At 45.0% G+C, this 72089-nt stretch overlaps 1 protein-coding gene across 1 annotated transcript; it reads left to right on the top strand.

The window, feature by feature from the left end:
- The first annotated feature begins 12666 nt into the window (after positions 1-12666).
- On the top strand, positions 12667-41706 carry LOC120985854 (glycine amidinotransferase, mitochondrial). The gene is made up of 9 exons (XM_040414046.1): positions 12667-12813; positions 18117-18320; positions 23185-23380; positions 29732-29922; positions 32205-32342; positions 32808-32972; positions 37228-37291; positions 39613-39729; positions 41135-41706. Exons 1-9 carry the CDS (start codon positions 12745-12747, stop codon positions 41245-41247), a joined length of 1257 nt encoding a protein of 418 aa, XP_040269980.1. The 5' UTR covers positions 12667-12744; the 3' UTR covers positions 41248-41706.
- Positions 41707-72089: the final 30383 nt, after the last annotated feature.

The following is a 72089-nucleotide window of genomic DNA, read 5'->3' on the forward strand; positions in this document are numbered from 1 at the left end:
GCATGCTTGACATTTTCAAAACATGCTACAGAAACCGTGTGACAACCAGATTGAAGACGTACTCCATGCAGGGTGCATAGGTCAGACCTCCCTGATGCAGCACCAACAGAATGTTCTTCCCATTAACGGTGAACCTGGTTCCTATCTCCAGTTGGCGAGGAGACAGCCAGGATTTGATTTCTTGGTTGACGACGTGGAGCAGTTCCACCCTGGTGTGACTCAGTTTGCCCAGTCTGACCAGGCTGCATAGATGGTATGCTAGAGGACCACTCTAAACTTATATTATTTGATGATAGCTTGCCACTACTATATATGACACCCTGTGACTGTGCCACTCTAAACTTTGCCTACAGTGGAGGCTGAGAATAAGGTGGAGGATAAGAAGGCAGAGGAGAACAACTACATTAGTGCCACGGTTTTCCCAGGCCACTTTATGGTGATGCTCCATGTGTTGACGCAGGACCGCGGTACCAACATTAACACCCTGCTTTTCCTTCTGCCCACATATCCTGCATACCGCCATGCTAACGTCTTAAAGCAACTAGATGAAAAATTTCTACACTGCTAAGTATGCCATTTTACCTCCCACTTCTCCATGCTGACTGCTTGCTGCTGCCTTTATGAGACTGTGCACCGCTAGTTGTTTCCTGGCAGGTCGGCTCCTGAGTAGCAGACGGTCTAACCCAGGTGAGTTTGGCTCCATATCTCCCACTGCTTTCACCCTGCTGGCTCATCAGCACACTGCCACCCTGCTGCTGTCTCGTCGGCCTGCTGCCACCATCAACCCCTGATGATGATGATGCCTCCTCTTCACCCGGCTCCCATATGCAATCAGCTACATCATCATCCACTACTGTCTGTTCGTCATGTATGTCACCCTCACTAGTCTCATGGCCATGTCCCTGACCGCTTGCAACATGTGTTCCCACCCAATTGTCATCATCACTAGTTGCACGCCTAAGGGAGGATGCAGTGGACCTCTCCTCCAAGTCTGTGCTGGCCTGTAACTGCTGACTATCTTCACTAAGCAGAGCTGGCAGCATGCATTACTTCCCAAGCAGAAGGAGCAGCAAAAAAAGAGGCAGTTGCAGGACAGGTGAGGGCACAGAGGTTGTTCCTGGGCCATGCCAACTAAGTGTGGTGACAGAGGAACCCACTGATTCCTGGCTGTGTGAATCTGTTGTCACCTGAGATGATGTTAAAGAGCAAGTCAACCATTCCAGTACAGCTGGATTTTTGGTCAAAACATGATTGCTGGATGAGAGTAGCAGCTCTGGCCTGTTGCTGCTGCTACCACCAACCCTCCTCCTGCTGCTGCTTGCGCCAGCTACAGCAACATTTTTGCCACTGCCTGTTCCTTAAGAGCGCCCAGGCAACTGTCTGTTGGCCATAGTGTACAGTAACTCAGTCAGTAATGTAACTAATTGTGAATGGCGCAGCAGCTGAACTAGATAAACGTGCCTATATAGTAGACTACCTGTTGACACTGATTCTGATGCACAGTAAGTCTATGAATAAAAGAACAGATTAAGTATGAATGGCGCAGCAGGTGAACTAGATAAGCACGCCTATATATATTAGAATGCCTGTGTACGCTGAGTCTATGTATAACAGAACAGATTAAGTATTAATGGCGCAGCACAGATTAAGTATGAATAGCGAAACAAGTGTACTAAATAAATGCGCCTATATATTAGACCGCCTGTTGCCAATAAGTCTGACGCACAGTAAGTCTATGTATAACAAAACAGATTGAGGGGCACATTTATTAAGACCGGCGTTTTAATAAAAAAATATGTTTTTTAATTTAATAAAGCCCCGCACTGGCAGTGGATCCGCCGAAGTTATGAAGAGGCGTCGACCTCTACTTAACTTTAGTGGATCCACCGATGCTTCTACTATACATGTAAGACAGCTTCTCTGCTGTTTTACATTTAGACCTTTTTCTACGCCTGAAACAGGCATAGAAAATGGTAAATAAGACAGGCCCTGCCCACGTCAGGCCCACTTTTTTTAGACCGGGCGTGAACAGGTAAAAGTCGCAGATTGCAACGCAAATCAGCGCCACAATCTGCACCAGAAATACACCTTATATAGGCATATTTCTGCTTAATAAATGACCCAAGTCTTAACGCAGCAAGTGGACTAGATAAACGTGCCTATAAATTAGAACGTCTGTTGACAATAAGTCTGAAAAACACTAAAAAGGCACATTTATTAAGACCGGCGTTTTAGATGCCGGTCTTAATAAAGCCCCTGTGCTGGCGGTGGTTCTGCCAAAGTTAAGAAGAGGCGCAGGCCTCTCCATTACTTTGGCGCATCCAGCGCCAGTTCTAAATGTAAGACCGCTTCCGAGATGTAAGTATTAATGGTGCAGCAAGTGTACTAGATAAACACGCCTATATATTAGAACGCCTGTTCATGCTGAGTCTGAAGCACAGTAAGTCTATGTATAACGGAACAGATTAAGTATGAATGGTGCAGCAGGCGAACTAGATAAACACCTCTATATATTAAACCGCTTGTTGACACTGAGTCTGATGCACAGTAAGTCTATGTATAAAAGAATAGATTAAAGGGGTTTTGCAACTTCAGCAAAAATAATTTATTATGCAGAGAAAGTTTCAATGGTTACGACCACCCTGCAGTCCAGCAGCATGGCTGTGCTTGTACATTATAGAAAAAAGCAGCAGCCTATGTGAGCTCCCACGGTCCCGGCCACCAGAGAGGCTGGCATTTTTTCTTACAGTGTGCAAGCACGACCACCACTGATGGATTGCAGGGTGGTTGTAACTATGGAAATGAGCAGTGTATAATATGATGGAAAAATGAATCCAGCCAGCAAAGGAGACAATATGGATAGTAACAATACATTAGTAAGTGCCTTGTATTAACTTTCTCTACATGATAAATGGATGCGGACAGCACACATATAACATTCGCCCCATAGAAATTAATGGGTCCGCATTTGATCCGTAAAAAATGCAAACCGAAAACAGGTTTGTGTGCATGAGGCCTAAGTGTGTATACATGTGAACATAGCTCTTAGTCACTGATAGCTGACCGGGGGCGCTCTTAACCACCTCCGGACCGCTGTACGCAGATTCGCGTTCCGGAGGTGGCAGCCCTGCGCTCAGCGACGCATATACGCGTCATCTCGCGTGAGCCGGGATTTCCTGTGAACGCGCGCACACAGGCGCGCGCGCTCACAGGAACGGAAGGTAAGAGAGTTGATCTCCAGCCTGCCAGCGGCGATCGTTCGCTGGCAGGCTGGAGATGTGTTTTTTTTAACCCCTAACAGGTATATTAGACGCTGTTTTGATAACAGCGTCTAATATACCTGCTACCTGGTCCTCTGGTGGTCCCCTTTGTTTGGATCGACCACCAGAGGACACAGGTAGCTCAGTAAAGTCCCACCAAGCACCACTACACTACACTACACCCCCCCCCCGTCACTTATTAACCCCTTATTAGTCCCTGATCACCCCATATAGACTCCCTGATCACCCCCCTGTCATTGATTACACCCCTGTCATTGATCAACCCCCTGTAAAGCTCCATTCAGATGTCCGCATGAATTTTACGGATGCACTGATAGATGGATCGGATCCGCAAAACGCATCCGGACGTCTGAATGAAGCCTTACAGGGGCATGATCAATGACTGTGGTTATCACCCCATATAGACTCCCTGATCACCCCCCTGTCATTGATTACCCCCCTGTCATTGATCAACCCCCTGTAAAGCTCCATTCAGATGTCCGCATGATTTTTACGGATCCACTGATAGATGGATCGGATCCGCAAAACGCATCCGGACGTCTGAATGAAGCCTTACAGGGGCGTGATCAATGACTGTGGTTATCACCCCATATAGACTCCCTGATCACCCCCCTGTCATTGATTACACCCCCTGTCATTGATCACCCCCCCTGTCATTGATTACCCCCCCTGTAAAGCTCCATTCAGATGTCCGCATGATTTTTACGGATGCACTGATAGATGGATCGGATCCGCAAAACGCATACGGACTTCTGAATGAAGCCTTACAGGGGCATGATCAATGACTGTGGTGATCACCCCATATAGACTCCCTGATCACCCCCCTGTCATTGATTACACCCCTGTCATTGATCAACCCCCTGTAAAGCTCCATTTAGATGTCCGCATGATTTTTACGGATGCACTGATAGATGGATCGGATCCGCAAAACGCATCCGGACGTCTGAATGAAGCCTTACAGGGGCATGATCAATGACTGTGGTCATCACCCCATATAGACTCCCTGATCACCCCCCTGTCATTGATCACCCCCCCTGTCATTGATTACCCCCCTGTAAAGCTCCATTCAGATGTCCGCATGATTTTTACGGATGCACTGATAGATGGATCGGATCCGCAAAACGCATACGGACGTCTGAATGAAGCCTTACACGGGCGTGATCAATGACTGTGGTTATCACCCCATATAGACTCCCTGATCACCCCCCTGTCATTGATCACCCCCCTGTCATTGATCACTCCCCCTGTCATTGATCACCCCCCCTGTCATTGATCACCCCCCTGTAAGGCTCCATTCAGACATTTTTTTGGCCCAAGTTAGCGGAATTTTTTTTTTTTTTCTTACAAAGTCTCATATTCCACTAACTTGTGTCAAAAAATAAAATCTCACATGAACTCACCATACCCCTCACCGAATCCAAATGCGTAAAATTTTTTAGACATTTATATTCCAGACTTCTTCTCACGCTTTAGGGCCCCTAGAATGCCAGGGCAGTATAAATACCCCACATGTGACCCCATTTCGGAAAGAAGACACCCCCAGGTATTCCGTGAGGGGCATATTGAGTCCATGAAAGATTGAAATTTTTGTCCCAAGTTAGCGGAACGGGAGACTTTGTGAGAAGAAAATAAAAAATATCAATTTCCGCTAACTTGTGCCAAAAAAAAAAAATTCTATGAACTCGCCATGCCCCTCATTGAATACCTTGGGGTGTCTTCTTTCCAAAATGGGGTCACATGTGGGGTATTTATACTGCCCTGGCATTCTAGGGGCCCCAAAGCGTGAGAAGAAGTCTGGTATCCAAATGTCTAAAAATGCCCTCCTAAAAGGAATTTGGGCCCCTTTGCGCATCTAGGCTGCAAAAAAGTGTCACACATCTGGTATCGCCGTACTCAGGGGAAGTTGGGGAATGTGTTTTGGGGTGTCATTTTACATATACCCATGCTGGGTGAGATAAATATCTTGGTCAAATGCCAACTTTGTATAAAAAAATGGGAAAAGTTGTCTTTTGCCAAGATATTTCTCTCACCCAGCATGGGTATATGTAAAAAGACACCCGAAAACACATTCCCCAACGTCTCCTGAATACGGCGATACCACATGTGTGACACTTTTTTGCAGCCTAGGTGGGCAAAGGGGTCCATATTCCAAAGAGCACCTTTCGGATTTCACTGGTCATTTACCTACTTACCACACATTAGGGCCCCTGGAAAATGCCAGGGCAGTATAACTACCCCACAAGTGACCCCATTTTGGAAAGAAGACACCCCAAGGTATTCCGTGAGGGGCATGGCGAGTTCCTAGAATTTTTAATTTTTTGTCACAAGTTAGTGGAAAATGATGATTATTTTATTTATTTTTTTTCATACAAAGTCTCATATTCCACTAACTTGTGACAAAAAATAAAAACTTCCATGAACTCACTATGCCCATCAGCGAATACCTTGGGGTCTCTTCTTTCCAAAATGGGGTCACTTGTGGGGTAGTTATACTGCCCTGGAATTCTAGGGGCCCAAATGTGTGGTAAGGAGTTTGAAATCAAATTCTGTAAAAAATGACGAGTGAAATCCGAAAGGTGCTCTTTGGAATATGGGCCCCTTTGCCCACCTAGGCTGCAAAAAAGTGTCACACATCTGGTATCTCCGTATTCAGTAGAATTTGGGGAATGTGTTTTGGGGTGTCATTTTACATATACCCATGCTGGGTGAGAGAAATATCTTGGCAAAAGACAACTTTTCCCATTTTTTTTATACAAAGTTGGCATTTGACCAAGATATTTATCTCACCCAGCATGGGTATATGTAAAATGACACCTCAAAACACATTCCCCAACTTCTACTGAATACGGAGATACCAGATGTGTGACACTTTTTTGCAGCCTAGGTGGGCAAAGGGGCCCATATTCCAAAGAGCACCTTTCGGATGTCACTCGTAATTTTTTACAGAATTTGATTTCAAACTCCTTACCACACATTTGGGCCCCTAGAATGCCAGGGCAGTATAACTACCCCACAAGTGACCCCATTTTGGAAAGAAGAGACCCCAAGGTATTCGCTGATGGGCATAGTGAGTTCATGGAAGTTTTTATTTTTTGTCACAAGTTAGTGGAATATGAGACTTTGTATGAAAAAAAAAATAAAAAATCTGCATTTTCCACTAACTTGTGACAAAAAATAAAAAATTCTAGGAACTCACTATGCCCATCAGCGAATACCTTGGGGTGTCTTCTTTCCAAAATGGGGTCACTTGTGGGGTAGTTATACTGCCCTGGCATTCTAGGGGCCCAAATGTGTGGTAAGGAGTTTGAAATCAAATTCTGTAAAAAATGACCTGTGAAATCCGAAAGGTGCTCTTTGGAATATGGGCCCCTTTGCCCACCTAGGCTGCAAAAAAGTGTCACACATCTGGTATCTCCGTACTCAGGAGAAGGTGGGGAATGTGTTTTGGGGTGTCTTTTTACATATACCCATGCTGGGTGAGATAAATATCTTGGTCAAATTTTTACAGAATTTGATTTCAAACTCCTTACCACACATTTGGGCCCCTAGAATGCCAGGGCAGTATAACTACCCCACAAGTGACCCCATTTTGGAAAGAAGAGACCCCAAGGTATTTCGTGATGGGCATAGTGAGTTCATAGAACTTTTTATTTTTTGTCACAAGTTAGTGGAATATGAGACTTTGTAAGAAAAAAAAAAAAAAAAAAAAAATCATCATTTTCCGCTAACTTGTAACAAAAAATAAAAAGTTCTATGAACTCACTATGCCCATCACCGAATACCTTAGGGTGTGTACTTTCCGAAATGGGGTCATTTGTGGGGTGTTTGTACTGTCTGGGCATTGTAGAACCTCAGGAAACATGACAGGTGCTCAGAAAGTCAGAGCTGCTTCAAAAAGCGGAAATTCACATTTTTGTACCATAGTTTGTAAACGCTATAACTTTTACCCAAACCATTTTTTTTTTACCCAAACATTTTTTTTTTTATCAAAGACATGTAGAACAATAAATTTAGAGCAAAATTTCTATATGGATGTCGTTTTTTTTGCAAAATTTTACAACTGAAAGTGAAAAATGTCATTTTTTTGCAAAAAAATCGTTAAATTTCGATTAATAACAAAAAAAGTAAAAATGTCAGCAGCAATGAAATACCACCAAATGAAAGCTCTATTAGTGAGAAGAAAAGGAGGTAAAATTCATTTGGGTGGTAAGTTGCATGACCGAGCAATAAATGGTGAAAGTAGTGTAGGTCAGAAGTGTAAAAAGTGGCCTGGTCTTTCAGGGTGTTTAAGCACTGGGGGCTGAAGTGGTTAAAGGGCTGTCACCACTTCAACAAGTGGCATTTATCATGTAGAGAAATTTTATACAAGGCACTTAATGCATGTAATGTATTGTGATTGTCCATATTGTTTCTATATTCCAGGACGGATTCGGCACATAACTGAGCTCAACTGAGCCTACGGACCCCTTAGACTATAATGTGGGCCGTTAGGTTTCCGCTCAGAGGAAGATTTTTGAAGCGGAGACAAAAGTCCTGCGTGCACAACTTCTGAGCGGAGAAGGGAAAGGCTGAATGCTGATGTGAACTCAGCCTAAGAAAAAATGCCAGCCTCTCTGGTGGCCGGGACCGTGGGAGCTCACGTAGGCTGGTACTTTTTTATATAGTCTATATGCACAGCCATGCTGCTGGACTGCAGGGTGGTCGTAACCATGGAAACTGTCTCTGCATAATAAATGCTATTTGCTGAAGTGGCAAAACCCCTTTATGTATAAATGGCACAGCGGTTGAAGTAGATAAACTTGCCTATTTATTGGACCGCCTGTTGAAAATGAGTCTGATGCACAGTAAGTCTATGTATGCTCTCGCTACAGTGTCTAAAAACTCTCCTAACAATCTCCCTACACTGTCCGTGCACTCTCCCTAACCAATATTCTACTATTAAAAGCTTTCTAAAACACTGTGCCTAGCGCTTGCCACGTCTCTCCCTATGCTCAGTTCACAGTGAAATGGCGGTGACCATGCAGGATGAGGCTTTTTTCGGGCTGTGACATCACAGGGGATGGCTATCTGCTAAATGGCTGGCTGAACAGCATTATGAGTAATATCATGTTCCTGGGCTTCTTACTTTCACTTGTAACACGTGTAGCCACCATTTTAGGGAAAAAAACGATACCGTTCGTTCGATTCGTTACCTCGAATCGCAAGGAAATTCGAATTTAATGCAAATCAATTTTTTTCTGAATTTTGGATTGAAGACAATTGGTTTAACTTCGATTCTCTCAATGCTAGTCATCCATATGAGATGAGCAGGGGTCTGACACAGGTAAACAATGAAAGCGGCCTTCTCTTCAAACCAGCTGATCGGCGGGGGTGCCGGGTGTTGGACTCCTGCCAATCTGATAATGATGACCTAATGATGACCTATCCTGAGGATAGGTCATCAATATTAAAATGCCGGAAAAACCCCTTTAAAAAATTGCTTTACGGTAGCCCCTTGGGCGATAGACACAATGGACAGGAGGGGATCTCATTAACTGTTATTCCACCAACTGCAAGGACCTCCTGCCTCCTTGATTGCAGTGACAATCATCACCCATCCTCAAGCTGTGACCTGAAAAACAAAAACAACCTTCCCACCAAACAATCAATAAGCACAAACAAAGGGGAGGATGGGTGCCAGCTGTCCCACACTAGAGCTACGTTCCCTTGAAAATTCTGCAGCACTTCTGCGTGGTACTACCACTACATTTTTGAAAGTTTGGGCAGCTTGGGACTCTAGTAAACATTAGATATCTGTATGACTGTAGAGAGACTATTATAGTTTTTTTCTCCTCCTTTTAAAGCCCTTGTTGAGTTATGTCCTTTTTTATGTGTCCAATTGTACTGGACCATTGTGTTTGTAGTTTATTTTCTGTACTGTACATGATAAAACTTAATAAAAATCTAAGTTGGAACAAAAATAACATGACCAAAATATGTTAAACATAAAAATCATTTTCTGTTGACACATTGGGCCAGATTTATCATTAGCTCAGGTCACAATAATGGAGTGAAAAAGTCCCAAAAAAAGTCCCAAACGCTAAAACTGCGCACAAATTTGCGACTTTTTTCTGCTCTGCACTATGCTCGCCAGTTTTCTGAAAGTGGGCGTGTTTTCTTATGTAAATTAATCTCTAGACAGATTTACTATTAGGACTATTTAAAAAGTCGCAAAAAAGTCGCAATTTCCCTTCAGTGAGGACCATGCTTATCTTATGAGACTTTTTAATAGAACATGCGACTTTTTCATAAAGATGGGCGACTTTTGTAAAGCTGCTTACTGACGGATTAACTGCTACCGTCAAACCACATTTATTACAGTCTTAAAGGGCCGATCATAAATCCGACTTGGCTAAAACTGACTTTAGCCATACTGTATGTTAAAGTGGAGTGAGCTGTCAGTCATGATAAATCTGGCCCATTCCCTTTAAAAGTGAATCTGCTGAAAGAAAGTATTTGGCATTGAGAGACCATTCATATGGGAATGAACTTTTCACAGGAGTCACCTTTGCATATTTGTACCTTTACCCAATCCTTTCTTATCTATTTGCTTTGTCTATTGACTCAGACTGCTATTGTGGTCTCTCTTATTTTTTTTTCCTGTCCCTTCAGTTTTGCTGTTTCTGTCCTTTTGATCCTGTTTTTGCAGAATAATGAAGAGATAAAACAGACACTTACTATGCAAATCTACCTGATACAAATCATTTATCTGGTAACTACAAAAAGGTCCCTTTTACACGGGCCAATGATCGGCTGCATGAGCGGTTATAAACATGGCAGCAATCACCTGACCTGATAATTCCAACCAAAATGAATGTTCGTCAGTTTCCAATGACTGAACATAATTGTTTGAAAAGAAGTCAGTTATGTTTAATATTTTCAACAGATAGTCGGATGAAAGATTTTTCATTCAAAGAAAATTGTGAACGAAAGATCTCTCTTAAAAAGAACGTTCCCAGAAAGACCTTTTATCCATCTCCAGGTTTCATTGAATGTATATGGGCAATTTCAACAACTGTAATGGACAATATGGACTAAAATGTGTATAGATGTTTCTGCGAAAGGAAAGTTCACCAGATGCTTGTCTGTTCAACTGCTGTTCAATCATCAACCAACTTCTATTTAATGTGTATGATCACCTTAGAAAGGCCCAACACACCCAAGAATGGCAGGGCTTGCTGACAGTGTATGGGGAGCTCCTGACTCTCCCTTGACAGATGATGTCCTTTTGTTCTCCCAGTAGATAAGCTGGCGCCAGATGTATATGGCAGCATCTTTCTCTTCTGTCCCCAAGAGCCGCTCTGAACGTGGATGTGTATGGGGGTGTCGGGAGGGAGCTGGGAGAGCTGAACGATCCTTTGTCTGAAGGCTATTGATCATGTATGGCCAGCTTAAAGGTTATTCTAATGTTTGCTCATCCCTCTTTCAGTTTACTTCTGCCGAAGTAAAGGTCCTTTAAACTTGTTATATTGTCAGTCGTTTAGAGTGCATTGGCCTGTGTAAAAGCACTATTTACATGGGCCTACTGTATGGGAAATGAATGACTGTTCGTATAATTGTTTATCCCCTGTACAGTTTGCATATTGTTAGCTGCACATCCTCTGTTCTTCACAGCAGCAGATGTTCCCTCAGCAGCTGGTTATGTTTTCAGTTTGTCCAGTGTTTGTACATAGCCTGCAGATGTTCCCTCAGCAGCTAGTTATGTCTTCAGTGTGTCCAGTGTTTGTACACAGCCTGCAGATGTTCCATCAGCAGCTGGTTATGTCTTCAGTGTGTCCAGTGTTTGTACATAGCCTGCAGATGTTCCCTCAGCAGCTGGTTATGTCTTGAGTGTGTCCAGTGTTTGTACACAGCCTGCAGATGTTCCATCATCAGCTGGTTATGTCTTCAGTGTGTCCAGTGTTTGTACACAGCCTGCAGATGTTCACTCAGCAGCTGGTTATGTCTTCAGTGTGTCCAGTGTTTGTACACAGCCTGCAGATGTTCCATCATCAGCTGGTTATGTCTTCAGTGTGTCCAGTGTTTGTACACAGCCTGCAGATGTTCCCTCAGCAGTTGGTTATGTCTTCAGTGTGTCCAGTGTTTGTACACAGCCTGCAGATGTTCCATCAGCAGCTGGTTATGTCTTCAGTGTGTCTAGTGTTTGTACATAGCCTGCAGATGTTCCCTCAGCAGCTGGTTATGTCTTGAGTGTGTCCAGTGTTTGTACACAGCCTGCAGATGTTCCCTCAGCAGCTGGTTATGTCTTCAGTGTGTCCAGTGTTTGTACACAGCCTGCAGATGTTCACTCAGCAGCTGGTTATGTCTTCAGTGTGTCCAGTGTTTGTACACAGCCTGCAGATGTTCCATCATCAGCTGGTTATGTCTTCAGTGTGTCCAGTGTTTGTACACAGCCTGCAGATGTTCCCTCAGCAGCTGGTTATGTCTTCAGTGTGTCCAGTGTTTGCTACACAGCCTGCAGATGTTCCCTCAGCAGCTGGTTATGTCTTCAGTGTGTCCAGTGTTTGTACACAGCCTGCAGATGTTCCCTCAGCAGCTGGTTATGTCTTCAGTGTGTCCAGTGTTTGTACACAGCCTGCAGATGTTCCCTCAGCAGCTGGTTATATCTTCAGTGTGTCCAGTGTTTGTACACAACCTGCAGATGTTCCCTCAGCAGCTGGTTATGTCTTCAGTGTGTCCAGTGTTTGTACACAGCCTGCAGATGTTCCATCAGCAGCTGGTTATGTCTTCAGTGTGTCCAGTGTTTGTACACAGCCTGCAGATGTTCCCTCAGCAGCTGGTTATGTCTTCAGTGTGTCCAGTGTTTGTACACAGCCTGCAGATGTTCCCTCAGCAGCTGGTTATATCTTCAGTGTGTCCAGTGTTTGTACACAACCTGCAGATGTTCCCTCAGCAGCTGGTTATGTCTTCAGTGTGTCCAGTGTTTGTACACAGCCTGCAGATGTTCCCTCAGCAACTGGTTATATCTTCAGTGTGTCCAGTGTTTGTACACAGCCTGCAGATGTTCCCTCAGCAGCTGGTTATATCTTCAGTGTGTCCAGTGTTTGTACACAGCCTGCAGATGTTCCCTCAGCAGCTGGTTATGTCTTCAGTGTGTCCAGTATTTGTACACAGCCTGCAGATGTTCTTAGGTCTTATGTTTTTACCCATTGATCCCCACTGTCTTGTCCTAGCTAAAAAAGGCAAAAGGTGTTACGTTTCTAGCAAGAGACACTTTCTAATCTGGGAATTTGTGACCTTTAGCTCTGACACTATCACCACCTGTTATCGGCAGCAGCCAATGGAGACGTTTGTGGAGTTCATATAAAGAGCTTTTACAGCCCAGCAGGGCTTTATACTACTTGGCTTAAGTAGGGATAACACAGGGCTCCTAGCTCTCTTTCATTCAGTGCGTACATTCCCACCCATAGGTAATCCAGGCACCATGCTACGAGTGAGATGTGTAAGAGGAGGAAGCAGGGGAGCTGAAGCTGTTCATTACATAGGATCCATGGTCTGTATTCTTATATTTCATGCCTTCCATGCCATGCCTGCTCATAATGCATAACCCTGGCGCAGAGATACCAGTGTCTGGTTACTGCAGCTAATACACAATTACATCAGATCATGTAACATTTACATGCAGTTGTACATATATTTTTAGCTATAGACACATTGCCTTGTAATTATTGCGCTATCTCGCCTTTCTATAAAAGCGTGGTCCTTGAAATTCATTTAGTCTCGTTAAATTGAGCATATTATCTTTCATGGTGATAGTGCCAAGGCTGTAATTTGTTGAATGTCTCTGTTATCAGATTTGCAATGTTCTTTCCATATGCCTATTGTCAACTGTATTTAGTTCATTCATCATTTTCATGCATTTGTCGAGTCAGCCTGGGAACTAAGGATCACAATTCCACTTAACAGATCGGCCTTTGTATTAGGATCTTAGTACCTCGTATTTACTTCTTCTGGATCCACAGAGAAGATAGAAAATATGGAACATTTTAGTGATTCTATACCTAAAGTAAAAGCATCTCTTTTCTAAGACCCTGTCTAATGACCAAAAACTGAAATTATTACATTTTATGAATGTGTGTCTTTGTACCCATATATCCTGCTAAATAGTTTTTCCACCCAGGCCTCTAGATCAAGGATTAGCAACCTCCAGCACATCAACTGTTCTGAAACTACAACTCCTAGCATGCTTCATTCACTTTTATGGGACATGATAGACCCAATTTTTTAGATAATCTTTGCGCCAGTCCTATTTTGCGCCTTTTAGACTGTTGCTGGTGCAAGCTTTGGACAAAAACCAGCGGTGGTAGAACAAGTGGTGTAACCGTGTGATCGTATAAAGCCCTATGGCACATTGTGTTAGCTATAGTGATTTTGGTGGTGCATTGTGTCACATCTTCCAGTCACCACTTGCAGCTACACAATAGCTAAAGTGCTTCTACCGGACACTTTAAGTATGCTTCCAAACTGTAGGACGTTTTATCCATGGGCAACCCAGCTTACCACATTGAAAATCATATGTTATCCTAGAATTGCTAATGAAAACATTGAAGTGCATTTCTAGCAAACTTGCACGCATAAAGGGGTATTCCAGCTTTCAGTTACTGATGACCAATCCTCCAGAGAGCTCATCAATATCAGATCGGTGGGAGCCAACACCTGGCACTTCCAGAAATCAGGTACCAAAAACATAATAGTGGACAGCCGGAAGGCTGCATCCACTCAGTGGTGACCTACTGGCATAGTGCATCTCAGCAACTATTCATGCTGGCATGGCAACTACACAGTGGATGGAGCCTACTGTTTCCGACCCTGTGTGCTGTTTAGTTTCTGGTACTGGTGGCTGCTGAAACCGTTAATCGGTGGGGTTGCCATGTGTCAGACCCCCAACAATCTGGTATTGATGACCTATCTGGAGAATAGGTCATAAAAATGTAAGAGCTGGAATACCCCTTTAATGGTTTTCCTGCAGTGATATAACATATGTCAGGGCTGGCCAACCTGCGGCTCTCCAGCTGTTGTAAAACTACAATTCCCACCATGCCATGCTGTAGGCTGATAGTTGTAGGCTGTCTGGGCATGCTGGGAGTTGTAGTTTTGCAACAGCTGGAGAGCCGCAGGTTGGCCAGCCCTGACATATGGTTTATAGGTAGACTGCAGGTGTCTATGTAGTTCTAGCTATACCTATAAAGTATGCACACCTCCTTAGGCCCCTTTTACACGAGCAAGTTTTCCGCGCGGGTGCAATGCGTGACGTGAACGCACAGCACCCGCACTGAATTCTGACCCATTCGTTTCAATGGACCTATGTACATGAGCGTTTTTTTTTTCATGCATCAGTTTTGCATTGCGTGAAAAAAGCAGCATGTTCTATATTGTGCGTTTTTCACTCAGCCCTGGCCTCATAGAAGTGAATGGGGCTTCAGTGAAAGACGCATTGCATCCGGAAGCAAGTGCGGATGTAATGCGTTTTTCACTGATGGTTGCTAGGAGATGTTGTTTGTAAACCTTCAGTTTTTTATCACGCGCTTGAAAAATGCATCAAAACGCATTGCACCCGCGCAGGAAAAACTGAAGGGAATTGCAGACAAAACTGACTGAACTTGCTTGCAAAATGGTGCGAGTTTCACTGAACGCACCATGAACGCATCCGGACCTAATCAGTCACGATTGGGTGAAAGAGGCCTTAAGGCTATGTTTAAGGCCACATTCGCACGTCCGCAATTTCGTTCCGCATTTTGCGGAACGGAATTGCGGACCCATTCATTTCTTTTTGCGGCCCGGCTCCGGAAATGCAAACCCGCACTTCCGGGTCTGCATTTCCGTTCCCGAAAAAAATAGAACAATTGCGGACATGAATAGGCATATTCTATTAGTGCCGGCGATGTGCGGTCCGCAAAATGTGGAACGCACATTGCCGGTGTCCGGAAAAACACAGTAAGGATGTGTGAATGGAGCCTAAGGCTGGGTTCACATCACTGTTTAGTAAAGAAAAAAACGGATCCTGTATTTTAGGAATCTGTTATTCTCAGTTATAAATATTTAGCATCCGTTTCCATCTAAAATAAAAATGTGCATAACTGAGCATAAGGTCTCGTTCACACGAACGAGTGTGAAGCCTGTGCTGTGGCCCGCAAATTGCGGTCCGCAATGCACGGGCACAGTCCGTGGGGCAGGCGCATGGGGATCGCAGACCCATTCACTTGAATGAGTCCGCGATCCTTCCGTTCCGCAAAAAGATAGAGCAAGTTCTATCTTTTTGCGGTGCGGAAACACAGAACGGAACCCCAGAAAGCACTCCGTAGTGCTTCCGTAGTATTCCGTTCTGCATCTCCGGATTTGCGGACCTATTGAAATTAATGTGATGTAAAATGGCCACCGAACGGTGCCCGTGTATTGCGGATCCGCAAATGCGGCCTGCAATACGGAAATGGAACGAGCCCTAATGTATACTTAAAATACAGGATTCGTTTCTTTATTTTTCTGTTCTTCTGATGGATCAGAACAACAGAAACTAAACCAAATGGTGATACGAACCCGGCCTTCGCCAGACAGATTTGTTGCAGAGATTTCTGTGAATGGGATTTGTACAAATCTATGCACATGCTGCCGAAACGATCCCAATTCAGATACAACGGATTTTCAGTCTCAGAAACTTCAGCAAATTAGGGCACCTTCACACGTGGCAGATTTTGTTGTATTCATCTGAATGAGGCTTACAGAATTCTGTGCGCTTGCCGCCTAAACAATCTTATTCCATTAACATAAATAGAACTAATTTTCACCCTCAAAAATTTCTGCAACAAAATGTGCCGCGTGTGAAGCCACTCTAAAGTTTATATTACACATGCAGATTATGCAGGCGATTGTCGGGAGGGAAGTGTTCCTTCCTGGCGATCGCCTGCTCGCTAGAGGAGGAGACTGCTGCTATTACATGCAGCGATCTCCTCCTCAGTAGGGGACGAGCAATCACTAATGCCATCGCTTGTCCCCATACTGAATCATTGTTTGTCGGCAGCAGATTGTGATTTTTGGTGCAGATTTGATGCAGTTTTGCTCCAGATCTCAACCTTGCAATTGCAAAAGGGTGAAATCCACACAAAAAATTGCACAAACAATTGAAATGCTGCAGATTTCAAAAACCGCATGGCAGGTCTATTTCCACTCAGAAGAAAAAGTGTGCGATTTTTCTAGTCCCATACACTTTGCTGGTACTGTATTAGGGCTCATGCACCGACCGGGCCTGTGCTGCAGACCTCAAATTGTGGTCCGCAGTGCACAGCACTGACCGTAGGGCTACTGCATGCGGACGCAGGACCCAGTCACTTGAATGCGGTCCGCGATCTGCATTGCAAAAAAGTAGTGTATGTACTACTTTTTTTTGGTGCAGAGGCATGGACAGAAAACCCATGGAAGCACTCTATTCCGCACCGCACCTTCTGGATTGTGGACCCATTCACTTGAATGGGTCCGCATCCATGATGTGGTACACAAACAGCCGGTGGCCGTATATTACGGAGCCGCAATACAGGCACGGGCCGACAATGGTCGTGTGCATGAGCCCTTACACAGTGCATAAGAATCCATGCTGTAAAACCGCACACAATCCGCAACATGTGCAGGTAGCATAAATAATGCGTAAATAATACCAGAAAAGTGTATGGCATCCTAAAAATCTCATGTACACTTTGCTATTTTGTTCCATGCAGACCTTGACCTGCCGTGCAGCATGCCAATTGTTTTTGTAATCCTTGGCTGGGATTTCACCATTTTTCAATGGAAGAGTGAGATCTGGCGCAAAATCGCATCAAATTCACACCAAAAACGGCAAGAAACAATCTGTCCAAAAAAAAGCACAAAATAAAAGTGCACTATTTCTGTTTTGAAATCTGCGCTTGCTTACAGGTACCCCTAGAAGCCAGATCACGTCCGTTATTAGCAGTGAGAATTAGATTTGCAGCCGCAGCTGGAGAGCACAGTACTGTACTGACTGTATGCACATGTTTTAGATAAGAGTCCATTAAACTCTGACCCATGTTTATCTTGGCTTATAGTTACATATTGCACAAGGGGATATTTCTATTACTATAAAATACATATACATATATAAACCTCTTGAGCCCCCCCTTTAAAATGTTTACATTAAACCCTATTACTATGACTCTGACCAGCATCCTCAAGGAAATGCTCTGTCCATAGGAAACCAGGCTCTGCTCAGGGGTTTCGATAAGATAGTAGTGGTATGATCATGTTTACAGCAGCTGCGACATAGTTTACTTTGACCACGGATTCTCGGAGGGGTCACAGTGCAAGTCTCCGGAGGGTTGATAAAACAAATGACATGTGTACGTGCAGTATGGCACGGTAGAAGTTCTCAAATGCACACAACGTGGCCATCAATCTTTTCTCAGACAAGAGGCCCTCTTATATAAGAGGGTGCTTCCCTTGTAGTGCCGAACGTGGTATCAGCTCCATGCATGTAATATCACGAGTCTCCACGGTCAAAGGGGCTTCAACTAAGTCAACGCAAGATTAGAATTTTTCCTTTTCAACAAATATAGCAAAGATTTCAAACATTCAGTTTTTACTTTCTCATTATGAGTATTGAGAGAAGAATGACGGGGAACAACTTAACTTTCTTTTACATTTTAGCTCAGGGCCGGAACATAACAAAATGTGAAACTAGTGAAAGGGTCTGAAGACTTTCTAAATGCATGGTATATAAGGACAATGGGAATGTCTTAGATTTTTTTAGTGCTATGTGAATAAACACATGGTTTCATTGTTCTATTCTTTCAGCTGAGTAAAGGCCTCGTTGGGTGGGTGCAGCGAACTTTCCAAAGCACCCAGGCAGCTGCAGCCACCCAGAAAGACTGCACTGCTGATGAAACAGGCCCCCATGACAGTCCTGTCTGCTCTTACAATGAGTGGGACCCATTGGAGGAAGTCATTGTGGGGAGACCAGAAAATGCAAATGTTCCTCCATTCACAGTCGAAGTGAAGGTAAGCTGCTAATTTTGTCAAATGGTGCCAGATCGTTAACAAAGGTGTTAAAACAAATGCAGCTGTTGTTGGCGCATACAACCTCATTAGTGGCCCCTAGGTCTTCTAGCATTGCCATATAGATGTCAAAGTGGAGACTGCTTAAAACTTCAAGGGAACAGAGGCCCCTTTGTTATAAAAGGATAGACCCACACAATTTATTTTATATTTTAATTTAGTAGTCCTTTTATTTAAATGGTTGCTCCACATTGTACAATCCCATTGTGTTCAGAGGCATCCCCAGTTTATTCATTTAACTCACTTACAGTATATAATGCTAACATATTTCGCAGCGCTTTACAGACATCATCACTTGCTGTCGCCATTGGAGCTCACAGTTTAAGTTCCCTATCAGTAGGTCTTTGGAATGTGGGAGGAAACCGGAATAACTGGAGGAAACCCACGCAAACACGGGGAAAACATGCAAACTCCATGCAGACGTTGTTCTTGGTTGGATTTGAACCTAGGACCCCAAGGCACTAGTGCTAACCACTGAGCCACCGTGCTGCACAATAACAAGCCGATTATAGGACATGCCACTACTGGGAACTGTAGTGATCAACTGTAATCCCTAATAAACATTTCTGCAGCACCATCCACAGGGTTAATAAAGCATTCCACAGTTGAATGGGCTGTCTGTGTAATGGATGGATATACTGGGTCCTCCAGAATGAGAGACTCTTGAAAGGCTATTTATATTATGATTAACAGACGAGCAACCTGAGAGGAAATTTTAGGAACTCTGGAACTTTGTAATCTTATCTCGGAGACAATGAAAAATAAAAATAAAATAAATGGGATATGTCCATAGAAACCTATGATCTTTGGTTGTAACTTACTCCCTTTCACCTGGATGAGAATAATTAAACCAGTCAACTGCCCCTTTTCTTCATGTTCGTTTCCCAAGATAAGATAGCATGTGCTCAGTTGAACTTGCCAATGTTTCAGATGGTCCAAAAAGGACAAAGGCTTTACTGTATGAAACACATTTAGCTACAGTATTACTTTAAAAATTAGGTGAATATAAAAATGTATGGGGAAAAAAAGCAATAATTTATAAAATGATGTGTAGATTGTTAAATGCAGATAAGAACCAGTTTGATACTTAGTACATTCATATTGTAAATTGTAATATAAATCTAGAGAGACAGAGAGATTTGAAAAAAGGGAATGGAGAATTCCTATAAAAATGAGAGTACGGTACTTGTTCAGTCTTGTAACTTGCATTCATTACATTGGCAAAAGACTAAAACTGTCCAGTACTAACTGTATCATCCAGCTGATAGAACATCCTAATCTTTCTTCTTTACTACTAAATATATAATCAATATTTTCTAAATGTGTATTTGTAAGGCTGGGGTAACTTTGGCCATGACAGATCATGCAATCAAAGATCGTGGTGTAGCACACCCTGCATCGCAAGTAACAAAAGTTAAATAAGCCATGTTATGATTCACAAGTTGCCAAGACTGCTGGATTTTTTGCTATTGTAAGGTCAGGGTTGTAGCAGCTTGTGCAGTGTGCTGCCCCTCAGGGGAATAGTCCCGATGTGTAGGATGCAAGTGGTATACTGTGGCCTAATGTTTGTGTCACAGTGTTCCTACCTTCTGGCTGTCACTTCCTGGGGGTCAGTCTCTATTGCAGAGATCGAGTTGGAGCGAGGAACGAAATGAAGTCCAGACTTTGTGAAGCTTAACTTTTCTTTACTTGGAATAGACCTGCAGTAACAGAACGGTACTTAATATTTCTCTTTCTTGGTTCCAGCAGTATGCACGGTTCTGGCAGTTGGCCTTGACTGTTTATTCCATAATGCTATCTTTAGCTTCACATTTTGGTTACTGTCTCAAACAGAGTGGGGTGTCTTGGACCCATTGTCCCCGTTTAAGATGCAAAGTCCTATTAATATCAAGAGTGTTCTGCTCTGCGAGCTGCTTTCCCAAAGCTCCTGCAGCAGGATGGGAAAATATTTCCCTCACTAGACCTAGGTCTCTTTGGACTGTCTCATTCAACCCCTCTAACTTCCTGAAAAAAAAAAAACTTTGGCGGGAAATAGTAAATCCACTTCTACCCAAAAGGGGACAGAATGAAATGGTTAGTTCCATTTTTTCTAAAGAAATCTGCCAGAACATATGCAACCTGCTGGAAAACCAGGCACATCACATGTAAAACAGTTGCATAACAATATTAAGGCACTAAATTAGAAGACCTTGCAATAAATATATTGATTGAATACATTGCTAGACATAGGAACCCATAGCCAGGTGACAAAATGGTAGTGCCCCACTCCGGTGTACTACACTTGCAGCTTGCGAGGCGAAAACCTTCTAAACCTTTTTGTGATTAAGTTATTGATTTATTGATTTTAGTACATTAACATGCGCTTTTAAACATAGCACTGATAAAGAAAAGTGTATAAATGAGATACATGGGCAGGCAGGGACGTCAACAGCTTAATAGTGCTATTCTGTGGTGCTTTTGACTTCATCACAGACATTGCCTCCCTTCTTGGCATATTCATTGAAACTAGAAGAATGTAAGGAACCTAACAGGAGTGGCATGTGGCATACAGACAGCTGGTGTCCATGCACTGCTACAGTTAATAGAGACAGGGAAGCCAAACTGATTAGGATATCTTTTCAAGATGTCTTACTGCTGCAGAACATCCTGAGATTGCTGACCGTGGTCAACATAATCTTCTACAGAAATGGAGAAGAACACAAAAAGTGCCTCCTTCACTTCAATACTAGACACACTATTGGCATAATAATCTCTAAATAAACCCAAATGTGAACATACACGTCAAGGTTTTTTTTTTGGCCATCAGAGACATTTCAGGCCTATTAATAGTATCAATGTCAATGGGCTATCAATGTCTGATCGTTGGGGGCCCAATGGCTAAAATGTATGAGCCGAAACCCAATTTCAGTGCCATATGCCAGTTTACATATTTAATTAAATTGGTTTTATGAAGATTAAAGGGGTTGTCCGGGCTCACAGTCTCTTGAATTTACATTAGGAATCACCTATACTCGTAGCTGTAACGTTCCCCTGATAGTTTCCTGCTCCTCCTCCAGGTCCCGGTCGCTGCGATTGTTATTGTCCACCATGTTCTGCCTATCTCACTTCCTGTTACACTGCCTTATGGGTCCCACAAGGCAGTGTGTCTCTGTAGAGTAATGTCTCGCCCCCAACTACTCCCTCTCATCACTGTTCTGCCTCCTGTCAGTCCTCTCCTTCTTTGTAACGACCCCAAGGCCGCCCTTGTCAGCACCTCCAAATCAGCCTCCTTTAGCACTAAAGAATGCCCATCTGTGCCGGTGATGTCACTGGGCTCACTGCTAGCCGGAAGCTGCGGCTTAGCACAGTGATGAGAAGCCCGGTACATCACCGGCACAATGAAAAAAGATACTTAGTGATTGCAGCGTGATAAGGGGGAGCATCTGAGGAAGGAAATTCAGGTATGCACCACTTAGGGTCCATTCACGCATCCGTATTTGTTTTGCGGATCCGCAAAACGCAGACACCGGCAATGTGCGTTGCGCATTTTGCGGACCACACATCGCCGGCACCCTCATAGAAAATGCCTTTTCTTGTTCACAATTGCGGACAACAATAGGACATGTTCTATTTTTTTGCGTAACCGAAGTGCGGATCCGCAAATGCGGATGCGGACAGCACATTCCTGCCCCATTGAAAATTAATGGGTCCGCACCTGTTCCGCAAAATTGCGGAACGGATGTGGACCCATTTTGCGGACGTGTGAATGGACCCTTATATGTAGTCTGCAAATACAAAGCTGCCTATAAGCAAAATACTGCATGAACCCAGACAACCCCTTTAAGTATTGATGACCTACCCTTACAAAAGGTCATCAATAACAAATCAGTGGGATCTAGCTTCTGGGCCTCCCTGTCAATCAGCTGTTTGAAGAAGCCTACAGTCTCTCATTGTGTACCAGGGTCAGTGCCGTACATGGTATAGTGGCTGTGCTTGGCATTGCAGCTCAGCCCCATTCACTTGAATAGGACTGAGCTGCAGAAAGACCATAGCCTGAAGAAGACGCTGCAGTGTTCACCATAGCATAGAGGCCCCTTTAACCCCTTAAGGACCCAGGATGAGAATGCTTGTCCTAAATGGCCGGTACTTTGTGCCCCAGGACGAGCATTCTCATCCTGCGGTCCTTCTCTTTTCCCACATGCGGTGCCGTGATCAGCGGCAGGGATCCATCTGTTACTGACAGCCGGATCCCTGCTGCATCCACCAGCATCGATGATAACGCCGATGCATGTCGATTAACCCCTAATATTCCGCGGTCAGCTCTGACAGCGGCATATGGGAGGTTTGCGCTTCCTCTCCTCATCCATCGGTCCCCGCGCTGCGGTGGCGGGGACCTGATGGTTGCCATGTCAGCCCCAAGCCATTCAATGGCCTTGGGGCCCGGCAGGTACGGAGGCCTACGAGGCCCAGCCCCAGGTATTACACTATGTAATTCACTGATAGTCAATGCGGTACAATACAGATGTATTGGATAAGCCCCATTGAAGTACAGTCATCAGCTCCATTGCCAATTTTGATCTTGCAAAGCCATTAACTGAGGTTAGGACTCGGAGGCAGCTGTCTAAGACATCTTATATTGCATCTGGTCCTTAAAATAGTCTGTACTTGGTGGGTTATGTAGTATATGGTGGAGGCATAGATGATGGTGGCAGTTGTCTCTAACGTGTCGTGTTGTCAGATTTGTAGACGCTAGTAGACGAAGTAATATGATGAACCTTACACTACATGCATCCGTTTGGTTAATGCAGTTTCCCATCTCTCCGTGTAGGCAAACACCTATGAAAAGTACTGGCCTTTCTACCAGAAGCATGGAGGCAATAGATTCCCTCAGGAACATGTGAAGAAAGCCATTGCAGAAATTGAGGAAATGTGCAATATTTTACGTCATGAAGGTGTTATTGTACAGAGGCCTGAACTGATCGATTGGTCAGTTCAATACAAAACTCCTGATTTTGAATCTACAGGTAGGTTATTACCTAGTATCGGATGAGAAGAACCTCTCTTGTGTACGGAGCAATCAATATTACATAGATAGACATGCTGAGCAATTGTTTTCTGTAAAATGCTGGACCCCATCATGGAAAGCTGAGGGATCTTATTGGAGTGCAGCCTCACATACTGAATGTACAAAATCTGCATCATTTACAGTAGCAGCAGTGGCGCAGGGAGCTGGGTCCTGTCACTCACCGCAGCTCCCCGCGCTCCTCCCCTTCTTCAGGCCAGCGGCGCTCTAAATGGTAAAGCAGGAAGACTTCTCTCTGCTCCAGCATTCAGCCTGCAGACACGGATCGCTCTGCAGGCCTGTGTGGGCGGAGCCTGCAGCTCAGGGATCTGCATAAGCTCCGCCCACACAGTGCTGCAGAGCGATCTGTGCCTGCAGGAAGGAGAGGTATGTGAGCTTTAGGAACGGGACAAGGCGAGTAGGTACTGTGAGGGGGCACAATGGTCATTGCTAATGTAAAGGGGGCACAATGGGCATTTCTACTCTGGTGGGGGCACAATGGGCATTTCTTCTCTGAAGGGGGCACAATGGGCATTGCTAATGTGAATGTGGCACAGTGGGCATTTCTACTATGGAGGGGGCACAGTGTACAGAGGGCATTACTACTATGAAGAGGGCACAGAGGGCAATATTACTGTATTACTGTGAAGGGGGTATAATTGGCATTACTAGCACAGGGCATTACTACTATTAAGGGGGCACAATGGGGATTTCTACTATGGAGGGGACACAGAGGGCATTATTACTGTGAAGGGGGCACAATAGGCATTATTACTGTGAAGGGGGACAATGGGCATTACTACTATTAAGGGGCATTATTACTGTGAAGGGGGCACAATGGGCATTATTACTGTGAAGGGGCACAATGGGCATTATTACTGTGAAGGGGCACAATGGGCATTATTACTATTAAGGGGGCACAATGGGCATTATTACAATTAAGGGGGTACAATGGGCATTATTACTATTAAGGAGCATTATTACTGTGAAGGGGGCACAATGGGCATTATTACTGTGAAGGAGGCACAATGGGCATTATTACTATTAAGGGGGCACAATGGGCATTATTACTATTAAGGGGCACAATGGGCATTATTACTGTGAAGGGAGACAATGGGCATTACTACTATTAAGGGGCATTATTACTGTGAAGGAGGCACAATGGGGATTATTACTGTGAGGGGGGCACAGAGAGGACATTACAACTGTGAAGGGGCACAGATAGGGCATTACTTCTGTGAAAGGGGCACAGAGAGGGCATAACCACTGTGAGAGGGGCACAATGAGGGCATAACTATGAAGGGGGCACAATGAAGGGATAAGTACTTTAAGGGGGCACAATGTGGGCATAACGACTGTTAGGGAGCACAATGTGGGCATAACTACTGTGAGGGAGCACAGATCTGTATACAACTACTGTGAAGGTTGTACAATGAGGGCAATACTACTGTGAGGGGGTACCATTTTTTTAAGTATTGGGGGGCGGTGCCAGAGAAAAGACCCGCCCCGGGTGCCAAACAATGTAGGCACGCCACTGAGTAGCAGCAAAGTGGATGAGATTTTCACATCTCTTCCACACGATGTAGATACTTGACATGTGGCATGGATTTTAAGTCTGCAGCATGTCAACTGTGATTGCGGATTTCTGCTGTGGGTTTCACCCTTTGCAATACGAAGGGTGAAATCTGTGGCAAATTCGCAGCATTTCCATGCCGTTATTCCACGCCAAAATCTGCTCTATTTTGTGCTGATTTTGCCGCTGCAGATTTTCGGTAGATACACTGTGGAATTTCTACTGTGTGGCTGTACCCCTAAAGTCAGTGGGCTCTGTGCCACATTCAGCACTTCCATGATTTTCGTTGTGCTGCTCCTATGACAGAGATGCCATTGCCTATCGCACCATATATCATACAGGACACAAAAAATATGCCATCAACTAGCAGATGTAAAAAAATTAAGATGTCTAGCGCACACACAAACTGGGTACCGATCTCACATTCAGTAGACTGCAATAAACATGAATCCAGCCAATGTATCAACCATATACTGTAGTATACCAGTACACAGGTAAACATCACCATACCACCACATTGGGAATGGTTTATTTTGCGCCAGAATTTTGTGCCTGCGTCATTTTTATTTTGTGTCAAACTTATGACCAGGATTTTTAATTGTTTCTAAAAGTGTGATTTGATCTTAAAGAGGACCTTTCACCGATTATTACACTATGAACTAACTATACAGACATGTAGAGCGGCGCCCGGGGATCTCACTGCACTTACTATTATCCCCGGGCGCCGCTCCGTTCTCCCGCTATGTCCTCCGCTATCTCCGCTCACTAAGTTATGGTAGGCGGAGTCTGCCCTTGTTCTGCTCTAGCGCTGGCCAATCGCAGCACAGAGCTCACAGCCTGGGAGGTTATTTTCTCCCAGGATGTGAGCTCTGAAATGCGATTGGCCAGCGCTACAGAAGAACAAGGGCAGACTCCGCCTACCATAACTTAGTGAACAGAGATACCGGAGGACATAGCAGGAGAACGGAGCGGCGCCCGGGGATAATAGTAAGTGCAGTGAGATCCCCGGGCGCCGCTCTACATGTCTGTATACTTAGTTCATAGTGTAATAATCGGTGAAAGGTCCTCTTTAAAGCAGTCTGTTGGAAAGACGAAGCATATTGGGGGAGATTTATCAAAACTGGTGTAAAGGAAAACTGGCCTAGTTGCCCATAGCAACCAATCAGGTTCCACCTTTCATTTTCCAAAGGAGCTGTGATAAATGAAAGGTGGAATCTGATTAGTTGCTATGGGCACCTTAGGCTACTTTCACACCTGCGTTCGGGTGTCCGCTTGTGAGTTCCGTTTGAAGGGGCTCACAAGCGGCCCCGAACGCATCCGTACTGCCCTAATGCATTCTGAGTGGACGCGGATCCGCTCAGAATGCATCAGTCTGGCAGCGTTCAGCCTCCGCTCCGCTCAGCAAGCGGACACCCGAACGCTGCTTGCAGCGTTCGGGTGTCCGCCTGGCCGTGCGGAGGCAAGCGGATCCGTCCAGACTTACAATGGAAGTCAATGGGGACGGATCCGTTTGAAGATGACACCATATGGCTCAATCTTCAAACGGATCCGTCCCCCATTGACTTTCAATGTAAAGTCTGGACAGATCCGTTCAGGCTACTTTCACACTTAGAATTTTTTTAAACTATAATGCAGACGGATCCGTTCTGAACTGATCCAAACGTCTGCATTATAGGAGCGGATCCATCTGAGCAGACACCAGACGGACCCGCTCTGAACGGTAGTGTGAAAGTAGCCTAAGCCAGTTCTACTTTACACCAGTTTTGATAAATCTCCCCATTGCGCCTCAAATATTACTACATAAGACACAATGTGTCATGGGGCCTTATGCTTTCAGAATGTTGCATAACTTTTTATACCACTTTGAAGCTCATATGGGTTTTGTCAATAAGATGCTCCAAAATCTCTCTAAGGCTACTTTCACACTAGCGTTCGGAGCGGATCCGTCTGATGTTTCATCAGACGGATCCGCTCCGATAATGCAGACGTTCGCATCCGTTCAGAACGGATCCGTCTGCATTAAAACTTAGAAAATTTTCTAAGTATGAAAGTAGCCTGAGCGGATCCGTTCAGACTTTACATTGTAAGTCAATGGGGAACGGATCCGCTTGAAGATTGAGCCATATGGTGTCATCTTCAAGCGGATCCGTCCCCATTTACTTACATTGTAAGTCTGGACGGATCCGCTCGCCTCCGCACGGCCAGGCGGACACCCGAACGCTGCAAGCAGCGTTCAGGTGTCCGCTCACTGAGCGGAGCGGAGGCTGAGCGCTGGCAGGCGGATGCATTCTCAGTGGATCCGCCTCCACTGAGAATGCATTGGGGCCAGACGGATGCGTTCGGGGCCGCTCGTGAGCCCCTTCAAACGGAGCGCACGAGCGGACACCCGAACGCTAGTGTGAAAGTAGCCTTAGACTACGACAAAACTAGGTAGAAAGTAGAATTAGACAAAAAATGGTGCAAAAGTTGTCTTAAAGAGGACCAGTTATGCCTCCTGACATGTCAGTTATAGTAACTACTTGCATTCACCATGTAATAACAATTCTGGAGCATCCATTCCTATACCTGTATGTTGTGTAATTCCTGCTAGAAGTTATAAATGAATTGCTAGCGGTCTGCAATGAAGGTCCAGATGGGTGTTACCAGTAGGGTGTGTCCCCCCACACACCTGTCACTGGCATTGATTGGATAATATCAGAATGTGCAGGGAAACACCCCAACTGGTAACACCCATCTGGACCTTCATGGCAAACTGCTAGCAATACATTTATCACTAGAGGGAATAATATTGGAAAGACATAGCATAGTCATAAGAATAGATGCTCTTTAAAAAAAAAAAGCTTGTGTCTAGCATGTCATAAATGAAACACAACTGTGGCAAATACACTTTACATATTTGGCGCAGCTACCAGTTCTGGTGCACATCAAGACACTTTCCAGGAGCAGTCACATTGATATATCTCCCCAATGTTCCCACAAAATAACAAGAGGATACATCATGTAAACTGACAACTATACAGACCAAGTCGACCCCCATCCCCGACACACGCATTTCAGAATGAGCTTCTTCTGGGGATATGATGGAGATGAAGAATGGAAATTACACTTCAGTTATTTGGTCAGTTATTTCGATCAGTGATCCTCCGCCAAAACCAGGTGCGGGTCGAAAACACAGAACAGGTGCAGATCTTACCCTTATACATGATCTCTGTGTAGGCTTCACTACAGGTTTTGGCTCACAATCACTGACGACAATAACTGATCAAATAACTGAAGTGTGAACTCAGCCTTAGATCCGCAAAACACGGATGCCACCCGTGTGTGTTCTGCAATTTGCAGAATGGAACAGGAGGCCCATTATAGAAATGCCTATTCTTGTCCACAATTGCGGACCAGAATTGGACATGTCCTATATTTTTTGCGGGGCCGCGGAATGGAACTATGGATGCGGATAGCACACGGTGTACTGTCCGCAGCTTTTGCAGCCCCATTGAAATGAATGGCAAGATTGCGGAACGGATGTGGACCCATTCATACAGTCATGTGAATGAGACCTTAGATGTGAAGAGAGCGTAATGGACACTGATTTGTCCCAGTTTAATGAGGGACCCGATCTGGACTTTGCTCCATGTAATCTGTTGCTGGCTGGGAAGAGGTCAGCTTTAAAAAAAAAAAATGACTGATCTATGGGAAAATCCACAGCGGGCGATAAGTGTTTGAATGAAGTCCCTGTAATACTTTACTAAATGTTTGTACTGGTGACTTTTTTATTTCATTGGATTTAATGATATAAGCCGGGCTCATGTTTTATATTCCTTTATAAGCCTGTGAAGGTCTGAGGGCACATTGGTCACATCTTGTTGAGGTGGCAGAGAACAGTGAGGGGCACTTACCACAAGCAGCCAGATGAAAAGGGCATTCATTAAGCAGTCCTCAGAGCTCATGACTCCACGCGTTGTTGATGGAGCCTCATGCCAGCGCCCGTAGTCATGACAGTAAATGGCTTTCAACCATAATCACCAGTTCTGCATTCTGCGTGGGTTTGCACTAACCACTGAAGGAATTTCTGCTAAATGATGTAACTTTGGTTAAAAGATGAACCAGCCCTGTGCCACGTGACGGGGCACACACTGTAAGAAGAGAGCTGGCGAGGCAGTAATACTGGACCTCACAAGGAATTCTTAAAGGGCTTTTCTGAGTCTCATGTAAATCTGGTTATTCCCATTATTTAACCTTCTTCTGGCATATCGCTATAACATTATGATCATTGGGGATCTGAGCTCCAGGACCTCCACCAGTCTGGAGATCGAAGCTACAGAGCAGAGAACTGGAAACAGCCCCATCCACCAAACTGAGGGTCATGGGGGTCTAAATAGTTGACCCCCCATTGTTCAGGAGATAATTACATAGTCGAGACAAATTTGGGACAGTTGGCTTTCTTATTTACTTTGAGTCTCAGGTCGGTTGTATTTACCATGAAATAACAATGCTGTAGCATCTTTTCTTCTCTGCGCTGTGCTGTTCCTCTGTTGATCCTCCTGGAAATGCATGAAGAAATTGACAATAGGGCTTGTCTCTATACACATTGACACAGATAAGTACAGACAGTATATCTGAATAGTAGAACATCTGCTTCTCTCTGACAATTGAACCCACTTTAAACACCTACATATGAGGTCAGGATGGATTAGATGGATATCGTTTCTCATCAATTTTATTTTTGCTTTGTGGTATTTGCAGGTCTGTATGCTGCTATGCCTAGAGACATCCTGCTGGTTGTTGGTAATGAGATCATTGAAGCCCCTATGGCATGGAGATCCCGCTTCTTTGAATATAGGGCCTACCGCCCTCTAATTAAAGATTATTTCCGTCGGGGGGCAAAATGGACCACTGCACCTAAGCCAACAATGGCGGATGAGCTCTATGACCAGGTAACATTTATATCTTTCCTTCTTTTAGCCTTTTTATGTTTTTTCTAAAACTCTTAGCCACGGAAAATGGCTAATGTGCTGCGTTTTCCAGCTTTTTCTCTCCCATTGGTATTTTCTTTCCTATATCATTGGTGGCAGGACTGCCAACTGGGCTAAAGGAGAGGAGATGCTGGCAGTCCCCAGTCACTAGAAGGTGCTCAAGAGGCTGAGGCTCCTTGGGGGGCCCTGACTCCTCTCAATAATGGCAGGTGTGTTACGTGTGTGCTGAACCATCATATCTTGTGTGTGTCCTATGTGTCTCCTGTGTCTGTCTGCATCCGTAATCCATGTCCCCAACATTTCACCTACCATTGTTTTATATTAACCAATGGAAGAAAAGGAACTTGGGTTAGAAGTAGAAAACATGTAACTATAGCAAGGAGCAAGTAATCTATCTATCTATACATCCGTATACAGCATCTATCTATCTATACATCCATATACAGCATCTATCTATCTATCTATCTATCTATCTATCTATCTATCTATACATCCATATACAGCATCTATCTATCTATCTATCTATACATCCATATACAGCATCTATCTATCTATCTATCTATACATCCGTATACAGCATCTATCTATCTATCTATACATCCGTATACAGCATCTATCTATCTATCTATACATCCGTATACAGCATCTATCTATCTATCTATACATCCGTATACAGCATCTATCTATCTATATATCTATCTATCTATCTATCTATCTATCTATCTATCTATCTATCTATACATCCGTATACAGCATCTATCTATCTATACATCCGTATACAGCATCTATCTATCTATATATCTATCTATCTATACATCCGTATACAGCATCTATCTATCTATCTATCTATCTATCTATCTATACATCCGTATACAGCATCTATCTATCTATCTCATATCTACCTTGAGAGCGATCTTTTTGTCTATCTATATTAGTCCATCCGTCTATCATCAATATCTATCTGTTTATCTTCTATCTATCTATCTATCTATCTCATATCTATCTCATATCTATCTATCTATCTATCTATCTAATATCTATCTATTTCATATCTATCTATCTATCTATATATCTTATATCTATCTAATATCTATCTAATCGATCTATCTATCTAATATCTATCTCATATCTATCTAATATCTATCTCATATCGATCTATCTATCTCATATCTATCTATCTATCTATCTATCTATCTATCCATCTATATCGATGACATCACTAACATGATTTATCTTGAGGTGACTCGGCTTTAATAAAATTTACACAAATGTCTGCAGAATATTTATTGTATCATAGCAATTCAATTTCTTATTATTCTGCCTTATTAACAGAAACATAAATATAATATTTTGCATCAAACTTATAACTATTTAATACATTGCAATGTCCATTGCTGAGTTCATGAGGCTCTATATATATATATATTCATCTGATGCCATCGCTGCTTATATAAATGAAGACAAATAACAGTCTAGTAAAGATGCATCAAGTGGTTCCCACACCAGCACTGCCACATGTTTCAGAAAGAAGAGTAAGCAGGCATCTTCTGTCCACTAGAGGGGGCTGCTGTGCAATAAGCTGCAGTTCCCACACATTATGACATCAGCATGACCTAATGCAGTTTCCTGGATTTTATCTTGCTCCAAACATAAAGTCACTTTCAGAGGTCAAAGAAGAGTCCGACACTGTTCAGACACACAATATATGAGAATAATCTGGGCACCCATACAGCCTGGAGACCATCCCTCTCCTTCTTTATGTACAGGATTTACCACTACTGTACATTGTTATTGTATCATATTAATCTGTAAAAAATAATCACATATAGTACAAAATAAACCAGTAATTGACATCTGTGCGCAACACATAGGCAAATAGAGCAGGGCTGAATTTGCTATTAAACTCTTGAGGCATGATGATAATGCAATAGGCTTAGCTATGGGTTTACTGCATAACATTTTCTAATGTGCTACATGACAATCTCAGCTCTGCTGCATCTATCGTGATATAGCAATGCTTACATAGCAGGGATTAAATAGGACAGCGAGCGATTGCTGAATTTGTTTCAGGAGCAGCAGACATGACTATACCGCCATGCTATGCCTTATGGTAATACGAGTGACCTCTGCCCACCTGAGCAATAACTATAAGAGCAAGCAATACACATTCCAGCATCGCAGGGCGGCACATGTGGTTCACAGGGTTAGGAACGTAACTTACTATTTCACTGTCTTTATTTTAGAAATACCCTATTCGTACTGTAGAGGACAGACACAAGCTCGCTGCTCAAGGGAAATTTGTTACTACAGAGTTTGAGCCCTGTTTTGATGCTGCTGACTTCATGAGAGCTGGAAGAGATATATTTGCACAGAGAAGCCAGGTAAGGTCCATAGCAGCCACATGGTCTGCCTCTAGGGAGCCCTCTGGCGCTGTAATAAAAGTGGAGGTTACTACAGTTCTGGGGGGCTTGAACGTACAGAGGGTCCTATCTGCTCATAGTTCTTGTGATATCCTCTGATGGCACTTTAAATACCGTAATGTAGGTTCCACGAAATTATTAATGACATAAAATGATATACTTAAGAAAAAAAGCTAGAGACTAGAACGCCTCAGAGTCGTATACACAAATTTTTAGGCGAGTTGGAACACTTTTCATTTGGGTAGAAGTTATTCAGACCTAAATCAAATTGGTCAACCGATTCGGCAGAATGAAGCCCAAATTTAGTTTTTGTAGTCATTGATACAAAAACTGATGGATAACTAATGGATAATTGACTGTCACCCAGGAACCGATTTGCTTCTTTTGATGTTAGCTGCAATTTCATCTTGTTGTTTGTTTTAATAGGTGACAAACTATCTTGGAATTGAATGGATGAGCAGACATCTGGCACCCGAGTACAAAGTGCATGTCATCTCGTTTAAGGACCCCAATCCTATGCATATTGATGCAACCTTCAATATCATTGGACCAGGACTTGTGCTCTCTAACCCAGATCGCCCCTGCCATCAAGTAATCTATCTATCCATCTATCTCATATCTATCTATCTATCTATCTATCTAATATCTATCTCATATCTATCTCCTATCAAATCAAATCAAATCAGCTTTATTGGCAGGACTAAATACATTTTAGCATTGCCAAAGCAAGTGGGAAATAATTGGGTAGGGTTGGGGGATGGGGACATATACAGGGTGGGGGTATACGAGTCCATGGTATATCAGGCTCCTCTCAGTCTATGGCAGGCAGTAATATATTGTGCTGCTATGGCCGCTGTGTTTTCCTCTTCCCCCAGCAGTATGGAGAGTCTCTCTTCCTCCTCCATGGAGGTGAAGTCTGGGCAGAGATCAGACAGTCTCCTGAAGTGAGTCTCCCTCACTGCTGAGTATTTGGGGCACCGCAGCAGGAAATGAGCCTCATCCTCCACAGTCTCCTGGTTGCACTGCTGGCACAGTCTGCTCTCCCTGGGCATGTACCTCTGTCGGTGACGCCCGGATTCAATGAGCAGGCTGTGGGCGCTCAGTCTGTACCGGCTCAGGATCTGTCGGTCTTTTGGATTGGGGAGTTTCTCCAGATATGGGGCCAGTTTGTACTCCCTCTGCAGGCTCTGGTATACTGTCAGCTTCTGGGATGTTCTTATGTCGTTCCTCCAGGCGCTAATATACTCCTCTTTGTACTTGTGTATCGTCCTCTGGATTTCGCCCTTTGTCAGGCTATGTTGGTTGGTGGCTTGGGCAGGCTGGGTTTGGGTGACTTGTTGCAGGGTGCTTTGTTTTTCTGGGGCTTCTTGGTGTAGCAAGGATTTGTGATGATACGAGCTGGGACTGCTGCTATGAAGATGGGCTCTGAATGATAGCACCCTCTTCTGTACAGCAAAGTAGAGTGGGAATTTGCCCAGTTCTGCTCGACAGGGCGCTGTTTGAGGTGCCCCTGTGGATCTGGAGAAAGTGTTTGCATAGTTCTAGGTGGAATAGTTCTGTTGTCCCAGAGTCCCACTTTGCCCAGTCTGGGTATATGCCTGGACCCCAGACTTCACTGCCATACAGGAGGATTGGGGCGATGATGGTGTCAAGGATTGTAAGCCAGACGGTCACTGGTGCTTTAAGGTGATACAGACGCCTTCTGATGGCATAGAAGGATTTGCTCGCCTTGTCTTTCAGTGTTTCCATGGCTTTCTTAAAACTCCCTGATTGGCTGATTTCTAGGCCCAGGTAGGTGTAGCTGTCGGTTTCTGAAAGTGGACAGTTGTTTAGCAGGAAGGGAGGACGCCCGGCTGCTTTTCGGTTTCTTTTCTGGAACACCATGATGTTGGTTTTCTTTGGATTGATGGGCAGTGCCCACGTGTTACTGAACTTCTCCAGGATTTTCAGGTTATCTTGGAGACCTTTCTCAGTTGGCGATAGTATCTATCCATCTATCTATCTATCTCATATCTATCTATCTCATATCTATCCAGGGCCGGCACAACCAGTAAGGCGACTTAGGCAGTCGCCTAGGGCGCCATTTAGCAGGGGGCGCCCGTTGCGGTGTAAAAAATAAATAAATAATAAGTTGGTTATATAAGTTCGGCCGGCGGCGCCCCTCATGCTGCGCCTTCTGAGCGGCTGAGCGCTTGCCGCTCTAAAGAATCTCCGGCCGCTGGCTCAGTGCTGCGCAGCCTGCCTGCGCCTGCTGTCATGCTGTGTCTGCTCTGTGCTGTTGTTAATGTAGCGTGGCCGAGCACTGTTCGGTCTGCAGTACAGGATGTTTTGTTTCCTGTACCCGGCTGGACTGACAGGAAGTGCTCACTTAGTGTGCACTTCCTTTCAGTCCGGCCGGGTACAGGAAACAAATGCTCATGTACCGCGGAGCGAACAGAGCTCGGCCACGCTACACTAGAGGTGACGGGGGGGGGGGGGGGGCTGGAATGAGAGTGAGAAGGGAGGGGGGGCTGGAAGGAGAGTGAGAAGGGAGGGGGGGCTGGAATGAGAGTGACAAGGGAGGGGGGGCTGGAATGAGAGTGACAAGGGAGGGGGGGTAAAATGAGAGTGACAAGGGGGGGGTAAAATGAGAGTGACAAGGGGGGGGTAAAATGAGAGTGACAAGGGGGGGGGCTGGAATGAGAGTGACAAGGGAGGGGGGGTAAAATGAGAGTGACAAGGGGGGGCTGGAATAAGAGTGACCAGGGAGGGGGGGCTGGAATGAGAGTGACAAGGGAGGGGGGGCTGGAATGAGAGTGACAAGGGAGGGGGGGCTGGAATGAGAGTGACAAGGGAGGGGGGGCTGGAATGAGAGTGACAAGGGAGGGGGGGCTGGAATGAGAGTGACAAGGGAGGGGGGGCTGGAATGAGAGTGACAAGGGAGGGGGGGCTGGAATGAGAGTGACAAGGGAGGGGGGGCTGGAATGAGAGTGACAAGGGAGGGGGGGCTGGAATGAGAGTGACAAGGGAGGGGGGCTGGAATGAGAGTGACAAGGGAGGGGGGGCTGGAATGAGAGTGACAAGGGAGGGGGGCTGGAATGAGAGTGACAAGGGAGGGGGAGGTAGAATGAGAGTGACAAGGGAGGGGGGCTGAAATGAGAGTGACAAGGGAGGGGGGCTGGAATGAGAGTGACAAGGGAGGGGGAGGTAGAATGAGAGTGACAAGGGAGGGGGGGCTGGAATGAGAGTGACAAGGGAGCGGGGAGGTAGAATGAGAGTGACAAGGGAGGGGGGGCTGGAATGAGAGTGACAAGGGAGCGGGGAGGTAGAATGAGAGTGACAAGGGAGGGGGGGCTGGAATGAGCGTGACAAGGGAGGGGGGGTAGAATGAGAGTGACAAGGGAGGGGGGGGGATGAGAGTGACAAGGGAGGGGGGGGAGAAGAGAGTGACAAGGGAGGGGGGGGCTGGAATGAGAGTGACAAGGGAGGGGGGGCTGGAATGACAGTGACAAGGGAGGGGGAGGTAGAATGACAGTAACAAGGGAGGGGGGGCTGGAATGAGAGTGACAAGGGAGGGGGGGCTGGAATGAGAGTGACAAGGGAGGGGGTAGAATGAGAGTGACAAGGGAGGGGGAGGTAGAATGAGAGTGACAAAGGAGGGCGGGAGAGAGTGACAAGGGAGGGAGGGGGGGGAAGAGAGTGACAAGAGAGGGAGGGGGGTGGAGAGTGACAAGGGAGTCCCCAGAGCCAGACTAAGAGCCAGACTGAAGCCAGAGACCAGATCATCTTATTGTCCTGGTGGTAAATAGATAATGCAATATGTTTATTATGTAATTGTTTAGTTATTAATACTACATTGGAAACTAATTTACCTCACATTTAGGGTCTATTCACACATCCATGTGTGTTTTGCGGATCCACAAAACACGGACAGTGGCAATGTGCGTTCCGAATTTTGCGGGCACTAAGAGAATATGCCTATTCTTGTCCGCTATTGCATAGAAATGTATGGGTCCGCAATTCCGTTCCGCAAAAAGAGACAGCTACAAGAAGCTGGATTAACCCTAAGGGAAACATAGCAGTTCTTTTAATTTAAAAGCTGAGAAAGGTGTGAAACATATGTGATGTCAGTATATGGGCAGATCATCTAATGGGGGGGGGGGGGGGGGGGCGGCAATTTTTATCTTGCCTAGGGCGGCAAAATTCCTTGCACCAGCCCTGTATCTATCTCATATCTATCTATCTATCTATCTATCTATCTCATATCTATCTATCTTATATCTATTTCATATCTATCTATCTCATATCTATCTATTTATCTATCTCATATCTATCTATCTATCTTATATCTATCTATCTGTCTATCTGTTTGTCTGTATGTCTTTCTATCTACAGTATCTATCTATCTGTCTGTCTATCATTTATATGTCTGTCTATCTATACAGTCTATCTATCTATCTATATATCTATCTATCTAAACTGAAGAAATTCCACGGCACATCATTCGTTTGGAGCAGGATCGTCTCCTCAGCCACTGGCACTCCACCTATATGCAATAAACTGCAGTGCTGCCCAACTCTCATTTTTTCTCTATCTATCTGTCTGTCTATCATTTATATGTCTGTTTATAATCTATACAGTATATCTATCTATCTATCTAATATCTATCTATATATATATATCTATCTATCTATATCATATCTATCTATCTCATATCTATCTATCTATCTGTTTGTCTGTATGTCTATCTATCTACAGTATGTGTCTCTCTGTCTATCATTTATATATCTATACAGTATATCTATTTATCTATCTATCTAATGTATACTAGTAATAGCATTAACCTTTTTTTTATATTGTTTAATAGATTGATCTGTTCAAGAAGGCTGGCTGGACTATTGTCACTCCCCCCACTCCCCTCATCCCAGATGGTAAGTGTGATCGAAGCTTCTGTTAATTACTTTTATTATCACTAATGTACAGTGGGGGAAATAATTATTTGACCCCTCACTGATTTTGTAAGTTTGTCCAATGACAAAGAAATGAAAAGTCTCAGAACAGTATCATTTCAATGGTAGGTTTATTTTAACAGTGGCAGATAGCACATCAAAAGGAAAATCGAAAAAATAACTTTAAATAAAAGATAGCAACTGATTTGCATTTCATTGAGTGAAATAAGTATTTGAACCCTCTAACAAAAAAAGACTTAATACTTGGTGGAAAAACCCTTGTTTGCAAGCACAGAGGTCAAACGTTTCTTGTAATTGATGACCAAGTTTGCGCACATTTTAGGAGGAATGTTGGTCCACTCCTCTTTGCAGATCATCTCTAAATCCCTAAGGTTTCGAGGCTGTCTCTGTGCAACTCTGAGCTTGAGCTCCCTCCATAGGTTTTCGATTGGATTAAGGTCCGGAGACTGACTAGGCCACTCCATGACCTTAATGTGCTTCTTCTTGAGCCACTCCTTTGTTGCCTTTGCTGTATGTTTTGGGTCATTGTCGTGCTGGAACACCCATCCACGACCCATTTTCAGTTTCCTGGCAGAGGGAAGGAGGTTGTCGCTCAGGATTTCACGATACATGGCTCCGTCCATTTTCCCGTTTATGCGAATAAGTTGTCCTGTGCACTTAGCAGAAAAACACCCCCAAAGCAAAATGTTTCCACCCCCATGCTTGACGGTGGGGACGGTGTTTTGGGGGTCATAGGCAGCATTTTTCTTCCTCCAAACACAGCGAGTTGAGTTAATGCCAAAGAGCTCAATTTTGGTCTCATCAGACCACAGCACCTTCTCCCAGTCACTCTCTGAATCATTCAGGTGTTCATTGGCAAACTTCAGACGGGCCTGCACATGTGCCTTCCTGAGCAGGGGGACCTTGCGAGCCCTGCAGGATTTTAATCCATTGCGGTGTAATGTGTTTCCAATGGTTTTCTTGGTGACTGTGGTCCCTGCTAATTTGAGGTCATTAACTAACTCCTCCCGTGTAGTTCTAGGATGCTTTTTCACCTTTCTCAGAACCATTGACACCCCACGAGGTGAGATCTTGCGTGGAGCCCCAGAGCGAGGTCGATTGATGGTCATTTTGTGCTCCTTCCATTTTCGAACAATCGCACCAACAGTTGTCACCTTCTCTCCCAGCTTCTTGCTAATGGTTTTGTAGCCCATTCCAGCCTTGTGCAGGTCTACAATTTTGTCTCTGACATCCTTGGACAGCTCTTTGGTCTTTCCCATGTTGGAGAGTTTGGAGTCTGCTTGATTGATTGATTCTGTGGACAGGTGTCTTTTATACAGGTGACTAGTTAAGACAGGTGTCCTTAATGAGGGTGACTAATTGAGTAGAAGTGTCTAACCACTCTGTGGGAGCCAGAACTCTTAATGGTTGGTAGGGATTCAAATACTTATTTCACTCAATGAAATGCAAATCAGTTGCTATCTTTTATTTAAAGTTATTTTTTCGATTTTCCTTTTGATGTGCTATCTGCCACTGTTACAATAAACCTACCATTGAAATGATACTGTTCTGAGACTTTTCATTTCTTTGTCATTGGACAAACTTACAAAATCAGTGAGGGGTCAAATAATTATTTCCCCCACTGTATGTTTTTCCTCTCAATCACATTCATTAAAGTTACAGAAGTTACAGCATGTATGAAAACACTGCCGGACAATAGGTTTGACTAGACAGTTGAGTGTTTCGGGTTTCCACAGTGGAAAACACTGAGGATATAACTTAAAGATTTTTCATCACATTATACACCGTTTGTTTCCATGGTTACGACCACCCTGCAATCCATCAGCGATGGCCATGCTTGCACACTATAGGAGAAAGCGGGCTATACACACTCCCATGGTCCCAGCCACCAGAGAGGCCGGCACATTTTTCTATAGTGCACAAGAACGGCAACGAGCAATGTATAATGTGATGTAAAAATGACTCCAGCCAGCAAAGGAAGAAATATGGACAATCACAATACATTAGTAAGTGCCTTGTATTACCTTTCTCTACACAATAAATGCCACTTGATGAAGTGACACAGCCCCTTTAAGAACAGTGACCCAATATTTTGTCACTGTCATACCTATCATTTCCTAAGATTCGGTAAGTGTATACAGATTGTAGCTGGGATTGGAGCCATTTATTTTTAGTCTCAGAAAATAAAATCCGCTCTGTCTGGCAATGCTAAATGTCTTTTATTGACTTGTGTAGAATGTGTTCTTCATATCTTATTTTACCACATGCTATTTCTTCTTCAGATCATCCTCTATGGATGTCATCAAAATGGCTCTCCATGAATGTATTAATGCTGGATGAGAAACGTGTTATGGTGGATGCCAACGAGACTTCCATTCACAAGATGTTTGAGAAGTTAGGTGAGTATTTAATAAGAGGACACACCGTGAATGTGCATACCACATCTAGGACATATGTACACAAGCTTACCGTACTTTATATCAAGTTATGGCTACTGTATGGGTCAGACATTCCTAGATTTGGGTCTGTGTTTCCCAAATAGCCCATCTGTGGTTATTCTTATAAAAAAAAAAAGTATGAATTTAAAAGGATTTTCCAAGTGTTTAATATTGATGACACATCTTCAGGATCAGTCATCAGTATCTGATCAGTGGGGGTCTGACTCTTCTGTTTAAAGAGGCCTCAGTGCCCTGGTGGGCGCTGAGGCCTCCTCGCAGCTTACCAAGCACAGTGCCGTTCACTGTATACTGGTTGTGCTTAGTATTGCACTTGGGATTGAGCTGCGCCTAGGCCATGTGACCAATGAACATGATGTCATTGACCTAGGAAGAGGCTGTGGAGCCCACCAGAGCGCTGTGGTCTCTTTCTACAACCTCCCTGTCAGTGCGGCTCTAAACACAGAACGGGTGCAGATCTTTCCCTTATACCTTAGGGGTCACATTTATTAAGACCGGTACATAACTTCGGCGCTTCTAAATGTAAGCCAGCTTCCTAGCTGTCTTACATTTAGACCATTTTCTATGCCTAAAAATGGCGTAGAAAATGATCAATGAGACAGGCCTGCCAGCCCACCCCCTTACCCGCCAATGCCACCCCCACAATTTTAGACCTAGGCGTATTTCAGTATAATAAATGACCCCCTATGTCTGTGGAGGCTCACAATCACTGATGGAAATCACTGACCAAAACACTGACGTGTGAATAAGGCCTAATGCACACGGCCGTGCCGTTTTTTCCGCAAACCGTGGATCCACAAAAAACGGAAGCCGCCCGTGTTGCCTTCCGCAATTTGCGGAACGGATCAGGCGCCGGCAATATAAATGCCTATTCTTGTCTGCAAAGCGCGGACAAGAATAGGACAAGTTATATTTTTTTAACGGGGCCACGGATGCGGACAGCACACAGAGTGCTGTCCGCATCTTTTGCGGCCCCATTGAAGTGAATGGGTCCGCATCCGAGCCGCCAAAATGGCGGCTTGGATGCGGAGCCAAACAATGGTCGTGTGCATGAGGCCTAAGGCTTTACAGGCATGATCAGACAATAATCTGCACGATGATGATGAAGAATCTCCCCGTCCCTAACCTGCAGGTGTTGTCTTATGAAAGATTCCAATAATGAAATTGTGATTCCTAATATAATCTCCAAATTAGAAGCAAACGAGAATGTCTTTACAAGAATGAGAGAGTTACCAGTGTATGACGGCACAGTTAAATTACTAAACAATGATACTCGGTTTCTGTTCGATTAGAGTAGAAGTGCTGTTAGATTCTTTGATACTCATTCACATTTTGTCTTCCATTCCAGGCATTTCCACCGTTAAAGTGAGTATTCGCCATGCGAATTCATTAGGAGGTGGTTTCCACTGCTGGACCTGCGATGTTCGTCGCCGTGGAACCCTGCAGTCCTATTTCAGCTAATACAATAGCTGGAAACTTGCAGTAAATCAGCTTTTTAGCAATTCAATATGTAAGCAAAGCTAGTATTACCATGTAGTCTCTCAGTGTGACCTCCTTGAAATTGTAAACTCTTCCGACATGGAAGAGTATACCAAAAATGTGATTCTTTTTGCCCTCCAAATTATGCTTTTTTTTTTAAGCTCAAAATTACTTTGTGAAGAAACATTTTTTCAAATGTTACATTTGCATTTATAAGCATCAGTTATTAAATCTAGTAGTTTGGGACTGCAGGGTGACAAGGAGAACGGGTGCACTAATTTTACCTGTCTACCTCTGTCTTATCATAAAGGCAGCTTTGAATGTACCATGTAATTTCCTTCCCTTTTATCCAGTATTCTCTACTGGCTACACATACAGTAGGCAAGTTATTTTCAAAGGGTCATAGACAGTGATCCTAATGCATTCTCTAATTGTATTTTTCAAATCACTTAAAATATTTTTTTACTATTTTTCATAAACGTACATTTTTTTTCTACTTTTCAATATTAATTGCCACTTAAAGGGGACACAACCCTTTACTGAAAGCACGGAAGGTGCAGCAGCGCTTCTTAGAGCGTTCAGCACTTCACTTGCATTGGCGTGCAGACTATTGATCCTATATATTTTCTGTGGATCCCTATTCCGCATGCTGGAAAAGCAGGGCTGAGCCGATACAAGCCAAAAGTGCAGAATGCTTCGAGACGCGCTGCTGCACCCTGTGCTTTCAGGAAAGGTTTAGGTCTCCTTTAACAGTTCAAGTAATAAAATGGGATGCTGGCACTATAGCGGTTTTTTATTCCATCATCAGCAACAGTGACGCCTAGAGGTTAAAAAAACTGCTGCACCCTAAATACTAATAGAAAGAAGGAACGTAGCAGTTTCCTATAAAGCGCGGTCATTTCACTTCACGGCTTTCTGCATGTATATAAATCTATACATATGTTTTATGGTTCTAATACTATATAAAAAAAACTGTTTTATACATTTTCCATGCATGTGCATAATATTACATGATGCGTGGCGTATATGTGGATTGTTACATGCTGTTTAGTGTACCATTGTTTTATCATACTCCATATGTGTTGACATTGTTTCATCCTTTGTGCCTATTAAGTTATCCCAGCCAAGGAATGTTTCCACAATCAATGGCAGCAACAATAAATGATTTGCTTTAAATAAATGAATTGTAATGCAATTTTTATTATGTGTGACTTGTTGTGGGTGCTGTCGTACATTGTCATCCCTCATTTTATCTGGGTGTTATGACTAATGACATTTTAAAGGTGTTCTCCGGGATTTACAAGTCGATGACACCCAGGACCCCCACCATTTAGCTGGTTGAGGAGGCTGCCAAGCACAGCACTGTACAATGGATCGTGACCATGCTTGGTATTGCAGAGCAGCCCAATTCACTTGAAAAGGAATGGTTTGCGCCTCGGCCAGTGATGGTCGAGCGCCCAAACTGCAACCCAAAGCCCAGTCATTTATCGCAAAGTGCCAACACGGCAATTTACCCTGAATACTACAGTCCAGTATAGCATGTCTTCCATGTACTTTATCATTTAGCTATAATAGCCTGCCTGCATTCAGTGCGCTGCCTGTGCTGTTCATACTGCACCCTGCGCAGGAGAAGTCTAAGGCATATTGGTACACCAGGGTTTGCAAGGGAAATTATCTTGAAAGGGAAATTATCTGATAATTCAGCGGCCAAGCTAGGCAGTAGGATAATGTTTAGTGCTTCAGACTTTTGATGCTAGGGAGGCTCTTTCCCATCCCCGCCTGCCATTGGCTGCTCTCCCCGACACCGGATGTTTTAATCCGTGTACAGGGATAAGCAGCAGCGGCGGTGCGGGTACCAGGAGCAGCGCCGGGAGCAGGGTAAGTATATTACCTGTGAGGGGCCTAGCACATGGGGGGGCTGTTTGAGAAATTGGATAACCCCTTTTTAGAGAGACAGTTAGTACATCAAACATATTGCTTTATGAGGGTGTTTCATTGCCTATAAAATGAATAACTAAATAATAAATAATAAAAAGGAGAAAGGGGGGGGTAGGATTAGAAAAAGGAGTGGAAGAAGAGGTGAGCTAAAGAAAGAAAGAGCGCAACAAGAGGAAGAGTCGATCAACCCAGTCTAAATCCTCCAGATAGGGTGAGACCACAGTATCCTAATGGAGGAAAATGGAACAGCTAGACAACTATAAAGAGAACACTTTAGGTCACACAGAGTCCATATATACAGGGGTGTATCTATCACGAGGCAAACAAGGCATTTGCCTAGGGCGGCACTTGCCAATGGGGCGGCAAAATGCCTTGTTTGCTTAGTGATAGTTACACAATATGCTAAATATTTTTTTTGCCCCTTGTCCGATCCGATCCGATCCTTCACTATGCGAGCAGCATTGCCGGCGCCGCATAGTGAAGGAGTTGAAAGACTTACTTCCTCCTCCTCCTGACTTCCTCCTGACCTCCCCTGCCTTTTGCGTCCGCGCGTTGCCGTCATGACATCACACGGAGGTGGAGTCACGGGCCAGCAACGCTAGGGTGAGCCTTATCTCCTACAAGTGCAGAACGGATCCTGCACACGGTCACCGTGAACACTGAGGCCAGGCCCCGGCCACCAATGCACTGATCCCTGAGCCTGCTGTCTTCAAAAACTGTAAGTACTTAAATTACAGTAATTCACAAAAAATCTATTACTATTATTGTTTTATGGGGTAAGGGGGTTGGGACTCATTGGGTGGTTAGAGGGGGGAGAATTAGGGAGGAGTTAACACTGTACTATAGCTGCACATTGTTTTTTAACAAGGAAGGGGTGGGTCAAGATACACCACTGCATATATAGTATAGTGATTGTGCCATAGAGGATCCCAGACTCCATCACAATAAAACATTTGTATTATGAAGCAAAAAGGGAAGAACAAGTGTAAGCAGTTCCTCTGCCTGTGGCCCTGAGCAAAGACAGGGTGTGTAGAGGTGTAAGAGGCAGCCCTGAATCAAACAGCAGTATTTCCAGCACTTATATATATGCAGACTGTCATGTTTCCCTCCGGCCACCAGAGGCCACTGTGACTAAACAGGAACCTGAGTTGTGCTGGCCAGAGGCTAAGAAAGAGCTAAGAAGTTTTTCCCGGGCTGTTCCAGAAGTTGCTGAGATAACAGAGAGAGATGGACTGCTGAGAGATAACAGTAAAAGACTGTAGCAGCAGGAGGCTATATTAGCAGAGATTTTCCTGACAGATGTGGAGCTGCACACAGAGGACTTCACTGTGTGTTCCAGAAGAAGTGGGACCATGTAGAGACCCGTACCAGACGAGTACCAGCCGGATCCCTCCTGCCAGAGGTGGAGAGCTGCATCTGTTGTGACCAGAGAGATAAAGACAGCCAAGCAAGCGACCGGACCTGGATCCAGACTGCATATTATTGGATCCAAGAGAATCTGCAGAACTGTGAGTGGCACTGGTGCTTTCCTGTGATAGGTTATAGAGTCAGGGACTTAGTCAGTGCGCTGTAGAAGCGTCCCCTGGGTAGCAGGGCTAGATAGAGAATAAGTGTTGAGAGTACCCTGCAAGCTGACTGTTTGCTGTTTAGCTTATTCTGTGTCTATGCAAAATCTCATTACCACTGTTGTTGATTTATGTTCACCTGTTCATATCATTCCTGTAATTGACCCATTGCGCCTCTGGTGCGGTGGTACTGTATTGTTACTCAGCTTTTCCAGCAGTTTCATTTTGCTCCTTAATAAAGCCAGCTTTTGCTTCAGTAACCTTGTCTGCTGTACTGTACTTGAATCCTGCTTTGCGGTCTCTCCCTCCTCTGACCGCTACAAGTGGCGCTGCGAGCAGGGTACAGTCACAGAGATGGAGGCGGCTGAAGGCAATGTGCATAATGCTAATGTGAGCACCTCAGGCAATGGTGGAACCCCTGCAAGGGCCCTCCCTATTGGCACGTTGTTTAACTTGCTACCTAAATTTGATGGCCAGAACATGTCACTGTCTGACTGGGTGTCAAGATTACAGAGCGCTACTAGGATTTACAATGTCAGCCCAGAACTACAAGTAGAAATCGCTTTGGCCACTCTAGAGGGTGAGGCCCGACAAAATGTCCTACTACAACCGGAAGCCACGCGCAATACATTGAAAGAGATTCCTGGAAGAAATATACGGGGAAACAGCCAGCGCAGGGCACCTCAGGGCGAAATTCTTTTACCGAATTCAGCGGGAAGACGAAGGTGTCTCGCAGTATGCAATGGCGCTACAGGAAGTGTTGGCAGAGGTGCAGAAAAAAGAGGCGGACGTAGTAACCGCCATGGGAACTGCAGATCGGATCCTGTGGGAACAATTCATTCTGGGACTCTACAGCACTCCCCTGAAATGGGCCCTGCAGGAACGAGTTAGGGTGGACTCTACACTAACCTTTAGACAAATATTAGCAGAGGCAGTGGCACGGAGCAAAGAAGAAAGTTATGTGTCCGGAGTGATATGGACCCAGACCGTCACCTCCCCCGGGGTTTCAAAGAGCGAAGAGGTCCTAGTCAGAGTAGTACAAGACTTACAGAGCTCTCTGAGTGCTATGCACGAAAAGTTGACACACCTGGAAAAACGGATGGAGTCGCACTATACCCCTGAAACTGCCTACCCGGCCCGACAACGAAATTATCAGGCGCCCCCATGGGTTCCTATATCAGAATATCGTCACCCTAATTTACCTCCTCACCAAGCTCCTCAATATCCTCCAAGGAGGCCCGTCAATCAAGTCCTAAGGGCACCCCCCATACGCAGACAAGGAGAAGGCCGTCAAGGGGCACAGTGTTGGCGGTGTGGAAATTATGGACATTATGCCAGAGAGTGTCGGAGTGATGTGGCCAGACGCCCAGAGCCACCGTTAAACTTCCTGCCCCCGGAGTAGTGGGGCGTACTGCGGGGGAGGTGGAGAGCCGAGATACCCAGTATGGCTCCGAACACCTGGTCACAGGGTGTCCCACCATTTGAGCTGAATTTGAAGGCATTCCGGTCGACTGCTTAGTGGATACTGGGTCACAAGTAACGACTATGCCCGAGTCACTTTTCTACCGTTACTTCCAAGCGCTGGCCAAGCCAGAGCGAGAGACGCTGGTCCGGGTTACAGTGGCCAATCAACAACAGATCCCTGTCACAGGAGTCGTGTGGATGATTGTACGGCTATGTGGGCAAGAAGTGGGACGGAAAGGTATCCTGCTGGTCCCTGAGACGTTCAAAGAAGATGTGCCTGTGATAATGGGCATGAACATTCTGCGAGAATTAGATCAGATAATGTTCACCAAACGGGGGCCAGGCTATTGGAAGCAAGCCACTCCACACAAACCTACTCAGAAAGCGTTTCAACGGCTGATCCGATTCTGTGGGACACAGAAAAGTGTCCCAGCACACCAGTCTGTGGGAACGATCCGAGCACCAGGAAAGGCTACCCTCACCATCCCCCCTGGACGGGAGACCGTGTTGACATTACCCGTGGGAACCTTCCGCAATCTTGAGGGTATGGAGGTGTTCATCGAACCGACGGCCCTAGGAGAGTTGGGTCAGGATGTCCTGGTGGCCCGAACACTGGGAGTGGTCCAGAATGGACGAGTACCCATAAGAGCTGTGAATATGGGAAATCTAGAAGTCTCCTTGACGCCAGGAGTGGAACTGGCTCGTGTGTACCTACACCGGGGAGAAGTATTGAGTCAGAGAGAAGTGACTCTAGCTCCAGTAGGTGATGCTGTTTGGACCCTGGCAGTTACTGCCAGTGTAGAAGAGATGCCGACCCCAGAATGGAATGGGAGAACCATCTTGGATCAAATGGAAATAGATGTGAAGGCTCTCAGTTCAGACCAACGGCAAGCAGTTGAAAACATGCTGTGGGAGAATCAGGCTGCATTCGCCCGTCACGCCGATGACTTTGGCTGCACGGATGCTATCACACATGAGATACCGACGGGGGACACTCCTCCAATTCGGGAAAGATATCAGCAGATTCCGCCCAAGTTGTACCAGGAAGTGAAAACGTTGTTGAAACAGATGATAGATGATAGATACCGGAGTGGTGCGGGGTAGCCAGAGCCCTTGGGCGGCCCCAGTGGTGCTTGTTAAGAAGAAGGATGGCACTATTCGGTTTTGTGTGGATTACCGGCGGTTGAATGCATGCACCGCGCGAGACTCATATCCTCTGCCACGTATCGAGGAGTCTCTAACTGCTCTAGGACGAGCCAAATACTTCTCTACCTTGGACCTGGCGAGCGGGTACTGGCAAGTACCAGTGGCCGAGCAAGACAAGGCAAAGACGGCATTCATACTCCCCATGGGACTATTAGAATTCAACAGGATGCCATTTGGGCTGACAAATGCCCCGGGGACCTTCCACCGGCTGATGGAGAGATGCCTGGGAGACCTGAATTTTGAAGCCACTCTGATATACCTGGACGATATCATCATATACTCTGCTACTTTTCAAGAACACCTGAATCGGCTAGGGCAAGTACTCGAGCGACTGCGATCCCATGGCCTGAAGGTAAAGCCAAAGAAGTGTCATCTCTTCAAGAGGGAGATAGAGTACTTGGGCCATAGGGTGTCCCAAGACAGAGTGTTGCCGTCCCAAGACAAAGTGGCTGCTACGACAATGGCTAGTGCCCAGAATGCTGCGGGAGTTAAAGGCCTTCCTTGGACTGACCGGGTACTACCGGCGGTTCATCAAAGACTATGCCAAGATAGCGGGCCCTCTGAATGAGTTGTTGAGAGGAACGGCTGGGCAACCCAAGGGCCAAAATATTACCTGGGGGCAGAAGCAGGAAGAGGCCTTCCAGGCCCTGAAAGAAGCTCTGACATCGGCCCCCATATTGGCTTATGCCGACTTTGATAAACCATTTCTCTTATCTACTGATGGCAGTCTCTACGGACTTGGGGCAGTCCTGTCGCAGGTACAAGATGGACATGAGAGGGTGATCACCTACGCCAGAAGATCCTTGCGAGAGACAGAGCGAAACCCTCACAACTACAGTTCCTTCCGGCTAGAACTCCTTGCCCTGGTGTGGGCCATGACGGAGAAGTTTGCGGGATATTTGACAGGAGCTAAGATCCTTGTACGGACTGATAACAATCCCCTGGCCCATCTGGACACTGCCAAGTTGGGAGCCCTGGAGCAACGCTGGGCAGCTCGCCTTGCAAAGTATGACTTCTCAATTCGCTACCGTTCCGCTACGGAGAACACGAATGCCGATGGCCTGTCGAGGGTTACTTTTGAGACCCCAGTAGGGGATGTCGATGAACAAAAAGAAGATGATGAAACTCTGGATTTCCGCAAGTTAGTTTTGCCCACAGTTGCGGCCCAGACAAGTGGGGAGGCCCGTAAGCTACCCAAGGCATTGAGGAGGACTAATGAGGACTGGGGCCGATTACAGGATGAAGATGTTGGACTGCGGCAGATGAAAAACTGGGTAACCCAGAGAAGGAAGCCCAACAGAGAAGTAAGGGCTGACCTGGATGCCGAGATGAAGTCCGTTCTACATCAATGGGACAGACTGGAAATGCACGGAGCTGTTCTGTACCGCAAGTGGCAACAGCCTAATGACCTAGAGGCGAGGTGGCAAGTAGTCATACCTGGAAGCGTGGCATGTGAGATAGCCAGAGAAGCCCATGAATTTGGAGCTCACTTCGGGCCCGCCAAGACTTACCAGTGGCTGCAGCGTTATGTGTATTGTCCGCGACTGGAGGCAGTGGTGGAGGAAGTTTGCCAACAGTATCGAGTGTGTGAACTCACTAAAAGCACGGAACAGAGGGCACCCCTCCAGTCTATACAGACCAAAGAACCGCTGGAATTATTGATGATAGACTACCTCCTCGTGTGGACAATCATCGAGAGGTCCACAGTACTGCCTGTTCATGGTTGACCACTTCTCCAAGTTTTCAGTAGTCTCCCCAACTCGGGATCAGACGGCTGAGTCCGCAGCATGCGCTATCTGTCAGGATTTCATCCGGGTCTACGGGTGTCCAAAGCGGATCCACTCAGATCAAGGGGCGTGCTTTCAAGGGAAAGTAATGGAGGAGCTACACCGATTGTATGGTATTAAAAAATCCAGAACGACCCCCTATCATCCCCAAGGGAATGGGGCCTGTGAGCGCTTCAACCGGACGCTGCTACAAATGCTGAGAACGCTAGAGGAAGACAAGAGGGCACACTGGCCTGATTACCTGCCGGAACTAGTCTGGGCCTACAATAATCGGGTCCATACCACCACCAGTTACACCCCGTATATGTTACTGTTTGGGAGAGCTGGTAGAGAAATCGTTGAATTGAACCTAGAGCAGCCAGAAGACCTAATGGAGCGATCAACCACCTCATGGGTGAAAGAACACCATCAGCGACTCCAGACCATCCGCCGTTTGGCAGGCCAGCGGTTACAGGAGAGAACTCATACGGACCGTCCTCCAGTCCAGGAGGTGTCACTGAAGCCTGGAGACCGGGTCCTGGTACGAGAGAAACGCCCCAGAGGCAAATTGAGTGAGCGTTGGGAAGTACAGCCATACAAAGTGATAAAGAGAGTGTACCCTAATGGTCCGGTTTATGAAGTGCAAGTTGAAAATGAAGAGTTTGCTTCACTGACTTTACATAGGAATATGCTACGGCCATGCCGGTCCGCAGATCCTGCACCTATTCAGAGGACACCTTCTCCTCCTGCCCCATTCCCAGAATGTGTTATCTCAGATGGAAACGAATGTGAAGACTGGTGGACCGTTCCTGACACTGCGGAAGGTCCCCAGGCCGTAAGTGATGAGGCTCCTGCTACAGAACCACTACCGTCTCGCAGTGAGGAGGAACCTGCGACCACATCCAGATCTCATGCTGTAATGGAAGAGCCCAGGTTAACAACTCCCAGTGGAGAAAGTCAGGTCCTAGCAGATAGTCAAGACCTCCGGAGATCCAGTAGGTCTACTGCAGGGGTTCCACCAAACAGGTACGCTGCTGACGAGTTCATTTGGTTTGCCTGTAGGTATTGTGGACAATGTTGTACTGCCGTTTAAATGTTTCATTAACCCCTTTGTTTTCCATGGACTATATAGCGAGGCCGAGGACGGCCCCCTTTAAGTGGGGAGACATGTAAGAGGCAGCCCTGAATCAAACAGCAGCATTTCCAGCACTTATATCTATGCAGACTGTCATGTTTCCCTCCGGCCACCAGAGGCCACTGTGACTAAACAGGAACCTGAGTTGTGCTGGCCAGAGGCTAAGAAAGAGTTAAGAAGTTTTTCCCGGGCTGTTCCAGAAGTTGCTGAGATAACAGAGAGAGATGGACTGCTGAGAGATAACAGTAAAAGACTGTAGCAGCAGGAGGCTATATTAGCAGAGATTTTCCTGACAGCTGTGGAGCTGCACACAGGGGACTTCACTGTGTGTTCCAGAAGAAGTGGGACCGTGTAGAGACCCGTACCAGACGAGTACCAGCCGGTTCCCTCCTGCCAGAGGTGGAGAGCTGCATCTGTTGTGACCAGAGAGATAAAGACAGCCAAGCAAGCGACCGGACCTGGATCCAGACTGCATATTATTGGATCCAAGAGAATCTGCAGAACTGTGAGTGGCACCGGTGCTTTCCTGTGATAGGTTATAGAGTCAGGGACTTAGTCAGTGCGCTGTAGAAGCGTCCCCTGGGTAGCAGGGCTAGATAGAGAATAAGTGTTGAGAGTAGCCTGCAAGCTGACTATTTGCTGTTTAGCTTATTCTGTGTCTATGCAAAATCTCTTTACCACTGTTGTTGATTTATGTTCACCTGTTCATATCATTCCTGTAATTGACCCATTGCGCCTCTGGTGCGGTGGTACTGTATTGTTACTCAGCTTTTCCAGCAGTTTCATTTTGCTCCTTAATAAAGCCGGCTTTTGCTTCAGTCACCTTGTCCGCTGTACTGTACTTGAATCCTGCTTTGCGGTCTCTCCCTCCTCTGACCGCTACAGAGGAGCGATCCCTCCGCTTCCCCCAAGGAGCAGTGGCGGAGAACCTGTACAACAACCAATAGTAGCCAGAGAGATGAACATGTGGCCCAGTCTCACATAAAGTCCAAAAAGGATCCTAAGTAATAGATGATCCCAATCTTCAGACGGCTGGTGTTTTGTACATTGTTAACAACCGATGGCTATGTAATTAAGCCAAACAAAAAATGGGGGGCGAGGGGCTGCCAAATCTCCCCGGACAGCCAGATTGCTATCAATAACTTTCCTTAGTAACATAAGATATAAGAACTCAACGGAGAGGAGCCTGATGGCAACCAACTGAAGCCTGTTGAGGTAGAGGTGTCCAGGTCCACCAATTTCTGTTGTCTATAGCAACCAGGTTCTGGAGAAGTGGGGGCAGTTTTGACTCCACTCAGGCATGTGAACTGGAGGAGCATCTGGAAAATGGAAGGCCTCAGGAAGATCTGCTGGGGATCAAACCACATGAGAGTATTCCTGCTTGTGTAGCATAATGTATGTGTGCCACTCTATGCACCCTATCCAATTCTATTGCAGAATCCAGGGGTCGGACCAGGATTTTATTAAAGATGGTAACCACTGTGTCATGTAGACAGATGACTCCAGAATGCTACAGAGCTTAAGTTTATTACGGCATCCTGTTTTCAATGTCATCTACCGACTGGTACCTCGGAACTGAAGCCAAGTTCAGATCCAAGTTTTAAAATGGTTTTCCAGTTAAAAAATCAAATACCAAAGTTATTCACCAAAGTCTCGAAAGACTTCAGGAATAACTCACTTCGCCTCGTTAGAGGTCATACATTTTAATGCTGTACAGAGACGGATCCACATACAGCATAAAACCAAAGTTTTGAGTGAAGCGACTTTGGATCTAGGATCTGAAGCTCTCTTAGCACATTCCTAGTTCAAGCTTGCAAGGCCTGGGCCTGTTCCTCCTTAATACAGGAAATTTGTGCCTCTGACCTGGCGGTCAGAGTAAGATCAATAGATGGGGGAATAAAAGAAAGTTCCTGAATATCAGCAGGTGGCTGTGAAGATTGCTGGCATGTCCTGGCTGAGTGATGACGTCTCAGCCACTGGGAGGCAGGAGGATGTTACCTGTGGTGCGACCTGGCAGGCCATAATGGCACCTAGGAGTGGAGTGCTGAGCATCCTAGACAGAGCTGGGGCTGGACCTGGTGATGAGGGTGCCTACCGCGAGGAGAGGTGAGTAATCCGGAGCAGGTCTTTGGATGCAGGAGCAGGGAAACGCACTCGGAACCTGCACTGGAGGCGTCCCCGCGCCGCCATGCCGAAACCACACCCTTCCTCTTGTTTTAATTGTTGACCAGTCTGTTGCTATGTTATTTATGATTCTGTTTGTACATGAATAATAAATTATTTATAAAAGTACAAGTGGGTGTTACCAGTTGGGGTGTGTCCCTGTACAGTGTGATACTGGTGGCACTGATTGGATAGTTTTATGTTGGGCAGGGACACACCTCCAACTTGTAACGTGCAGTCGTACCTTTATTCATAAACTTCTAGCAGGAATAATAGAAGAATGGTTCAAGATAGAGGCATAAGAAAAAACTCTCCAGGCTCCAGTCATTTCCTATGGAATTATCTACTGAAGAAGACATGTCAGGAGAGGAACTGGTCCTCTTCAAACGGCTGTAATCTGAAATCACTTGATCGTCTACCCTGCTGTTTGTGGTAAACAGTGGGAGGAGGATTGTTTTCTATCACTGTGTACAACTAACATCAGGGCAGATAAGCAATCAGTGCCTGCAGCAAGATAACCTGACAGCACTTCTCGTGTAGTTGGTATATTGCTACCTAAACGTCTGTTTGTAATGGAGCCGATCCAGAACACATGGAGGAGCTCTGTGGCCTACATGCACCCCGGCAACAGGCTATCCTGACTAAACTACGACTGAGGTAGCCGGGCAGGGATCCTCTTGTCACGGCGGACAGGGTATAAGATACACAGAAAGATAAACAAACAAGTTTCTAGGCGAAAAGCTGGGGATCAAGGTCACCTCCTGACAAATCCCTACCAGCTCTCCCTATACTGCTATGCCCACGTTCAGACCCTTAAGGTGGGAATAACGTGTCCTCGTGCCTGGGCTGAAAATGCCCTAAAATCCCTAAGATGGTGAAAGGGGAATAGAGGCAGCCTGCTCCCTCAGAACCTGGAGGGGCAGGCGTCTCTCTAACAGCCAAGAAAGCAAACCACAAGAGAACAAAAAAACCAACTCATCTTTCTGAGCAGGAACAGCCAATCCTTCCTTCCTTCCTTGCATACACAGAGCCAGACAGAAGCTATAACCCGCAGGGAACACTGGGTGTGGGTGCAATTTAAACTGAAACCAACGATCCCACCCAGTGCACCTGAAGGGAGGCGGATCTAGCTTGACTCCAAAACGAAACAAAAGGCTAGACACGTGCTGCTATTTTGGCAGACCTCCGCACATAGCCTGAGCAGGGCATGACACCTCTGCACATACCCAAGGACATTCTGGGGCTACTGTGCATGATTCCAGCCATTCTGTATAGCACAAGGATGGAGGTGGTGGGCAGGGATTTTCTGCACACACCCAAGGACGTCCTGGGACTTCTGTACATGATTGTGGCCATCCTGTATAGCGCAAGGATGGAGGTGGTGGATAGGCATCTTCTGCACATGCCCAAGGACATCCTGGTGCTTCTCTACATGATTGTGGCCATCCTATATAGCGCAAGGATGGAGGTGGTGGGCAGGGATCTTCTGCACATACCCAAGGACGTTCTGGGGCTTCTGTGCATGATTCCAGCCACCCTGTATAGCACAAGGATGGAGGTGGTGGGCAGGTATTTTCTGCACACACCCAAGGACATCCTGGGACTTCTGTACATGATTGTGGCCATCCTGTATAGCGCAAGGATGGAGGTGGTGGATAAGCATCTTCTGCAAATGCCCAAGGACATACTGGTGCTTTCCTACATGATTCCGGCCATCTTATATAGCGCAAGGATGGAGTGGAGTGTCCCACTCCTGTGTGTATGGTCCACTCCAAATTGTTGTGTAATATGATGTTATTTTACACTATTGCTTTGTCTATGTTGCTAATACTGTATTTCAGGCTGGTAACCTGCACTACATACTTTTCACCACTAGAGGTCTCTAATACACTACTTATATAGTGCAGACGCAGGAAGTGAGTAGTGTTGAGCGCGAATATTCGAATATCTAATTTTTTTCGCGAATATTTCGAATATAGTGATATAAATTCGATATTTCGAATATTCTTTTTTTTTTTTTTTTTTTTTTATTGTTATATTTTTTTCTTTCCCACTTCCCTAAAGTTGTTCTTACCTGTCCTTTGGATTCCTGGCTTCCTGGCTGCTCCAGTCAGTGCTCGTTGCCCCTTCTGCCGACTTCCGTGCTCATGGAGCGTCCCCATCACCATGGGAACGTCTCCATTTCCTAGAATGTACTGTCGGATTTGAGAATTACATGAAAAATCGCAATTTGATTATTTCAAGTTATAATAATCGAATTTCGATTTTAACTTAGCACTGCTATATTTAATTCTAGCCTAATATGGAATATAGCAGTGCTAAGTTAAAATCGAAATTCGATTATTATAACTTGAATTAATCTAATTGCGATTTCAACTTGGACCTGGTTTACTATGGTTTGCTTGGTAGAATTAGCGAATATGACGAATGTATTCGTCATATTCCACAAAACGAATATAACGAATGTATTCCTCATATTCCACAAAACGAAGATAACGAAGTATTCTGCATCTTCGTTTTAGCTACCTATTCATCAACTTCGCTAATTCTAGCAATCATATAGGAAAGTTTACTATAGAGACAACTAAGTTTAATTCGCTATGCGATTATAGGACTGCTTTTTAAAAAAAATAAATAGAATAATTATAATACCTGATAATTATTATAATTATTCTATTTATAAAAAAAAAGCAAAGTAATATAATCGCATAGCGAATTAAACTTAGCTGTCTCTATAGTAAACTTTCCTATATGATTGCTAGAATTAGCGAAGTTGATGAATAGGTAGCTAAAACGAAGATGCAGAATACTTCGTTATCTTCGTTTTGTGGAATATGACGAATACATTCGTCATATTCGCTAATTCTACCAAGCCAACCATAGTAAACCAGGTCCAAGTTGAAATCGCAATTCGATTAATTCAAGTTATAATAATCGAATTTCGATTTTAACTTAGCACTGCTATATTCCATATTAGGCTAGAATTAAATATAGCAGTGCTAAGTTAAAATCGAAATTCGATTATTATAACTTGAAATAATCGAATTGCGATTTTTTACGTAATTCTCAAATCCGACAGTACATTCTAGTATATGGAGACGTTCCCATGGTGATGGGGACGCTCCATGAGCACGGAAGTCGGCAGAAGCGGCAACGGGCACTGACTGGAGCAGCCAGGAATCCAAAGGACAGGTAAGAACAACTTTAGGGAAGTGGGAAAGAAAAAAATAACAATAAAAAAAAAAAAAATTCAAGTTATAATAATCGAATTTCGATTTTAACTTAGCACTGCTATATTCCATATTAAGCTAGAATTAACGAATATGGAATATAGCAGTGCTAAGTTAAAATCGAAATTCGATTATTATAACTTGAATTAATCGCATTGCTATTTCAATAGGAGAGTAGCCTTTAAGTTAAAATCGCAATACGCGATTATTTAAATCGCATATTAATCGCGATAAGAATAATAACGAATATTCGACTTCGACGAATATAAAACGAATATTCTATCGAATATTCGCGAATTTCGTTGAAATCGAATATGGCACCTGCCGCTCATCACTAGAAGTGAGAAGGAGAGTAGAGGAGTTAGGAGGCAGGAGAGGAGTGTAGCTGGCCAGCTAAGACTTGTCCTAGTTTGCTAATATGCCTTATATGTATATACAACTAAACCTGCTAATAAACCTTAATACACTTCCTGTGTTTATGTCTTAAAGACAAAAGCAGAGTTATTTACTGTGACATCATGTTTTGGATATCATATAACTGTTATATTTTGTGTTCAAAGAAGCAGAAAAATATAATATGCCTTTAAGATTCATTTTGTAATGTAAGGTAAGCTCAGTGACACAGCAAAAACAACAGAAAGCATAGTGTCAATCTGTTGTTGCTGGGCAGAAGTATAGACCAATCACAGCCAGATTCTCACACAGCAAGAATTTTCACCAATCACAGTCAGCCTCATACACAGCCTGTCTGGGAATTCCCCTAGCAGGAGCTTCTAGAATCATTATTCACCAGAGACAGGAGGTGAAGAGACATTCACTCCACTGAGAGCTGAGTTTTATGGAAGCAGGAGAGGCCAAAATATGTATTTAAAACAGTTATATAATGTTCCTGTTAGTATTGTGATTAGAACTGTATACTGAACTAGATATATATGTGTTTACTTACAGTTCCACCAAATACAAATTGCAAGCATACAAACCAGATTCCATGGAAATTGCATACAAACTGTGAACTGCTCATACCAGATCATAAGCAATTGCATACTGCAAACTGCAAACCAAGTTGAGCAAGCAGAACTATTAGCTAGACCTCAGAGAGATCATAAAGTGCTTAAATAACTTAAATTGAGATTACAGATACTCGAGAGAAATATATCCACCATTTTATGTTGAATGACAAGATTGAACAGTTGAACCACCATCATATACATACCGCCATTTTGTGATATCTTTTCAACATGTGTTTTGTACATAGACATGGACTGAAGAAAAGTTGAAGTTAATAAAGAAGTTATTTCAAGCATTTGGTGTGCTCTTTAAACCTACTGTTTCCATAGAACGGCGCTAGAGGAATTGCAGAGTAACAGACAGTCTGGTTAGACTAAAAGTCAGAGATATCAAAATTCTTCTAATGTCACAGCGCAAAAGGCACTTCATAGCGCTGCGCCTGTCATAAGAAGACAGTCTTGTCAATGTCCTCCTGGGCCTAGCCCACAGGAACTAACTGGTTTCAACTATTGAGTCCAAAGATCAGGACTCTAGGATCCTACGCTGTAGAGTACCCTTCCGGTGTATCACGTGGATTATTTACTCTGAAGACCACAACCTTTTCAAATAATGAAGCAGAGTGTTTACCTGCCATGAGGGAGATCGCCTTTGGGTTGTTGGATCATTGAACTAGAGACTATAGGCGAAGGAAGGTAACTGTCATTTATCAGACTCCAGACTCCTTTGCATCAGGTGGAGAGATTCTAATCTTCCGGCAGCTCCACCATAATCAAGGACAGAAAAGCCATCTGTCAGAATACTCATTTACAGAGGATCTAAACTAATAGTGAAAGGTTGAGGGATCAGAGCAAGACCAGGAACCAAGCACAAGTAAGAACATCACCTTCACTCAAGTAGGCTGGAGGTAACCTATTCACTTCACCATAAGTAGCCTGCTAATTTGGATTTTGCAGCTTTACCATTTTTGCCATCTGCATGAAAGACAAAGTGATGTTATTGGATGCCTTACTACTAGAGTTGACGAACACCTAGATGTTCGGGTTCGAGAAGTTCGGCCGAACTTCCCGGAAATGTTCGGGTTCAGGATCCGAACCCGACCCGAACTTCGTCCCGAACCCGAACCCTATTGAAGTCAACGGGGACCCGATTTTTTCGGCACTAAAAAGGCTGTAAAACAGCCCAGGAAAGGGCTAGAGGGCTGCAAAAGGCAGCAAAATGTAGTTAAATCCCCTGCAAACAAATGTGGATAGGGAAATGAATAAAAATAAAAACAAATAAAGATTAACCAATATCAATTGGAGAGAGGTCCCATAGCAGAGAATCAGGCTTCATGTCAGCAGAGAATCAGTCTTCATGTCATAGCAGAGAATCATGCTTCACGTCACCCAACATTGGAACAGTCCATTGTCAGATATTTAGGCCCAGGCACCCAGGCAGAGGAGAGAGGTCCCATAGCAGAGAATCTGGCTTCATGTCAGCAGAGAATCAGTCTTCATGTCATAGCAGAGAATCAGGCTTCACGTCACCCACAACTGGAACAGTCCATTGTCAGATATTTAGGCCCAGGCACCCGAGAGAGGTCCCATAGCAGAGATTCAGGCTTCATGTCAGCAGAGAATCAGTCTTCATGTCATAGCAGAGAATCATGCTTCACGTCACCCAACATTGGAACAGTCCATTGTCATATAATTTATGCCCCGGCACCAGACAGAGGAGAGAGGTCCCATAACATAGAATCTGGCTTCATGTCAGCAGAGAATCAGTCTTCATGTCATAGCAGAGAATCAGGCTTCATGTCATAGCAGAGAATCAGGCTTCACGTCACCCACCACTGGAACAGTCCATTGTCAGATATTTAGGCCCAGGCACCCAGGCAGAGGAGAGAGGTCCCATAGCAGAGAATCTGGCTTCATGTCAGCAGAGAAATCAGTCTTCATGTCATAGCAGAGAGTCAGGCTTCACGTCACCCACCACTGGAACAGTCCATTGTCCGATATTTAGGCCCAGGCACCCAGGCAGAGGAGAGAGATCCCATAGCAGAGATTCAGGCTTCATGTCAGCAGAGAATCAGTCTTCATGTCATAGCAGAGAATCATAATTCACGTCATCCAACATTGGAACAGTCCATTGTCATATAATTTAGGCCCCGGCACCCAGACAGAGGAGAGAGGTCCCATAACAGAGATTCAGGCTTCATGTCAGCGACTCAGCAGAGAATCAGTCTTCATGTCATAGCAGAGAATCAGGCTTCATGTCACCCACCACTAGAACAGGCCACTGTCAGATATTTTTAGGCCCCGGCACCCAGACAGAGGAGAGAGGTCCCATAACAGAGATTCAGGCTTCATGTCAGCAGAGAATCAGTCTTCATGTCATAGCAGAGAATCATGCTTCACGTCACCCACCAATGGAACAGTCCATTGTCACATATTTAGGCCCAGGCACCCAGGCAGAGGAGAGAGGTTCCATAGCAGAGAATCTGGCTTCATGTCAGCAGAGAATCAGTCTTCATGTCATAGCAGAGAATTAGGCTTCATGTCACCCACCACTGGAACAGGCCACTCTCAGATATTTTTAGGCCCCGGCACCCAGACAGAGGAGAGGTTCATTCAACTTTGGGTTGCCCCGCAATATAATGGTAAAATGAAAATAAAAATAGGATTGAATGAGGAAGTGCCCTGGAGTACAATAATATATGGTTAAGGGGAGGTAGTTAATGTCTAATCTGCACAAGGGATGGACAGGTCCTGTGGGATCCATGACTGGTTCATTTTTATGAACATCAGCTTGTCCACATTGGCTGTAGACAGGCGGCTGCGTTTGTCTGTAATGACGCCCCCTGCCGTGCTGAATACACGTTCAGACAAAACGCTGGCCGCCGGGCAGGCCAGCACCTCCAAGGCATAAAAGGCTAGCTCTGGCCACGTGGACAATTTGGAGACCCAGAAGTTGAATGGGGCCGAACCATCAGTCAGTACGTGGAGGGGTGTGCACAGGTACTGTTCCACCGTGTTAGTGAAATGTTGCCTCCTGCTAACACGTTCCGTATCAGGTGGTGGTGCAGTTAGCTGTGGCGTGGTGACACAACTTTTCCACATCTCTGCCATGCTAACCCTGCCCTCAGAGGAGCTGGCCGTGACACAGCTGCGTTGGCGACCTCTTGCTCCTCCTCTGCCTTCGCCTTGGGCTTCCACTTGTTCCCCTGTGACATTTGGGAATGCTCTCAGTAGCGCGTCTACCAACGAGCGCTTGTACTCGCGCATCTTCCTATCACGCTCCAGTGCAGGAAGTAAGGTGGGCACATTGTCTTTGTACCGTGGATCCAGCAGGGTGGCAACCCAGTAGTCCGCACACGTTAAAATGTGGGCAACTCTGCTGTCGTTGCGCAGGCACTGCAGCATGTAGTCGCTCATGTGTGCCAGGCTGCCCAGAGGTAAGGACAAGCTGTCCTCTGTGGGAGGCGTATCGTCATCGTCCTGCGTTTCCCCCCAGCCACGCACCAGTGATGGGCCCGAGCTGCGTTGGGTGCCACCCCGCTGTGAACATGTTTCATCCTCATCCTCCTCCACCTCCTCCTCATCCTCGTCCTCCAGTAGTGGGCCCTGTCTGGCCACATTTGTACCTGGCCTCTGCTGTTGCAAAAAACCTCCCTCTGAGTCACTTCGAAGAGACTGGCCTGAAAGTGCTAAAAATGACCCCTCTTCCTCCTCCTCCTCCTGGGCCACCTCCTCTTCCATCATCGCCCTAAGTGTTTTCTCAAGGAGACATAGAAGTGGTATTGTAACGCTGATAACGGCGTCATCGCCACTGGCCATGTTGGTGGAGTACTCGAAACAGCGCAACAGGGCACACAGGTCTCGCATGGAGGCCCAGTCATTGGTGGTGAAGTGGTGCTGTTCCGCAGTGCGACTGACCCGTGCGTGCTGCAGCTGAAACTCCACTATGGCCTGCTGCTGCTCGCACAGTCTGTCCAGCATGTGCAAGGTGGAGTTCCACCTGGTGGGCACGTCGCATATGAGGCGGTGAGCGGGAAGGCCGAAGTTACGCTGTAGCGCAGACAGGCGAGCAGCGGCAGGATGTGAACGCCGGAAGCGCGAACAAACGGCCCGCACTTTATGCAGCAGCTCTGACATGTTGGGGTAGTTGCGAATGAACTTCTGCACCACCAAATTCAGCACATGCGCCAGGCAAGGGATGTGCGTCAAATCGGCTAGTCCCAGAGCTGCAACGAGATTTCGCCCATTATCGCACACCACCAGGCCGGGCTTGAGGCTCACCGGCAGCAACCACTCGTCGGTCTGTTGTTCTATACCCCGCCACAACTCCTGTGCGGTGTGGGGCCTGTCCCCCAAACATATGAGTTTCAGATGGCCTGCTGACGTTTACCCTGGGCTGTGCTGAAGTTGGTGGTGAAGGTGTGTGGCTGACTGGATGAGCAGGTGGAAGAAGAGGAGGAGGAAGCTGAGTAGGAGGAGGATGAGACAGGAGGCAAAGAATGTTGCCCTGCGATCCTTGGCGGCGGAAGGACGTGCGCCAAACAGCTCTCCGCCTGGGGCCCAGCCGCCACTACATTTACGCATGTGTGCAGTTAGGGAGATATAGCGTCCCTGGCCGTGCTTACTGGTCCACGCATCTGTGGTTAGGTGGACCTTGCCACAGATGGCGTTGCGCAGTGCACACTTGATTTTATCAGATACTTGGTTGTGCAGGGAAGGCACGGCTCTCTTGGAGAAGTAGTGGCGGCTGGGAACAACATACTGTGGGACAGCAAGCGACATGAGCTGTTTGAAGCTGTCTGTGTCCACCAGCCTAAATGACAGCATTTCATAGGCCAGTAGTTTAGAAATGCTGGCATTCAGGGCCAGGGATTGAGGGTGGCTAGGTGGGAATTTACGCTTTCTCTCAAATGTTTGTGAGATGGAGAGCTGAACGCTGCCGTGTGACATGGTTGAGATGCTTGGTGACGCAGGTGGTGGTGTTGGTGGTACATCCCATGTTTGCTGGGCGGCAGGTGCCAACGTTCCTCCAGAGGCGGAGGAAGAGGCCGAGGCGGCAGCAGCAGAAGAGGTAGCAGGGGGAACCTGAGTGACTTCCTTGTTTTTAAGGTGTTTACTCCACTGCAGTTCATGCTTTGCATGCAGGTGCCTGGTCATGCAGGTTGTGCTAAGGTTCAGAACGTTAATGCCTCGCTTCAGGCTCTGATGGCACAGCGTGCAAACCACTCGGGTCTTGTCGTCAGCACTTTGTTTGAAGAAGTGCCATGCCAGGGAACTCCTTGAAGCTGCCTTTGGGGTGCTCGGTCCCAGATGGCGGCGGTCAGTAGCAGGCGGAGTCTCTTGGCGGCGGGTGTTCTGCTTTTGCCCACTGCTCCCTCTTTGTCTTTTGCTACGCTGTTGGCTCGGTCTCACCACTGCCTCTTCCTCTGAACTGTGAAAGTCAGTGGCACGACCTTCATTCCATGTGGGGTCTAGGACCTCATCGTCCCCTGCATCGTCTTCATCCCTGACCTCCTGTTCAGTCTGCACACTGCAGAAAGACGCAGCAGTTGGAACCTGTGTTTCGTCATCATCAGAGACGTGCTGAGGTGGTATTCCCATGTCCTCATCATCAGGAAACATAAGTGGTTGTGCGTTAGTGCATTCTATGTCTTCCACCGCTGGGGAAGGTCTAGGTGGATGCCCTTGGGAAACCCTGCCAGCAGAGTCTTCAAACAGCATAAGAGACTGCTGCATAACTTGAGGCTCAGACAGTTTCCCTGATATGCATGGGGGTGATGTGACAGACTGATGCGCTTGGTTTTCATGCGCCATCTGTGCGCTTTCTGCAGAAGACTGGGTGGGAGATAATGTGAACGTGCTGGATCCACTGTCGGCCACCCAATTGACTAATGCCTGTACCTGCTCAGGCCTTACCATCCTTAGAACGGCATTGGGCCCCACCAAATATCCCTGTAAATTCTGGCGGCTACTGGGACCTGAGGTAGTTGGTACACTAGGACGTGTGGCAGAACGGCCACGTCCTCTCCCAGCACCAGAGGGTCCACAAACACCACCACGACCATGTCCGCATCCGCGTCCCTTACTAGATGTTTTACTCATTGTTACCGTTCACCACAATAAGAAAAATATTATTTGGCCCAATGTATTGAATTCAAATTCAGGCCTTTTTTTACAGACACCTAACACTATCTGGCTATCTATTTAGGTACCGTATTACACTAATACAGGCACACCAGTAATGACAGATTTAGCTGAATATAAATTTGAGGCCTATTATTTAGGCGCTGGGTGACAGGTATACGTTTACACACAGAATTAGACTTGGAATTGCACAGTAGCGTGTGTGTGAAGTTATTGAGAATAACCCTATCAGCACCTTGAATCTAATATACCCTTTTAGGGATAGATTTAAAGTAGGCCTGATACAGCAGAAACCACTAATTTAGAGAATTGCTAAATTGGGAATTGTATTTCAACCCTGAACAAAAATATATCCTTTGCCAGACAGCAGACAGTATTACAATTGGCTGGCCACAGCTGAAACACCAGATTTAGGGTACTGCTATTTTGGCAATTGTATTTCACCCCTCAATAAAATAGCAAGCACAGCCAAGCCCCATATGTAGGATATAGCCAAAAAATAACCACACTATTGATGGTTAAATGCACTTGGTGTCACAGCTTGCCCCATATGTAGGATATAGCCAAAAAACAACCACACTATTGATGGTTAAATGCACTTGGTGACAGGCTCAGCTTGCCCCTGATGTAGTATATGGCCAAAAAATAACCACACTATTGATGGTTAAATGCACTTGATGACAGCTTGACCCTGATGTAGGGTATAGCCAAAAAATAACCACACTATTGATGGTTAAATGTACTTTGTGACAGGCTCAGCTTGTCCCTGATGTAGTATATGGCCAAAAAATAACCACACTATTGATGGTTAAATGCACTTGATGACAGCTTGACCCTGATGTAGGGTATAGCCAAAAAATAACCACACTATTGATGGTTAAATGTACTTTGTGACAGGCTCAGCTTGTCCCTGATGTAGTATATGGCCAAAAAATAACCACACTATTGATGGTTAAATGCACTTGATGACAGCTTGACCCTGATGTAGGATATAGCCAAAAAATAACCACACTATTGATGGATAAATGTACTTGGTGGCAGCTTGTGCTGGCGCACCACAAGACACAAAATGGCCGCCGATCAACCCAGAAAAAAGTGAATGAAAAACGCTCTGGGCAGCCTAAAAACAGTGAGCAATTGAATAGCAGCAGTTCAATGATCCACAGCTGTAGATCGATCACTGAATGAAGTCTTTTGGAGGAGTTAATCACTGCCTAATCTCGCCCTAACGTCGCAGCTGCAACCTCTCCCTACACTTGTAACAGCAGAGTGACGTGCAGCGCTACGTGACCCAAGCTTATATAGAGGCTGGGTCACATGCTGCACTGGCCAATCACAGCCATGCCAATAGTAGGCATGGCTGTGATGGCCTCTTGGGGCAAGTAGTATGACACTTGTTGATTGGCTGCTTTGCAGCCTTTCAAAAAGCACCAAGAAAGCGCCGAACACCGAACCCGAACTTTTACGAAAATGTTTGGGTTCGGGTCTGTGTCACGGACACCCCAAAATTCAGTACGAACCCGAACTATACAGTTCGGGTTCGCTCATCCCTACTTACTACATCTGACAAGTTCCTGCTTGGTTCAACTACTGCTTTCTCATCATTCCACTTCTCCTCCACATTGCACCTTACAGTGCTGGCATCACGAATCAGGGGCCCAGCCGCAAAAGCACCTAACACCAATTACCATCAAGGGCACCTCAACCTCCATCTGGCTGGTGTTCCCTGCCACCGAGAGTGCCCCGGAGGATTTCGTGCTGTCTTACCATCCACTGCACGCCGGCCCCAAGGGACAACTTAACCGTGAGTACTACTATCCTCGGCACCTTATCACTAGTACGCTCCGGTCGTTGCAGGAGGTGGTGGGCAGGGATCTTCTGCACATACCCAAGGACATTCTGGGGCTTCTGTGCATGATTCCAGCCATCCTATATGGCACAAGGATGAGAGGCAGTTGGCAGGGATCTTCTGCACATACCCAAGGATGTTCTGCGGCTTCTGTGCATAATTCCAGCCATCCTGTATTGCGCAAGGATGGAAGTGGTGGGCAGGGATCTTCTGTACATACCCAAGGACGTCCTGGGACTTCTGTACATGATTGTGGACATCCTGTGTAGCGCAAGGATGAAAGTGGTGTGCAGGGATCTTTTGCACATACCCAAGGACATCCTGGGACTTCTGTACATGATTCCAGCCATCCTATATAGTGCAAGGATGGAGGTGGTGGGCAGGAATCTTCTGCACATAACCAAGGACATCCTGGTGCTTCTGTACATGATTGCTGCCATCCTGTAAAGCGCAAGGATGAAGGTGGTGGGCAGGGAGCTTTTGTGCATGCTTCTGAAATGCACATTCATACTATCCAAGTCATTTCCATAACAAAGTGGAGGATAAGAATTGTGCAAGCCTAGTCACCGCTAGGGAACTGCAGCGGTGGCCCTAACTATGGGAAATGTAATGAGTCCAATTTTGGAGACCCAGTACCTTCAGTACAGTAATTTTTTTTTAAAATACATACTGTATATTTGATAAGAATAATCTATTGCCATTAAATTAACTTAATAAATAGGATTAGACAGGTAGGTGCACCCCTTTAATTTGTGTATACACATGCGCTTTGTTAGCCTTCCACCCAGTAATGAAAAAACATTGGGGAACATTTATGAAGACTGTCCTTTGCCCCTCTTGTGCTTGCGGTTCATCCGCCTAAGTTATGCAGAGGCACCAGCCTCTTTTTCCCACCCATGCCATGCCATGCCACCTTTTTTAGACTTGACATGAGTGGATGAAAAGGGGAAAAAGCCGCAGATTGCAATGCAAATAATCTTTGCGATGCAATCTGCGAAAGATATACAACAAATAGTGGTGCATATCTGTTCATAAATCACCCCCACTGTCTGTAAAAAAAAAAGCCATACATGTTGAGCAAAAAAGTTCTGGTGTTTCTATACGACAGGGCAGCCATTTTCTCTGAATTGCACTGCCACCAGGCACAGACCATATGTAAACCTTGAGTGCTTGAAAAGGCAGTATATACCATAAGTGGAATCTCTCAACGGCTGGATTCTCTATCTGTCTCAAGTTCACCTAAGTTACCAGTCAAGTCTTCTGTGTATACATCATTTATTGAGTCAGATAAAGATGATTCACCAGCCTCATCTTCATCAAATACAGTTGTTACCACATCTATTCAGCAGCTATACAGCAAGATGTTGAGGGGTGAGCAGAGCTTTGGCTGGTAGCACCTATTGAGTGCCACCATTCCTGCTGCCCTGGAGCTCATCCAGCTTTTACAAGATATTTTTGGGTAGCCGTCCCTATTGTGCACCAGACTTTTACAGTATATATTTTCTTTTTGGGTGTTGCTTCTTCAGATGTTTCTTCAGAAGCACAGACTTATTTAGAAGACTTTGCCCTACAAAATATTATTACAAACTTACAGGTTTTTTACTTTTTCCTACGTACAGTATGGTAACCAGCTACACAGAATGCTGGGAGTTCAATAGATATTCATAGGACTTGCTGAACAGTTATTATTTCATGTTTTTAAATGATGCAGTGCCTGGGCCGCTGGGGCGTGTGTGAGTGTGGATGGCCACATGGGTGCAGTAGTCATACTTACGATTTTGAAGCTCCCTCGGCCAGCATGCAGTGACGGGTAGGGCACACTGGTTCTTCCCTTTGGGGCGCACTCTGGTTCTTGGGATCTTCCTGCCCGATGGCGGTCGAGGTGCCCTTGATGTTGACGTTTACGGTGTAAGGCAGGGTCGCTGTTGTCGTGACGCCAGCAACTTGAGGTTCAACTGTAGTGCAGGAAGCTATGATGAGGAAATAGTCATGCGGCAAAGCGGTTTATTGCTTGAAATGGAGCAGCTGATGTTACACAGAAATGCAGTATGTTACAGGTGTCAGATGTTACAGGTCTCACAGCTGCACAGATAATCATGGGCCAAAAAGATGCCTCTTTAGAGGTTTTAAGCAATTTTCCTTAGGGCTCATTCACACGACCGTATGGTCGCCGTGCCCATGCTGCGGACCGCAATACACCGACACTGGCCATGTGCACTCTGTACTGTGGTGCAGACCCATTGACTTAAATGAGTCTAAGGTCGTGTGAATGAGCCCTTACTCTGCACTTTGCTAACTGACTTCACTTATACATTCTAGTGATATGTTCATTCATTGTAAAGAGGAAACTTCTGCGTTATCTTTTGTTGTAAATGTTAAAGATGCATCCTACTTTCAGCTTTAAGGAGAGCATTTTTTTTCTTAACCGCCTCACGTCCGCCCATAGGATATAAACGTCCTATGGGTGGACGTCTATTTCTGACAGCACGTTTTAAAACGTCCTGTCAGAAATAGCAGCTGCACGCTAATCGTGCAGCTGCTGATCGGGTTGCCCGCTGTCAGTGACAGCAGGGCAACCCTAAGACAAGGCAGGGACAGTGCCCAGGTGTCCCTGCCTTCACGATCGCTGCAGACACAGCGCTCACCGAGCGCTGTGTCTGCAGAGCAGGAAGCGCTGTGCGCTTCCTGTTCCGGCCCGGCGGTCATGTGACCGCCGTGACCGGAGAGTGCAGGGGCTGTGTGAGGTCTCTCAGAGACCTCGATCAGCCCTGCTGTGAGGCTGTAGAGCGCAGGATTGCTGCTGTACAGCCTCTATAGGGGTGCATTAGTCCTGTAACTGGGGCTACTATGTCAGCCCCAGTTACAGGAGAAATCAACTGTGAAAAAAAAAAGAAAAAGTGAAGTAAATGTCCCCCAGAGGTCTTGTATGACCTTATGGGGGACGAAAAGTGTAAAAAAAAATAAAAAAAATAAAGGGTTGAAAAAATAAAATAAAATAAAGTTTCACATGTAAAAAAAAAAAAAGTTCCCAAGTTAGGAATAAAAAAAAAAAAATTAAAATAGAAAAAATAAAGTAAAATAGACATATTTAGTATTGCCGCGTCCGTAAAAACCAGCTCTATAAAAATATCACATGACCTAACCCCTCGGATGAACACCGTAAAAAATAAATAAAAAAAACTGTGTCAAAACAAGCAATTTTTGTCACCTTGCATCACAAAAGGTGCAACACCAAGTGATCAAAAACGCGTATGTCCCACAAAATGGTACCAATAAAACCGTCACCTCATCCCGCAAAAAATGAGCCCCTACATAAGAAAATCTCTCAAAAAATAAAAAAACTATAGCTCTTAGAACATGGAGACACTAAAACATAATTTTTTTGGTTTCAAAAATGCTATTATTGTGTTAAAGTGAAACAAATAAAAAAAAGTATACATATTAGGTATTGCCGCGTCCGTAAAAACCAGCTCTATAAAAATATCACATGACCTAACCCCTCGGGTGAACACCGTAAAAAAAAAAAAAAAAAAAACTGTGTCAAAACAAGCAATTTTTGTCACCTTGCATCACAAAAGGTGCAACACTAAGTGATCAAAAACGCGTATGTCCCACAAAATGGTACCAATAAAACCGTCACCTCATCCCGCAAAAAATGAGCCCCTACATAAGAAAATCTCTCAAAAAATAAAAAAAACTATAGCTCTCAGAACATGGACACATTAAAACATAATTTTTTGGTTTCAAAAATGCTATTATTGTGTAAAACTTTAATAAATGAGAAAAAGTATACATATTAGGTATCGCTACGTCCGTAACAATCTGCTCTATAAAAATGTCACTTGACTGAACCCCTAAGGTGAACGCTGTAAAAATAAATAAATAGAAACTGTGCTAAAACAACCAATTTTTTGGTCACCTTGCCCCATAAAGTGTTATATTGAATGATCAAAAAATCATATGTACCCAAAAATAGTACTAATAAAACTGGCACCTTATCCCCTAGTTTCCAAAATGGGGTCACTTCTTGGGAGTTTCTACTGTAAGGGTGCATCAGGGGGCTTCAAATGGGACATGGCATCTAAAAACCATGTGGAGTTCCTTTCCTTCTGCGCCCTGCCGTGTGCCCATACAGCAGTTTACGACCACATGTGGGGTGTTTCTGTAAACCGCAGAATCTGGGTAATAAATATTGAGTTTTGTTTGGCTGTTAACCATCGATGTGTTAGAGAAAAAAATTGATTAAAATGGAAAATCTGCCAAAAAAGTGAAATTTAAAAATTTGATCTCCATTTTCCTTTAATTCTTGTGGAACGCCTAAAGGGTTAACAAAGTTTGTAAAATCGGTTTTGAATACCTTGAGGGGTGTAGTTTCTACAATGGGGTCATTTATGGGGGTATCCACTATGTAGGCCCCACAAAGTGACTTCAGACCTGAACTGGTCCTTATAAAGTGGGTTTTGGCAATTTTCTTAAAAATTTGAAGAATTGCTTCTAAACTTCTAAGCCTTCTAACGTCCTAAAAAAATAAAATGACATTTCCAAAATGATGCCAACATAAAGTAGACATATGGGGAATGTTAAATAATAAATATTTTATGAGGTATCACTTTCTGTTTTAAAAGCAGAGAAATTGAAATTTAGAAAATTGCGATTTTTTTTTACATTTTTGGGTAAATTTGGGATTTTTTCATAAATAAAGGTGAAATATTTTGACTCAAATTTATGACTATCATGAAGTACAATGTGTCACGAGAAAACAATCTCTGAATGACTTGGATAAATAAAGGCGTTCCAAAGTTATTACCACATAAAGTGAGATATGTCCGTTTTGCAAAATTTGGCCTGGTCAGGAAGGGGGCAAAGGGCCCAGATGGGAAGTGGTTAAATTATGCACAAGCACCTGTTACAGCACACCACTGGAATGTCCTCACAGGGTTTGGGCAGTGTCAGCACATCAATGTAACGAAATAGTACCTCAAGGTGTATTAATCCTTTTAGAGCCAGGACAATTTTGGCAATAATGTTTAAATTTTGAATCCTCTAATAGCTATACCTTTTCTGTTTGTCCATTGAGATAGCCATATGAGGGCTTGTTTTTTTACAGGGTGATTTGTACTTTTTATTTGCACCATTTAATGCTCTATATAATGTAATGTAAGGCATTGCAAAACAGTAAATATATTTGTGGAGTAAAAAGAAACGCAAAAACACCATTTTTTTTTTTTTTTGCAGCATTCACTATGTGGTAAAAATGATATGACATCCATAACTTTTTTTATATTTCCATCTGAAGAGCCATGTGAGGGCACATTTTTTCAGGGTGAGACGTAGTTTTTATTGGTATTATTTGGGAAACTGGCAATTTTTGATCATTTTTTATTTAATTTTTTTGGGTGATAATGAGAACAAAAAGCAATTCTAGAACTTTTTTTTTTTTTAGGTTGTTCACTGTGCAGTATAATTGACATGCTACATTGACATAGGACCTATTAACATCCACATCGGGGTTTCTGTCGTAGATTCCATCAAAACCAGTGGACATTGATGTAGGGCTTTTGTCCCTGCTAAAAGGGTAGACTATTTTAGGCTTTCAGAAAATACTGGGCAATATTTATCAAATTGTGCAGCGTCCCACTCAGGACACGTGGGAACTGCAAAATTACTGTGAAACGGCATTATCACATTACATGTCATTTTGTATTACAACCCCTGTTGTATGCCTGTTCATAGGCTGGTCTGGTGTAATTTATACATCCCACCACTAGATGGGGATAGTACTTAGGTTATATAAATACTTAGGTCAGGCCTAGTGGGACAGATGAGAGAGGGATATAGGTTAGTGAGGAGATGAGAGGAGCAGAGTCGGTTGTTAAGCTGAGGATACACACCACGGAATAGTGGGTGAAGCCAGCTGCAGAAATGAGGTAGAGCCAAGGTATGAGGCGCAGGAGAGCGTTTTCCTTCTGTGATTCTCTTAGTTCCTACATCCTACAACCAGAGAATAGCGTTTTCGTCCCTGGAAGAAGACCAAGCTAAAGAGAGACATCGGTGATAACAGCCATTACTTAAGGCTTAATGGTCACCTTTGCACATGGTGGAGGACAATCTAGCTACAGGCAGCCTCACCATATATTGAAGAATACAGATTAGCTACCTGTTTTAAGGGCTTGGAAGATACAGAAGTAATAGGACTAAGCATACCAATAAGCATTACAGGCAACCTCACCAAATTACTCTGGTTTACAAGGGACCTGAAGCAAAGTCACCTAGTCACCTACCAGAAATACTTATACAGAACCACAAGCTAAGTCTAAACCCAGCCAAACCTATTAACAGTGGATCAACAGAATTCCTCTAAATTGCAAAGGACTGTATTCTGTCTGGATGTATATGCCGCAACTGGAACCAACATCAGTAAAAGTTGTGAGTTGTATCCTACCACTGTCTACTTCATTCTTACAATTGGTTGTACCAACATTAACGGTACTGGCGTCACGACAAATAACACCAAGGGACCCAGCTGCCACAAGCACCCTGAACACCACTGCCATCAAGGGCACCTCGACCTCCATCTAGGCTGGTGCTTCCCTACCACATAGTGTGCCCCGGAGGATTTCGTGCTGTCTTCCTCAACACTGTGCTGCCGGCCCAGGGAGGCTTTCTGCTAACAGTGAGTAAACCGATGAACTGTGTTATTATTTGGCCCCTTATCGGCCCACCGTGCACCTCACTTGTCGCCCCTGCGGTTCTGGCTGGCTGCATATCTTTCTTGGCGTCACGAACAGGATATTAACCCCTGCGCCATATTTGAAAGACTGTCGCATGAGAATAAGCCCCTTTGTTTTATTGAGAGACTTTTACTTATTGCTCACTGTATTGGGCTACAGAACTGTTTAAACTGTTTGGGAATTACATGGAAGTGCTATACTAGTCATCAGAATAAAAATTGCAGTGTTAAAAGTGAGAAAAGCAGACATTTGTGTGTTACTAAAACGGCTTGCTGTCATTGAATAGACTGTTTCTATGCACTTCAGATGGCCACCAGAGGCCTTCTTGTTTGAAAAAATACTGCTTCATCACTGTGGATAAGTTAGTGACACCCCCTGAAGAGCGGGAAAATCTAGTGCCACCCATTTGTGCAAAATTGTCCGGCCAGCCCATCCTACCTTTGCTGTATCAACTCTGAGAGGCCGAGCCTCTGCCGCAGAACGGAATGGGTGGAACCATGTGTGGAATATCGATGTGTCCACCTATTGGATATTGTGACAAAAACACAGCACCTATGAATATCTTAATGCACAAAAGACTGCTCCATTATTGTGTGTCACCAAACCACCAAACCCAATTGGAGTACTGA

The sequence above is a fragment of the Bufo bufo genome, chromosome 1 (assembly GCF_905171765.1).
Source record: "Bufo bufo chromosome 1, aBufBuf1.1, whole genome shotgun sequence".
NCBI lineage: Eukaryota > Metazoa > Chordata > Amphibia > Anura > Bufonidae > Bufo > Bufo bufo.

Bases quoted from the DNA above. Each gene is read 5' to 3' on its own strand.
- LOC120985854 (XM_040414046.1), top strand. From the start codon at position 12,745: ATGCTACGAGTGAGATGTGTAAGAGGAGGAAGCAGGGGAGCTGAAGCT. The intron at 18,321-23,184 runs GTAAGCTGCTAA...CTCTCCGTGTAG, and splicing joins CATTCACAGTCGAAGTGAAG to GCAAACACCTATGAAAAGTA. The intron at 32,343-32,807 runs GTAAGGTCCATA...TTGTTTTAATAG, and splicing joins TATTTGCACAGAGAAGCCAG to GTGACAAACTATCTTGGAAT.